At 45.6% G+C, this 72,089-nt stretch overlaps 1 protein-coding gene across 1 annotated transcript; it reads right to left on the bottom strand.

Annotated features, from left to right (window-relative positions):
* Positions 1 to 26,726: 26,726 nt before the first annotated feature.
* LOC130119850 (transmembrane protein 235) lies at positions 26,727 to 68,238 on the bottom strand. Its single transcript, XM_056288442.1, has 4 exons — positions 68,064 to 68,238; positions 37,303 to 37,380; positions 36,625 to 36,762; positions 26,727 to 26,971 (listed from the first exon to the last, which is right to left on the bottom strand). The coding sequence occupies exons 1-4, from the start codon at positions 68,236 to 68,238 to the stop codon at positions 26,727 to 26,729; spliced, it is 636 nt and encodes a 211-aa protein (XP_056144417.1).
* Between the last annotated feature and the right edge of the window lie 3,851 nt (positions 68,239 to 72,089).

Raw genomic sequence — 72,089 nt, 5'->3', positions numbered from 1 at the left:
TCATAAAAGAAATCAACTGAGATAAAATTACTCTCTCCAGAACCTTAGATAGAAACGACAATTTAGAGATCGGTCTGTAGTTACTTAAGGACAGGGGATCAAAATTAGGTTTCTACAGTAATGGGTGAACAATGGCATGCTTAAAACTGTCTGGAAGAGAACCAGAGGCCAGAGAATTATTACGAATTTGCAGAATAATTTTGCTAATAGCTGAAAATACCTCCTTAAGCAGCTTAGTGGGAATGGTGTCTAAAATGCAGGAGGAGTTCATATTGGAGACTATACTCTCTAACCCTGAAACTTTGGGTAAGAGAGTCAGAATTAACATGGGGAATGGAGCGAATGCAAGAGCCAGGCTAGATTTGGGACCTTATTTACAAAATGAGTGAGAAATTATTCGGACAACTCAACATCAGGTTCAAAAAATAAAAAATAAAAAGAAGAAGTGGCGGGACCATTAATAATAGAATCAATTACCCTAAAGAGAATGTTTGGATTGTGATTGTTTTGTTGATATTAGTTCAGAGAAGTAGGCTGTTCTCACAGCCTTAACTGCCTTCTGGTAACTTAACATTGGTTTTTAGGGGTGTTATGTGCTAATTTGGATTTGTTGACCTTCTATTGTGAAGGTCTGATTTTCTAGTCTTCTAAGGACACTAGTGTGATCATTCAGCCACGAGAGGTTATTTGATTTTTGTTTCCTAGTTTTAAACGGTGCAGTTTGGTCGAGGATGGATAGGCACTAATGAATGAATGAATTTAACAGTGCATCTGGATTGAGGGGGGATAAAGAGGGATCAAAGGATGATGAATAATAACCACCACAGAATTGAACGGCAGAGGCAGCGTTGACAATGCGAGAGCGTATTTTAGGATAGTGACTAGTGTGGGACCCACAGTAACGTTGAGCATATTAGGCACTGGACATATTAGGCAACGGACACTCGACCGCCCCCATTCGCATGTGGTATTTTTATTTTTGTTCATAATCTGATAAATATTAATTTGCAACAATATCTGTAATATTTTAATTTAATTATGGTTACAATGAGAAAGCCCACACAGGCACATTGGGCAGCTTTGGGGTCCTTTGGGGAAGTCCGGGCGTGTCCAAAAGAGTAGATCGAGACAGCCGGGAGTGCAGCAACGTTAGCTGATGTGTTTGTGTCTCTGTATTGCCAGAAAGAGAATTAAAAGATGATTTTAAATTTATGCACGCCTGGATGTCCCTTATGTGTGTCCAAGTGTGCAACAAATACTGGAGGCACTGATGGGAATGGGGGTGGGGGTGGGGGGGCGGGACGGGGACTACCTTGGATTGACGATGGGAGGGTGCGGCCTCGGGGGCATGGCTAAATCAAACACAATGGATCTGGAGGAGTTGGCAGAGACCTTGTCTCAGGGACTATGGCTTCTGCAACTGGATCAGCTCAGAGAGGTGTGTGTTAAAGCTAAAGTTCAAAGTGGAAATGTCATAACAAGGCGAGCGTTAATCAGACTAATTACTGAATCCTTGGACAGTGTGATTAATGATGAAGAGGAGGTCGTGGCATTGTATTACTTAAGGACATTGCTGAAATTCGTTGAGGAAATAAAAGAAAATCTTGGAAACACTGACAGCGAAGAAACAACAGAGAGCACAGCACAAACCAGCCAGAAAACTGCTGAAGAAATGATCTTAGCAGAGAAATATTCACTGCTCCAGCTACACAGTCAAGCTCTGCAGGATGACATTAGGAGGCTGAGTGAAAGAGTGAACAGTGCACCTTCAAGTCAAGCTTCAGCTCCACAAAATGTGCTGCCTACAGCTGTGAACAGGCTCCTGGAAGTGACAATTAGAGAATTCAAGATCTGTGGCCAGATTGGGGGAAAGGGGCAGAAGGACAGACTCTCATACACAAACCTGATGTATCACATTGACAGAGGCCTGAGTAAAGGACACGGTGAGACTGAAGTCGTGGAAGCTGTGGTCTAATCAATCAGCCCAGGTTTGAGTATTCATGACATGCTTGAGATAAAAAGTGGTCAGACCCTTCCCCAGTTGAAGACAGTATTAAAGGGACATTTCAAAGAAGACAGTTCGACAGATCTATACCACAGGCTAGTAAACCTAACACAAGACAGTTGTGAGACTCCTCAAGACTTCCTCTTTAGAGCAATTGAGTTAAAGCTGTTATTTGCTTCAAGAGACGTAGGGCCAGATGGACAGTATAGTCCTGAGCTCATCCAGAAGAAGTTTTTGAGGTCAGTTAGTACCGGGCTTTTAAGTGACTGTATCCAGTTCCAGCTTAAGTCTTATCTCGATGATCAGAGCGTGACGGAGGAAATACTCATGGACAGAAGGAATGAAGTGGCTAGTGTTGAATCACAAAGACAATCCAAGCAAACAAAGAACACAAGCAGCAAAGTTCCAAAAATAAAAATACTACATAGGGGGCAGTCCAGTGTCCATTGCCTAATATGTCCAGTGTCCAGTACCTAATATGCTCAGCATTACCCCACACTCTCCCCTCCAAAATGCGTGTCGTCCCGACATTATGAATTTCCCAGAGCACTCATATCTACAACCGGTGAGTTATAAAGGGAGGGTATAAGGGAGTCAGTCTTTCGGGATACTCTCTGTGCAGCAACAGTCTTTGACATGACATAAATCTCCCTCTTTATGTCACGTGTCAGCAACAGGCATCACTGACCAGATATCTGAAGTGCTATTCCACTACTTATGCGGGCTATAAAGCTCAGACTGAAAGGTTTTGACCCCATTTCTACCCTTTAACCCATTACCCAGATCCACACGCACTACTGTATGCCTCACACATCCCAGTATCCTTCAATGAGTCAGTGGTCTGGTTTCTGGTACTCATTAATTAACATGCATCAATGTTAAATATTGTTTGAATTTTCCATTTGTTTTTCTCTAGCATAACTCTTGTTAAACTACAATAAACTCAACATGTGACTATGAACTTGTGCCTTTTACTCTTAACTGTACACATCACTTATGTCTGTTTGTGACTGATGGTTGACCTAATGTGTTGTATGTGAGTGTCTTGGGTGGATTTCTTTGTCTAAAAGGATATTTTCTTGTGGGAGATGACTGCGGCCCTGGGTCCCCCCTCACCTGTGACGTCTGAAGAAGTAGATGAGACAAACTGAGTGGGTGTTGTCATCGGATGAAGCAGGGGAGGGGGATAATAATGTTGAGCATATTAGGCACTGGACTCTGGACCGCCCCCATTCACATGTAGTATTTTTTATTTTTGTTCATAATCTGATAAAAAATTCATTTGCAACAATTTCTGTAATATTTTAGTTTAATTATGGTTACAATGAGTAAAGCTCACACAGGCACTCTCGGCAGCTTAAGGGTCCTTTGGGGAAGGCGCAGGAGGGTGTGTCCAAAAGAGTAGATCGAGACAGCTGGGAGTGCTGCCACGTTAGCTGATGTGCTTGAGTCTCTGTATTGCCAGAAAGCAAAATAAAATATTATTTTCAACTTATGCATGCCTGGAAGTCCCTTATGTGTGTCCAAGTGTGCAACACTAGGAATAGCAAGCTGTAGGGGAAATGTAAAAACAACACCTTTATGATCATTTACAAGCATATCCACCAGATTAAGAAACTCGAGAGAGAAACCAGATGAGAGTACAAGGTCTAAAATGTGACCTTTGGAATGTGTGGCCCCTTTAACAGAATGAATGAGGTTAAAAGAGTCTATAAGAACCACAGAATTTGAAGTTAGGTAATGGGAATGACAACTCACATGAATATTAAAATCACCAAGAATAAGAACCCTGTCCTATTTTGGCATAACAATAGACAGAAGGTCAGAAAACTCAGAGATAAAACTAACTGAATTGGAGACAAAGACAGATAGACCAAGCAGGACTGACCCTTTGTCTTTAAGAGGAGCACCCTCTCAATAATAGAGAGCGATCCCTCTGAAGCCATAGGTTAAAAATATTTTGACCTTTTTGATTCTACCAGTAAAGTTTTGTTGTTGCCTAGCCACTGGGTGTTTGGTAATATGTGTCCCAAAATACTTTACAGATTCCTTGACTGGAAATCCCCCTTTACAGAATCACAGCGTTCATGTAAGGATGAAATTTCACACTCGGATAGATTTAGCTTTAGACCTGAGGCATTGGAGGATTGCTTGATTAAGTTAATGGCATGTGGCAATTGACTTTTATCTTTTAAAAATAAGGTCCTGTCATCTGCCAACTGAGAAATCTTGCTTTCTTTGTCAAATAGAAAGATTCCTTGTAAACTTCTGTCACGGGTGATATGCAATGATAATTCTGTAACCAAAATAAATAAAAAAGGAGAAGTTGGACCTCCTTGGCGTACCCCTCTGTTAGTTTGAAATCTTTTAGAGGTATAAAAATTAAGTAATGCAGTCCTATTAATATTTATATATCAATTATGCACACAAATTCCCCCTCCCCAAGCCAAATAATTGCAGTGTGAAGAAGAAAGCTGTGTTCAATAGTGTCAAATGCCTTGTAAAAAAAAAAAAAGAGAACCAAAAAAAGAAGAAGAGGAAAGAGTGTTCTTCATCTGCAGAGTCCAACAGGTCTAAAACCAATCTAATATTGCTGCTTATGTGTTGGTTTTTCATAAAGCCAGTTTGAGTTTCTGCTATTATATGATCCAATCCCTTTCTTAATGTTTTAGCACAGACCAAGTTCAATATTTTATAATGTATAGATAAAAGGGGTCAATTATAGAGGATCTTTCTGGGATTTAGGAATGAGGGATATAATGCCTTGTTTCATTGAAGGGACCATCTCCCCCTTATTATGATAAATAGTGGTCCACTAATGCTTTCCCAAAATGAGTATAGAATTCAGCAGACAGACCATCAATTCTTGAGGATTTGCCTTTCTTCTTTGAGAATATTCAATTGTAATTTCTTCAGCAGATAGGTCAGCCTCACATATTGATTTAAAGTGATCATCTATTCTAGGAATCTTACTTTAAATTTGTTTAAGGACCTCCTCACCAGCTACAGCGCTGAAGTTGGATTTATGTAGCTTTTCATAAAAAGGCAGAGACGAATGCAGAGATCTCTTTCGGGTCTTTGCACAAGACGAGGGTTGGTGAATTTGGGCAGTTCGTTAATTGGATCCAAACATTGTTAAAGGGGGTCCATTTACATGAGTAGACTGATTATCAATTGATTGCTGTTTGGATAATGAGCTTGTGATGAAGGTGGAGTGAGCTCTTCTTTATTGTGTGTGTGTGTGTGTGTGTGTGTGTGAGAGAGAGAGAGAGAGAGAGAGAGAGAGAGAGAGAGAGAGAGAGAGAGAGAGAGAGAGAGAGAGAGAGAGAGAGAGAGAGAGAGAGAGAGAGAGTGTGTGGGGGGGGGCAGCCAAGGACTTACTACTCTGTACCGTATTAGATTTCTCTCACCTGACTTGTATATTTTATTTGTATTCACTTCTTAGCAAATGTTGCTTGAGGTGTGCAATTTATAGGCTACCTTATTAATGTGTAAAATATTTATCGCCACATATCTTTCCTGTGTGCAGTCTTTTGTTTTTTGTTTTTGTTTTTTGGTGCTGCGGTCCAAAGTGATGATGACTGTATGCTTTCTGGGGAATTCAAAGAAGGAAAAAGTTGTATGCTTTCCTTCACCATTCGACAACAATTTCTTCTCCGAACTTGGTTTAACATCTGGCTTAGATTTAGATTTATTTTATTTTTTTTGTTATTCAGGCAGTCTTTCTGGAGGGATGGACCTTTTTAAGCCCCATATGAGACATAATAACGTGGCTTTGGTGACCGAGCTTTCTCCAGGGCAGCTCCCAGGCTCTGGAACCCACTCCCCCCCAAATCATTAGAGACTCAGAATCCCTCCCACTCTTCCAATCCCGTCTCAAGACACAGCTCTTCTCCATTGTCTTCTCTTGCCCCCCCCCGTGCCCCCCCCGTCCTCTCATCCGCCCTAATCTGAGGCAGACTAAGGACCGAGCACTCGACCTGCTGCCCCCTCCTCCTGGAACTCCCTCCCCAAGCCGCTGCGATCGGCCCACATTCAAGTCCTTAATCAGGACTCATCCTTCAGGCTTGCTTCCATCTGTGATTTATGATGTTTGTTTTTCTCCCCCTTTTGTATGTGTCTAAGTGGGAGAGTACTGCTGGCGTCGTGTGTGGCTGCCGCATCTCCCTCTCGTAGCCCCCCTTCCCATGTCTGTGTATGTCTGTGTTATGTTTATCTGTAATCTTGTTTCACCCCATTTATTAGAAAGCGACTTTGAGTGTTAGAAAAGCACTATATAAGTTTGATTTATTATTATTATTATTGTTATTATTATAGGCTACACATTAAATTTACTGTGTTTTCACACATTTCTTTCTTTGTCATTATATAGTTTTTTATCCTGGTAGTCATTATTATTATTATTATTATTATTATTATTATTAGGGCCCTGTGATGGACTGGCGGTCTGTCCACGGTGTCTCCCCGCCTGCCGCCCAGTGACTGCTGGGATCGGCTCCAGCATCCCTGTGATCCCGACTGGGATAAGCGGCTTGGATAATGGATGGATGGATAGTGTTATTCATGTTGATTGTTCATATCCAGGCTTCAATCTGCTCAGAGGGAATCATGTTGTGGAAAATATTTTTATTACAATAGCCGGACAAGGATGGTCCGGGTAATACTACTGATCCAGCGGATTACATCCAGCCGTTCACTTTGGCTGCAAGGAAGGTGTCAAAAGCTTGTGTCTTGAATCAAATTAGTAATGACGTGTTGCATTAAGAGGTTCAGCTAACCTTGTTTGTGTGGGATATGGACCTCAACAACCCCCGTCCCCATCCTGAGTGACAGTTTTAGCCGAAAAGAGGACATGCAGCCTCTCCCTCATCGATGATTCAATTGATGTCAATACCGCGTAAGTTGTTATCATCGTATTCCATAACCACAAATGGACTACAGATGATGTCAGCTATAAGGAGGAAGCTGCACAACAGGATCAAGATAATAAGGTTTTTAACAAAAGCAACATCCTGTGGCCCCAGTACAGTAAGCCCTGAAAAAGAGCATGGGAGACCGTGAAAGGGAAAAAGAGGCAAAGGCAGAGCCTCGTTGTCTTTCATTCTTTTGTCTATACAGCCATTATTAAAAGGATGTCATTGTGGTATATTCATAGACAGACATAATCCGCCCACCACTTCCGCTACTGTTTCCATCTCACTACACAGAATCATGATTTTTTTTGTTTTGTTTTGTTATTTCATCTGTCGTTCAGTGGAGACACATTGCAACTTCTACTTAACAACTGCCCAGTGAGTCTTTCAAATGTTCCTGCTTTTTCAAAAGCTTTTACAACGCCTGAATCAGAACACGACTCAATAACACGTAAGATGGAACACGTCTGATGGGAGGGGTGTTGCCTTCGTATAGGTAGGGAACGGAGGCAAGATAAGTTAGGGAATGATGAGACTCGCATGCAGTGTGCAAATAGCAGATGAAAGGTCAGTGAAAGTCCATCAGTGTACATCCGACGGCATCGTCTGGTCATCTTACAAAAAGACAGGAAAACAGAAAATAGCAGGTCTCTACTGTAATCACACCAGCTCAGTTGGGATCTTACATCATCCTCAGCAGCTGCTGTCAGTGGCCATTATACGGTGTGTGTGTGCACGTGCATGCAGCTGTGTGTACGTGTGTGAGTGCGTCCATATCTTGGAGGATTAATATTCTGAGGTGCATTGTGTCAACCACTTGCTCCATTTTTTTTGTCCATCTGGCCATCAGTCTGAATGGCATATACTATTTGTAAGCAGTTTTCACATTGGCAACAATGTTTAACTCATTGCCTTATCAAAACATGGAATGATTTCACATTGGCACCAATGTTTACCTCATTGCCTTATGAAATCATGGAATGATTTCACATTAGCAACAATGTTACCTAATTGCCTTATGAAATCATGGAATGATTTCAAATTGGCAACATTGTTACCTCATTGCCTTATCAAATCATGGAATGATTTCAAATTGGCAACAATGTTTACCTCATTGCCTTATCGAAACATGGAATGATTTCACATTGGCAACAATGTTTACCTCATTGCCTTATCAAATCACGGAATGATTTCACATTAGCAACAATGTTTACCTCATTGCCTTATCAAATCATGGAATGATTTCACATTAGCAACAATGTTTACCTCATTGCCTTATCAAATCATGGAATGAGGTGAAAAAAACATTCACACCCCTGCAATTCGATTTTTTTGTGTGAACGCCACACTATGTTGGTTTTTACACGGCTCAGCAGCAAAAGGAAAACAGCTTATTGATGTCCCCCAGAAAATCCCCGAAGCCCCTCCATGGTTTATGAGACCACTCGATCTTGAGACCCAAGCTAACATCTCCCTGAATGGCGATGCTGGAAAGAGCCCACATGATGTGGTATATTGTTCAGACAGGCTAAAGATTTAAGGGAAATGTATAACCCCCTCCCCCACTCCCATTCATGCGGGGGGGGGGGGTCTGCATTGTGGGGGAGATAAGAGGTTGTTTATAACTGGCCTGCATCTTGGGTGATCCATTCAGAAGTGGATAGCTCTCAGTACAGGTGTGAATGCACCCAATAATGCGTCTTGAGATCCGGTGAGGCCCGTGTCCACAGAGCATTTGAAGTGTAAACACACATGTCCCGGGGTGCATTGAAGGACCGCCAAGGCCTCGTCTGGGTTTAGTTTTTTTGCTCCCCCCCCCCCCAACTCGTCTGTAATCTCTGACACACATAATGCTAATTGACGGCGTATTAAAATGAGGCTCGAGGGAGCAAGGACGTCTCATTTTGTGAAATGCCTTTTGCTTCGACTCCTTTCTCCAACATTTCTGTACGTGTTTCGCTGTTTATTTACGTGACTGTGACACGCGCCGCGGGGAGGGTTCACGATGGAGGCAGACACGGTTTTGAGCTTTATTTAATAATGCCTCCCCCCCCCCCCCCACGGGCTGATACCCTGCTCTCCCACAACCCACGCTCCCTCTGCTTGCAGCCGACACCACACCCCGCTACCACAGTGACGTACGAGTTTATTTGCATATAGAGCGGGGAAATGAGATCCGATCACAAGCGGTCACTCCAGTGGCATGTGGTGACGCGTTATAATGCCAGGTGTGAACTGACATACTTAAGAGCTGTGCACTGTGCTCGGATCCCCCAAGGCTGGATTACGGACCGGACATGCCGGGGCGAGTGCCCCGGGGCCCCGGACCACGAGGGGGCCCCAAAAGGTCAAGGGGTGTTGTTTTTGGCGTATAGTAGGGATCCCCAATCATACCCTAAAAGGGACGGTTGTTCCAACCCTGCGTCGCGGTGCAGGGCCCAAGTGTAAGTGGGATGAAGGCTTCGCAGTATGTTTGCAGTGCTGTGAGCTGCTATTCTCCTTCTCTGTTTGTTTTGTGATTCAAAATTGCGTTGTACTTTGTCGTCGCCATCCAAATCCCGTGCAGATTGGCGTAGCGTCGACTACCATGTTGGCTATTTGCATTAGTTTCACATTTAACAATGTTTAGTATCGTTTGCGTAGCATAGCCAATCTGACGGGGCGGGGGGGCTAATGGATGTGCATGCCCCGGGGCCCCCTTGGTGGGTTAATCCGGCCATGGGATCCCCCGAGATGCATGTTAATGCCAGGTGTAAACAGTCGAAGAACCAACCCTGGCTCACCTGGAAGGTGACAGGTGTGAGGCGGGGGGAGGGTGAGTGGGGGGGGGGGAGACTAAGAGTACGTCTATCGCCATTTTACAATGCTGCGTTTGCAACCATTCCCAAATCCTCTGTGAATAGTACACACTGCCATTGCATATGAAACCAATCATTGGTGTGGGTCCTTATGCTACTGTGTCGTTTATAAGGGTGGGGGGTCCCTGCAGTCAGCTGAGACTGAAGAGGTCCCTTAGATGAGTGATGAAGCGGTTCTCTCATGTCCGGATGAACTGATTCAACTTTCTGTGATTTTCCATACTTGTATTACTGAGCATGCAAAAGAAAGAACCTGAATACGGTTTCTGGGAAAAACCCCTGCTCGTTTAGGAATTCACTTTTATTCCAGTCTGGTTTAATTTGTTTACTCTTAGCAACGCCGAACAGCCACGTTGTAGCCTACTTGTCATAGCAGTTTGGAAAATGAACGTATGCCTCCCCTCCGCTACAGCAAGAGACTGACTCCTCATTGTTCTCTCAGATGCTGCCCGGCGAACATGCTCCGGATGGGCTCAGAACCAAGCCTCCGCCAGAACTGCGGCGTGCCCTCAGCAACAGGAAGTGAGTTATTCTCAATGAGAGTTTTAATTTACGAATAAAACAAACAAACAGGCAATTACGCTTGAATTTGTTTGCCGACGCTCTTGAGGCAGGGTACGATTACATCAACTTTTAATAACCTCGAAGCTAGTTGTTCATTCATCATAAGAACTGGGCTAATGTGGTGAAAGCAATGGCCCAACCTTAACAGTTATCTCAATACAGCACTTTAAAATTGTCTCATAAATCATTAGAGGAAAGTGTTTGGTTTGGCCAGTGTTGCACAGTTTAAATTGGTGAAGCTATCACTGAGCCGGTCCCCGTTTGAGTGACAATGGTTCAACTTCAAATTTAGCTTTATTGTCATGTGTATTAGATTACAATGAAACTCTTATGCTCTGGCTCTCTGCCTTAACACAAGGGACACAAGGACAAAGGAAACAGGGACACACTTCTACTACTACTACTACTACTTTTGGCTGCTCCCGTTAGGGGTCACCACAGCGGATCATCCGTTTCCATCTCTTCCCGTCCTCTGCATCTTCCTCTGTCACACCAGCCACCTGCATGTCCTCCCTCACCACATCCATAAACCTCCTCTTTGGCCTTCCTCTTCTCCTCTTCCCTGGCAGCTCCATATTCAGCATCCTTCTCCCAATATACCCAGCATCTCTCCTCCACACATGTCCAAACCATCTCAATCTTGCCTCTCTTGCTTTGTCTCCAAACCGTCCAACCTGAGCTGTCCCTCTAATATACTCGTTCCTAATCCTGTCCTTCTTCGTCACTCCCAATGAAAATCTTAGCACCTTCATCTCTGCCACCTCCAGCTCCACCTCCTGTCTTTTCATCAGTGCCACTGTCTCCAAACCATGCAACATAGCTGGTCTCACAACCATCTTGTAAACCTTCCCTTTAACTCTTGCTGGTACCCTTCTGTCGCACATCACTCCTGACACTCTTCTCCACCCACTCCACCCTGCCTGCACCCTCCTCTTCACCTCTCTTCTGCACTCCCCGTTACTTTCGACGGTTGACCCCAAGTGTTTAAACTCACACGCCTTCATCACCTCCACTCCTTGTATCCTCACCACTCCACAAGGACACACCACCAACACCCCCCCCCAAAAAAATAAAGACATTACAGACCTACACTGACTATGTACACAATGAATTCATGCGTCATATTCACAATATAAAGTACACGATATAACACAACACATCAATGTAGGGTGCACATAGGTGAATCAGCTGTTCAGCAATCTGACTGCCTGTGGAAGGAAACTGCTGCTGAGACGGGACGGGTGGTGTGAGATTTGATGTTCCAGTAACGATTTTTAGATGGAAGGAGCGAGAACAGAGCGTAAGCATGGTAGCTGGTGTCCTTAATGATGTTTTTGGCCTTCCTTCTGCAGCAAGTGGTGTAAATTTTATGAAGCTGTGGTGGTTTCATGTTAATGATTTTTTTTGCTGCTGTCTTCACAGTCCCTTTGAAGCAGCCTGCAGTCCTGAGCTTGTCAGGTTGCCAAACCACACTGTGATACAGCCTGTCAACACACGGTTGATGGTACTTTGATAAAAGTACTCGTGCCAAAAATCTCAAGACACCTCAGAAAATACAACCTGCCGTGCCTTCTTTAGGATGCGGTCGGTGTTGAGAGACTGTGTGAGGGTGCCTGTGCTGTGCAAACCCAGAAATCTCAAACTGTCCGCAATTTCACGAGATGATCCGTTGATGGAAATAGGAGTGTGCTTTTTTCTCTGATCAGGAATCAGGACTCGGGAACAATTTCTTGTCATTTCAATCATGTCAACATGTCTCCCGGCCCACAGCAGTGCAACACAAAAGACACAAACACACGTCCAAAATTCCCCGAAACGACACCACCGAAAACACAGAAAAACAGAGCAGATTTTCATATGCTTGTGTACATGAAATGAAATGACGCATAGCCTTCCTGATTCCTGATTCTGTTATAAATGCTCATAATGATGAGCTCCAAATCCAAGACAACGCCCGACAAAGCACTGCGAAACAGCAGCGCAGGAACGGCGTACCAGCGCCAACAAAAATTTAAGATTTGAGATTTATAGGAATTTATCATTCCTTTATCGTCATTTCTAAGCGCTCGCATACATTGAAGCGACATTTGTCCTCTGCATTTAACCCTTCCTGTTGTGCAGCGTTGACCTCCGTATGGCTCACCTCCATTTCTTTGGTTTTCAGTACGAAGGCACAGAGTTCCCACTCCTGAGTTACGAAGTGACAGGTGACAGCCATGTACGCCTCCATACTCACCGAGGTCCACATGTCCACTGTGAAACTCAAGGCAGCTGAGTTTTGAACGAGAGTTAGATGTGGCGTGTTAAATACTGGGGCGTTTGGGTACAGTGTAGTCGGGCTCCATCTTCGTTAATGGGTCTCATATTATCCATAGCAATGAACTCTTCAATGGCATCTGTTATCTCTCCCCTTCTTTTCTCCGTTTTTGGTTTTTGGAACTGCAGGGCCTGCTGTGTAGTTTTGGGTGTGGTTGAGGATGCTGATGGCTGGGATGCACCTATGGACAGGTTATTATTAGGCTATGTTTATTATGACGATAATTGCCTTAACCCCAGATGTTCCCACATTACTCCTTGTTTTATTTTAACTATTCGAATCATCCATCCATCCATCCATCCATCCATCCATCCATCCATCCATCCATCCATCCATTATCCAAACCATTTATCCTACACAGGGTCACGGGGATGCTGGAGCCTATCCCAGCAGTCATTGGTTGGCAGGTAGGGAGACACCCTGGACAGGCCGCCAGGCCGTCACAGGGCCATCACACACACACACATTCACACCTAGGGACAATTTAGTACAGCCGATTCACCTGACCTACATGTCTTTGGACTGTGGGAGGAAACCCACGCAAACTCCACACAGAGGACGACGACCCAGGATGACCTCGAAGGTTGGACTATCCCGAGGCTCGAACCCAGGACTTTCTTGCTGTGAGGCGACCACGCTAACCACCGCGCCACCGTGCCGCCCCTATTCGAGTCAGTTGCAACTATTTTCCAAGGAAATGAAGAGGACGTTTTTTTATCACGTGTAACATTGCTGTTTAAGTGGTGGCTAAAAGCGTCATGGCGACTGGAAAACAGCCATTAGCTAAGCTAAGTTTGCTAGCTAGTGTGGTCCCGGTTTTTTACTCCTCACAGCATTCAGGTGCTTTATCATGCTTGTTGTGCCGCCGCGGTAGGCCCAGTGTCGCCCCACACAGTGGCGTAACCAGGAATATTTTTGTAGGTGGGCCTGAGTGAAAATGGGTGGGCCTGTGACAGGCCAGGCCCACCCGTGGTTACGCCCCTGGCCCCACAGCTGAGGTCTTTGGCATTTTGTCTTCCCTGTAATGGCCAAGGTGAACTGAAGCATGGCGTCACCGCTGTGAGCGAGAGAGGGATGTCACGCGCCCAAGCCGAGATCGTATATAGCCCCACATTTTAACAGTGCAATGAAAAAGTACAAATATCGTACAAGAATGGGCTTGAAAAATGTACTTTGCAGTTCGCCTTTATTGATAGCCTACATTTAGCAAAAGAAAAAACAAAACAAAAAAAATATCCGATTCCCAAAATTGAAACCAAATACCTACCAATGAATAGATATCTGAATAGTTGGATATTCGGGTCCAGCCCTACGGGTGACATGTTGGTAAAATGTATGTAGCAGAGGTTTCAGGTTGCAGAGGTTTCAGGTCCCCCGCCACTATTGTAATGGCCTCGGGGTGCAAGTTCTCCTGCTTGCTGCTGGCTCCGTACGGTTTGTCCAGCAGTTAACGACAAGCAAGGAACTCCCCTAGGGGAGAGAAAGGTCTGCACCTTATTGTTAGTCGCTGGCGAATAGGACTGAGAAACTATTTCCACGTCAGGGCACTGTGAATTGTTAATAAGGGAGCACACAACGCCTCCCTTTATCTTGCCAGTGGAAGGGTCCATGCGGTGCACAGAAAAGCCCCGCGGTTGTGTAGCTCTATCGGGCGTATTAGGGCCCAGCCAAGTCTGTGTAAAGCACAACACATAACAGTCCTCATGTCCCTTTGAGAGCTTATAGGGCGGTGAAGTCCATCCAGCTTGTCCTCGAGGGACTGGACATTAGACCGCTGTATGCTGGGAATTGGGGGGTGGGGGTGGGTAGGACGCCGTCGTAGCCTCGCCAGGGCTCCACCTTGTTACCTCGCCTCTGGCAGTGCTGTCTGTAGCCGTCACGCCATGGTGGTACCTGTCTGTTGTCGGTAATCTCTCCTGGCGAGTCCCACAACTTGCAGCTGTTGGGGACGTCTCGTCTTACGTCCAGTAGTCTGACAGTCAATCATAGGTCATAGTGGAACACGGAAACACGCAACAAAGCCAGAACAGCTCATAGTGAGTCACCAGAGTAAGGCGCCGTCTTCCACCTGAGTTGGTTGCTGACCTTTACCAGGGGGTTGGCGTGCTGGAAAGGTTGCCACATATGACTATATTAGGATCTCGATCTGAAGAAAGGGGTGGGTAATATTTTGAGCGGGTCGTGAGCTCTCACATTCGGAATAAAAAAGAGCAACAACCGCAGATGTTTGAGCACCCTCACTCGGGTTATGAGCGAATACCTCCGCGGCTGGCCGCCGTCTCATAAGACAACACGATACTCTCGACTGACTTGGAGAAGAAGAAAGAAAGACCAGGTATTAAATCAATATACGCTTGGTGGAAAGTCGGTGGGTGGGTGGGGGAGGACGATTATAAAAAATAAAAAAAGGGCTTTCTGCTTTGTATACAGAACCTCTGACAGATTTCACACAGGCGAACTACGTGGCTCAAAATGGCTCAGAACTTTCCAGGAAAGAAGGATGTTTTGTTTTCCTCTTCAAATGACACGTGTGAGAGTTGAAAATGAACTATTTGAGGCATGTCATGCCACGCACCTGCTGATACGCACTTGTGGTGTAATCCAGTTCTTTATATATAGAAATGGCTTGGGCTCTTGTGGCTGCAGAGCCCGGAGGTTCCCCATTCAGTATTACTGCACCGTGTCACGGGTGCGACCGGGTACAACTCAAAGTGAGCGATGGCTCGGTACCAGCCGTAAGGTTTTTACGCCGCAGCAGGTTGAATTATTATGGTCCATAAAAGTTTAATGGGACTGCGACGGGCCTGACGTATAGAGGAAGGGCTGCCTGAGGCCGCCGTGTGCCCTGGTCATTCCTTCGCAGCTGTCTCGTTGTTGGTAGAGAGCGGAGCCTGGTGACTGGGCAGGGAGGAGGCCGTGCAGGAAAGCTGACTGGACGCAACTGTTGAGGGTTGGGAGTTTGACCCGGCAGCTGTGGCACGGTGACGTACCCCTCGGATCACGCCGATGAACGAAAGCACGTCTAGCTTTCCCCGTTTCTCAGTGTCTTGTCATGATAGAGCACACTTGGTAAAGAGCCATACGTTACTTTCTCATCATCCGCCGCTGAGGGCGTTGAACGATGCATCCTCAGAGTTCAACTGGAGTGGAAATGAGCCTACTGCAGCACACAGTTCACATTTGGCCCACTCTCCAAGCCGTCCCTGTCGCTGCGCCACCCCCTCTGCCGACCCGGGGAGGGCTGCAGACTACCACATGCCTCCTCCCATACACGAGGAGTCGCCAGCCGCTGCTTTTCACCTGACAGTGAGGAGTTTCGCACGGAGCCGCTGAGTGGTCACGTCATTTTTTTTAATTTTTTTTTTGTAGTTCGTTCAACTCACTCACCACTCAGGCATAGGCGGAAACCGCGTGTGGGCGGGGGGGGCACGACCCCCCCCATCCTGGGAAAAATGTGATATATCCCCCCAATACTGAGACCAACTTTGTGACGTTCCTCAATGGAGATTCTTTTAGACGAGATCACACCATGCTTGTCGTATTTACGAAAACTGCACCCATACAGTGTACAGTATCATTGCCACCTACTGGCCTTTCTTGGTATTGCTGGTTGTACATACAAATACCTGCATACACGCTGGACTGATAAGGAACGCTGCTATAACTATTAGTAGTAGTAGTATAATGATTTAAACATTTGAACAAGTTGGGACAACCCTTAATTATACCTATCAATTATCTTGTAGTAGTAATTATGGTTCCTCAATATACATTTAACATATTACAACGTAGGCAGTGTGTTACAGCACTGCTGTAGGGGGGGACGCAGCGCGTGGGAGGCTCACGCCACCCCCCCCCCCACAGTTCCCCGTCCCCCCTGAACGGGCGCCCCGACCAACCAGAGGAGGCGCTAGCGCAACGACCAGGATAACATACCCACATTCGGCTTGCCACCCACAGACGCGACCAATTGACGGGGATTGGAAGATCCTCTCACTTACCTGTGACATCCGGGTATTTCCGTTGTTTTCACGATGCTGTGCGTGACCGAGTTGAAATGTAAGAACATTAGTTCAACTCTCCAGACCAGGAAGTGTTCAGTCACAGCAGCTTTCTGCAGATCTTTGCGACTGAAAGGCTGAACTGTCAAAGTCAGTATTCAAAATGCAAGGGAAAATTAGGCAACAGTGACTGATGGGCATCTTAGAAATTATCCCTAAGAGCAACTGATCTGTAGTCAAAAGCCTGTTTTCATGTGACATCCACGCTGACACGTTTGTGGCGTATGAAACATCAGAGAAGTGAAGTATTCTTCCCATCAGCGCAACCGGTGCATCTAGACAGCTATGTGAAAAAATCAGGAAATGTCAAATTGGCAAGAACATACAATTTGGCAAGGTCAGCTGGAGTTAACAGTAATGTCTCACTAGTTTGAGTATGTTGGTATAGTTACTGTATGACCGGTGGGAGTTGGGAGGCAATGCACATGACCCTTGACATTTTAGTTTGTCAGCCATGTCATTTGGCTAACTAGCCTAAAACAGGGCAATAGTGCACATATATCTACTCATATATTTTCGTAATGTGTGTGTGTGTGTGGTGTTAGTGTGTGTGTGTGTGTGTGTGGTGTTAGTGTAGATAGCGGGACCGAAAACTAAAGCACTTATGATCCTAATTCTTTTTGGAGGTGGTAGGTATTGTCTCAGAGAGTAAGGGAAAAATCCCAGAAAATTAAAATTATGCATAATTATGCATACTTATGCAAAATATGCATTTTTCTAAAAACGGCTAAAAAACACTTTTCTGGGCATTTCAGATGATTCTGAGCATCTTTGATTTTTTCACCTATATAAAAAAAATGGGACAGAAATGTTTTGGCATTGTGCAGAATATATGCATTTTTGCAAAAATGCACTTATGATCCCATTTTCTTTTGGAGGTGGTAGGTATTGTTCCAGAGAGGACCAGAAAAATAGCAGAAAATTAAAATAATTCTAATAATTATGCATAATTATGCATAATGTGCATTTTCTAAAAATGGCTAAAAACCACTTTTCTCTGCATTTCAGATGATTCTGAGCATTTGGGGGGAGGGAGTTGGAGTGGGGGGGGGGTTTAGGGGCAGGGGGAAGGCGGTTAGCTGGCAGGATGAAGAGGAGGGAGATTTAGACGGGTGCATAACCAAACCGCTACATTGTAGCGGGGTTCCTCTAGTACATATATATTTTGTGTGTGTGTGTGTGTGTGTGGTGGGGGGGGGGTCATGCATACGTGTCAGCAATGCTTACTAATAAAGAATATACATTTCAAAAGCCATGCATCAAAAGAGACACAGATCTTGCCAACCCCGCAACATAAACTGCGTTTCCAGATGCAGCCACAGTAAATAGCTTATTAGCCCACAAATCATGGCGGCCGTGCTGACATTACACAGCAGCTAACGGTGGCTCATCCATTTGTAATTGCCAGTAAAGCCCACGCCAGTGGTTCTCAGACGTTAGCGCTGACCTTTCCACCAGCCCTTTTGAACAGGTTGTGACACCTACCGGATCTTGACATGAGGCGACCTCTGCGTTATATTTTATTGCTGTGAAAAAATCTGCAATATCTCAACTGTCCAAGAATATTCTGAGGGAAATAGCGCCACGTTGTTTTATTTAGAGGATGTGGGTAGCATATTTCCTCTTCCCCCGGTGTATTTTTCTGCAAGAGCTTCTCAGTCTGACTTGTGCCACCTCACATGTCCATTCAGAGGCGGGATATCACAGCCTAACCTCAGCTGCTCCAGTGGTAGTTTTGCGGTGCTGCACAGCTGGATATATGCAAAGTCAGATTTTGAATTGGAAAGAAAATAAAAGCGTACAGAACAAAAGTGGAAGCAATTTGGAAGTCCTGGTTTCATTTTCAGGCGGCACGGTGGCGCAGTGGTTAGCGCGGTCGGCTCACAGCAAGAAGGCCCTGGGTTCAACCCTCCGGGGTTGTCCAACCTTGAGGGTCGTCCCAGGTCGTCCTCTGTGTGGAGTTTGCATGTTCTCCCCAAGTGTCTGTGTTGGTTTCCTCCGGGTGCTCCGGTTTCCTCCCGCAGTCCAAAGACATGTAGAATCAGCCATACTAAATTGTCCCTAGGTGTGTGTGTGTGTGTGTGTGTGTGTGGTGGGGGCTGTGATGGCCTGGCGGCCTGTCCAGAGTGTCTCCCCGCCTGCCGCCCAGTGACTGCTGGGATAGGCTCCAGCATCCCGGATAAGCAGCTTGGATAATGGAATAATGGAATGGGTTTAATTTTCTCACTCTTGGTTTTAGGAGCAGGTACCTGCCATGGGGCTGTGCAGCATCGATGGCATGGCACATGTCGAGCTGCAGGGTTTCATGCAAAACAGCTCTATATTGGTTTCCGAAGAACAGGGTCACAATATTAATTTCCTTTTTTAAAAAAACAAGAAAAGCGTGAGACGACCACATCCATGAAAACACGTCTTGTTTTTGGTAACAGACCCACATCAGCTTGTGTAATACCCAGTAAAGATAATTACCATACCATCCCAAAGAGTCACATACAAACAAATGTCCTTTTTGTTATCTTCTATAATTGACGTGTTTAAGACAACAATTCATCCACAAGTACCCAATTTATTAAAGCAGTTGTGGTTGCTGGTTTTACTGGTTACTGTTAAGTAGGGTCTGATGATGATGATGATGATGATGATGTTAAGGTGGACGTTTCAAGAAGAAAATAAACAGTAGGTTTTACAGGTTTTATATCTTCACTAAAGCAGCCAAAAGCAGCAGAATAACAACGAGTTTAAAGAAGTTGTTGCTGGGGCGTCCGGGTGGCGTGGCGGTCTATTCCGTTGCCTACTAACACGGGGATCGCCGGTTCGAATCCCCGTGTTGCCTCTGGCCTGGTCGGGCGTCCCTACAGACACAAATGGCCATGTCTGCAGGTGGGAAGCCGGATGTGGGTATGTGTCCTGGTCGCTGCACTAGCGCCTCCTCTGGTCGATCAGGGCGCCTGTTCGGACGGGAGGGGGAACTGAGGGGGGGGGGTAGGCTAATCCTCCCATGCGCTACGTCCACCCGGTGAAACTCTTCACTGTCAGGTGAAAAGAAGCGGCTGGCGACTCCACACATATCGGAGGAGGCATGTAGTTGTCTGCAGCCCTCCCCGGATCGACAGAGGGGGTGGAGCAGAGACCGGGACGGCTCGGAAGAGTGGGGTAATTGGATGGGTACAATTTAGGAGAAAAAGGGGGGAAAATACCCCCCCTGAAAAAAAAGACGTTGCTACCAATCACAGATTAAGGTTGTTGAGGACCATTAAGGACAATGTTTCCCGGTGTGGGAAGTTGTCGACGCGAACTTACGTGTGCGGCGGCCTCACCCAGTACCGTCCATGCAGTGTCTTTGTCCACGTCTGCTTCTAAGTTTGTTTTCTCTTCGTTTGATGGCTGGGAGAGCTGGCGCTGGATTGGCTGGGAGAACTTGGTCTGCTGCGTCCTGTGGGCCCAGGGACCACGTCCCTGATCAGAGCTGTGCCCATAGAGGTAACATCAAGGGCGGTCTGACAGGATGCAGAAGCGGGGCAGGCTAAGCTAACTGCTAGCCCATGCAGACCGGCAGTTCTGACAAGTCATCCTGGCTGGCGTTCCCTGTCTGGAAAGTGGAATTTTTGGACTGTGTTGCAGTGAGTGGACTGTGTTGTTAACTGTTTTTGTGTTTTTTAGTTTGTTTGGTTTTTTTTTTATTTGTTCTCTGTTTATGTATTTTTTTGTTGGTGTCATTTTTGAGAAATTTGGGACGTGTTTTTGTTTCTTTTGTGTCGCACTGCTGTGGGCCGGGGGAAACGCAATTTCGTTTCTTTTGTGTACGCAAGTACACGAAAGAAATCACAATAACTTGTCCCTGACTCCTGAGCATAACTAAAACTCAGAATCAAACCTGGGGTTTTTCAGCGGTGGTGAAGGGGCTCTCATAACAGCACAGTAACTGGGATTGAGAGCGGTCAAACACTACTGCAGTTACCGCATACTGATCAATAGGTCACTTCAGGACTGTAGCTGCTATGGTGGTACCAGTGACCCCTATGCTGCTTGCTAAGGTGCCACATTTTGCAATTCTCATACCCCATTTTGGAAGGAAATTCTTCATGCAAAACACAGTATAGGCAACAATCATATAAGCGGGTGATCGAACATATCCTGATGATGGTTGGCATTATTTTATCGGTACACAAAGATCTTGTGGAAATGTGTGGAGCCAGATACTACAGTGCAGTCAGTGTGCCTTTACTTTTGAAAGTGTTTGATTAATGGGCCTTTGCAAGGGATATCGATCAGTGTTTCCAAAGTTTTCCTCTCTGCAGATATTCTAACAGCCGTTCCTTGAAAGCCGGGAGAAGGCGTCTGTGCCTGAACAATTACAGTATGGCGTAGCCTCTTCTTGAACCACTATAATTCAAGCTTTAACAATATCTTTCATCATACTGTGGGTGTTGCACATTAGTACCAAATGATAAAGCTTTACGAGTGCAAGGTTAAAATAAATGTTATTCTTCCTGGACGTATTCTGCAGAGGTTCACAGAAACAGTCAGTAAAATATTAAACAACAGCCGGACGCTGCAAACTCTGGGCTTGTCAATAAGGGATGAACTTGCGGTATCTGTGAACCCCACGCCCAACCACAAGAACTGTTTTGGTCAAAATTGTGCTAAGGTCACCAAAAAAGTGAACATTGTTTTTTTTTAAATCATCATTTGTTACCCATTGAGGACAGCTGTATCCTTAGGAGATCCAGATTGTTGAAGTATTTCAGAGTTTTAGACAATATAAAGGTCCAAATCAGTAATTGTAAAAAGGAAAAAATATATAAATAGGCTCCAAAAATTAACTGTAGAACACCTATATTTCAGTGTGTAGCTATAGCTACACTACCATATGGGTATGACATTGGCATGGATGGGTGCCACTGCCAGATAATGGCTGAAATGATGTTATTGACATATAGAAAGTCCCATGTAGACTTTCATTTGGCACCAGCACCTTAGAGCTTAGATAACCTTGAAAAGGCTGAATTCAAAGTTATGAGTTGTAGCTCCTAAGCAACTGCAGAAAGACACTTATCAGCAGGCAGGAATTCCCATTCGCACTTCCATCTGGCACCGTGCAAAGCTCCAACTCAGAAAGAGATAGAGACAGACACCCGGTTTCTGTTACTGACAGATAGAAATCACGAACGAGGTTTCTTTTAAGACCACAATCTTTGACCAAACTCACCATTACAGATTTACTGAGGGACAAACAGTCTTCTATCATTGTATTAAGCTAATTAAAAATTAGGTTCAACAAAAAAAAATACGATAGCAGCCCATCACTGATACAGCATGGATTACTTTAATGGGTTACTTTAGGCGGCAGGGTTTGTCATAGCTGGCACCACTTGTTCCATTTGCGTTGCATTGAAACACAAAATAATCATGTTTACAGCGAGTTACATTCTGATTACATGTACATTCATAGCGTCACAACAGTGTTAATGCTGCAGAGCTGCAGGCGGCGGCTGAAGCGTGGTACTGCACATCTTGCACCGGGTTGATCACAATCAGAATCAACTTCACTGGCCAAGTGTGACTATGCACGCGAGGAATTTGACTCTGGTTTACAGCAGCTACTAGTACTCGCAGACGTCGCTCACAAAATAAATAAATAAATAAACAACCAGAGTACTTCATCTGCTAACAAGAGATTTGTAAGCAGGTAAATCTTACAACAGCTTTATCAACAGGCTACCGACAAATACTTTAATTTCAAACTTTACTCACTTTGAAATCACACACAGACAAGGAACTGACTTTAATTCTGCAGTGTAGCTACTAGCTTGTTCGTCGACAGTACGAGTGAATAGCGGTTGTTGGCTAATCCAGTGTTTACATTCTTACTGGGCATACGCAGCAAAATGAATACACACCTTCACTTTTAAAGTGACACTTAATGACATGGAAACCACATAAATTAACGATTTCTAATATGACATTCAACAGATGTGAGGTCATTTACAATACTATTACTATACTACAATCCCTGGAGCACACAAGCCCCCCCTCACAAAAAAAGAGCATCAGCCACTGGCCGAGCCTACACTTCAACAATATAGTGATGTCAAATGGGCTAAATTACTATTTACAGATATTTTATATGTTATGTACACTACACAATCAGCATAAAGATAATGATTATGTAAGTTGTTTTTTTTTACCATGTTTCCTCCTCGCTATGTTTGTGAAACCAGAGTGGCTTTTTTCAATAGGCAGAGAAGCAAGGGGCTTGCTGTCTTATTACTGAAAGGAAGAAATATGCAACTTTGTACATGTTCTATTAAATTGTGCAATTCTTTTTTTCTTATTAAGATGTGGAGTGCTTACACAACAAAATGACACCTCTGGTGATTCAGTGCAGCGCTTAACTCCACTGCCATTGCCTAAAATGGTCTGGAGAGACAAACACGTGATCCTTTACTCGGGCATAGGAAATGATGCTCGCTATGAGGCATCATAAAAAAATAAACATGGGATGTTCCTTTCTTTCAGCAAAGGCCTGTCGGCTGCAGAGGCTGCACCAAAATATGTGCGGTCCAGTGCTGAGGGAGAAACGAAACATCTAAAACTCCGCATTTGTTTCTATCAGGCCTCATAGCGAGCAACTATCAGCATCGATCACGTCTCGTTCGCTACGTTAATACTTTGAACTACGTCCTCAAAAGCTGCACTAATCTTCTCCCTCATTTGCATAATTCACTGTCAACACATGCGAGATCGGAGACAAGGACGAGTACATTTGTAGGCAAGAGTTACCTAACACCAAGACCTGTGTCAGATTCACTTTCTGTGATCAGCAGTCTTAGTGCTACACTGCAGGTGTACTCAGTCTGCATCTGTCTGACACTGAGGCCCATTCTCCTTTCTCTTAATGCTGCGAAACGCAACTCGCATGGGCAGGTGGCAGCTCAGTCTGTCAGTACATCACAGCTGTTTTGCATCGACAGGTGGCACGGTGATGATGGCTGCATCTGCACAATGTAGTCCTATTATGAGTACTGAAGTGTGGGGGATTCTTTTGTTCCTACCAGTGGCGGCTGGTGCTAAAAAAATTTGGGGGGGGGCGCAATTTACCTTGGCTCAGCACACCTGACAGCTGCTTTAATGTGCACACAGTCACAGAGTAATTAAGAAGGACAACGTAGCCTATAGACTTTATCAGGGTTCGTGGACGGTGGATGATTGACAGTCGAGACGAGGGGTGTGAACATGATTGACAGCCACGAGAATCGTCCAATCACATTAGATCAAAAAAACAGTAAAACAGTACCAATTCGCTGCCAATAAAAGTGGGAGTGTCTGGGGCGGCACAGAGCTGCGCCCCCATGGGAAATCTGAAGAAACCAATCAGACAGCGGCCTCGGGTCACCTGCTCGCCACAAGTTTGAGGCCTTTTAGGTATCGTTTGGCCGGCGCCCCTCACCCAGGAAGTGTACGTATTCAGACAGAAATCAACCAAATACCATGTGGAACCGTTATTTACGGGCTGCTGACAGGCGCTCACAGACTGAAAAACACCTGTATTTCATAATTGTTTGCATTATACAACTAAATTATATTTAACATGTTTTTATCTCTTTATATTTGGAGGGGGCGGCGCCCCAGTGCCCTGTACTGGCCAGCCGCCACTGGTTCCTACTCCGGTACGAAAATGTCTGAAATGGGGGTTGCACAAATTGGGTAAATCCTCATATTGATATACGCTTCGTTCACCGGTACGGTTTACTGACATACGCCTGAATTCAAATACTGTTTAAAGGGATGAGACGCGGTTTCTCTGTGTTTAAGGCGCATGACTCACCGGAGGGGAATCATCCCACACAGTTCATTTCCCTAACTTCATATTGCTGTTTATTTTTGATCATTGCACCAGGGCGGATTTTCTCACCCAGCCAGGATGGGTGAGAAAGGTGCAAGGTCGACAAAGATGCTCTCGCCCTGTAGTTTCCCAGGCTGTTTCCGGAGACATCTCCACCGCACTTCACCGCGCGTGAAAACAGAACTTCCGAATTAGCATACCGCCTTGACACTTTCACGTACAGAGCCGTCTCTGCACGGCCCCCCGGGAGGCACAGCACAACACCTTCGGCTGAATATGATCAAAAACACGTATGCATGGAAAGAAATACAGTACGAGGACATACGGGGCAGGCGTTTCATATCGCCGTGTCAGGAACATCAATTAATGCAAGAAAACAAAAGACAGAGGAAACCCCCTTTGTCCCTGCAGAAATCACCTCGTGATTACTTATCATTTTCTCAGAACCGCTGTTTTTATCTGTCAGCTGAGCCATAAATGTTTACAGCCTCTTTGTAGATAGGCATCGCGGCTCTCGTGCACCAGGAAGGGCCTTTCTTTCATTCAATTCTCTGAATAGAGTGACGTAGATGGGTAGGCAGGATCTGTTGCCTGTTGTTGTTGCACGTCGTTAAATGTGACCGCAACACTCTGCAGCCCATTTGGTATACGGGAGCAAAACAGAAATGTAGTGCACGCAAAGCAGTATAAAGAGATAAACATCATATGTCTGGTGCACAGGTAGGAGTGCAGCGCACTCCTTTCTGTACTTGCTGCGCCCACAGTCGCCCGCTGACACCGTCTCCCTGCTGAGACGCGGACAGGTGTGGTTTATCTGAAGCGGAGGCAGTCAGACGTGCCGAAGAGCAGGTGACGAACAGCTCGAGAAGTCATCAAAACATGCAGGGAGGGATACGTTTCTCACTTAAAGGGGCATTCCAGAATTTTTACAACCTGGTCTCGTTTTTTTTGTAGTTTTTGGCATCGTGCAGGGCCGTTATGATATCTTTTTACTGTGTTATTCTGGAGGGTTTGGATAAGGGACCGCCGCTGGATAAGTTGTTCCCCGAAGTGTCCAATACAATTAACAACCATCTGTCACTTTGTTGAGAAACTCCCAAGATTTAACTTGCAGGAGGACCGTCTTACCTAGCATGGAAGTGACCATTGGTAAACTACCTGACCAGCACAACCAAGAAGTCAGATATCATGGGAAATCATGTACAGTCTAGCTGAGCCACTATCAATTGATTGATTGATTGATTGATTGATTGATTGATTGATTGATTGATTCTTTGATTGGGATTTTCTCCCATTTTTCACCCTGACTGCACTTGGCCAATTACCCCACTCTTCCAAGCCGTCCTGGTCGTTGCGCCACCCCCTCTGCCGATCCGGGGGAGGGCTGCAGACCACCACATGTCTCCTCCGATACATGTGGAGTCGCCAGCCGCTTCTTTTCACCTGACAGTGAGGAGTTTCACCAGGGGGATGTAGCGCGTGGGAGGATCACACTATTCCCCCCAGTTCCCCCTCCCCACAAACAGGCGCCCCAACTGACCAGAAGAGGCGCTAGTGCAGTGACCAGGACACATACCCACATCCGGCTTCCCACCCGCAGACACGGCCAATTGTGTTTGTAGGGACGTCCGACCAAGCCGGAGGTAACACGGGGATTCGAACCGGGATCCCCGTGTTGGTAGGCAACGGAATAGACCGCTACACCACCCGCACGCCCGTATATATATTGTTTCATCATTGTTGTTGGAAGGGCAGGTTTAAGGCTCATTTTCAGTTGGCCTGTAGGATGCCTTTGTAAAGCTGAGTCCAGTGGGGGTCCTGTGTCTGGAGTCTCTACGATGAAACTGATGAGTAAAATATTATAATCGATATGCACGTTGGCAAAAACTATGACGGCAAGACCCAGGTTCTGACAACTTGGCATTATCCCTGTGTGTGTGTGTGTGTGTGTGTGTGTGTGTGTGTGTGTGTGTGTGTGTCTATTGGCCTTAACCCACCTCACTCTACTGCAAACAGAAGTAATTCAACGCTTATTTTTTTTAACTGGCACAAGCTTCACCCAAAACTCCCCTTTCTATTCTAAATTTAGCTTATTTTCAAAGTTGTTTTTTTTTTGTCAGGACCGGTTACAAAAAAAAAAACATGACCCTAAGGATGTCTGTCTAAACAACAGCCATGGTTACCCCGGAGTCCTGTTTTCTCTTCTGCTGGATGATCCAGGCAGCTAGCAACAAGAGCAGGCCGGTGACCACCTCCAGGCTGTAGGAGAGCCAGGCCATGGCCAAGGACCAGCCAAATGAAACATCCACGTAGGCCAGGTCTTCTGGGGACACCACCCGCTGGAACTCCTCCATGGCATGCTGGGAATAATTGATGTAGATGCTCACCCCAGAGAGAGTGAACAGGCCTGTTAATGCACAGATTGAGGAAGGTTACAACCCAATATTTTACACTTCCAAAATATGACCCTGTCACAAGGCAAATTTTTCTCCTTTTTTTTTTAAACGTAACACTGAAAGTTTCTACATTTAACAGATAAACAGATTTGACCTGAGCTGCTATGAGCTATTAATGAACACACTTGGTCAATGAAGATCAGCTACTAGATACTCATGCTTTACACACTAGAGACCACTGTAAGTCTCCTTGTCAGAACGGCTCTTCTCGTGTCATAATAACCAACAATGTTTTGCATAATGAGCCCTTATTATGCCGCCTTAAACATTCATAAATTACCCAGAACTGAACACCACACTTGTGCATTTGGTTCCTCTCCAGCGTGCCTCATTTGCATGCATGCGCATAGAGGCAGACTGTAAAGAAAGAGAAAATCCAGTGAAAGAACAAGCAAGCAAGCAAGAGAGAAAAAAGGAAAGAAAGAAAGAAAAGAAAATTGATTTCTTATTTTCACTCATGTTCCCCCACAGGCAATTTAAATCGCTATCTAAATTCTGGACTTGATCTGATTCCACGCCTGCCTCTCGCAGCTGATGTATTCAGAGATGAGTACAATGGAGGAATGCTCCTCCTCTCCGAAAGCTCAAAGCTCGATCCCAGCATTAATTGGGTGAAACACCAAAGTCATTGAAAACGTCAAAGATGCCAGTGACTAAGATATTACAGAGAAGCAGTTCTGAGCTGACTAAAGCAAGCTTGTCTCTATGTAGTTTACACCAGACAACTTTAAAGGTGGCATGGTCACAACATACCATATAGCTCAATGTGCTAGCTGCTAGCATTTTTCAGTAGCATTTAAGCCTATAATGAAATGAATGAAGGAGGCACGGTGGCGCAGTGGTTAGTGCAGTCGCCTCACAGCAAGAAGGTCCTGGGTTCGAGCCCTGGGGTAGTCCAACCTTGGGGGTCATCCCGGGATGTCCTTTCTGTGTGGAGTTTGCATCTCCTTCCTGTGTCTGCATGGGTTTCCTCCCACAGTCCAAAGACATGTAGGTCAGGTGAATCGGCCATACTAAATTGTCCCTAGATATGAATGTGTGTGTATGTGTGTGTGGGCCCTGTGGGACGGTCTGGCGGCCTGTCCAGGGTGTCTCCCCGCCTGCCGCCCAATGACTGTTGGGATAGGCTCCAGCATCCCCACGACCCTGAGAGTGACCCCATGACCCTGATAAGCGCTTCGGATAATGGATGGATGGATGGATGAAATTACTCAAAGAATGAAAGCCACTTTATTTGACATTGCATTCTTACAATGAGTGTGTTCTCTGCATGTAACCCATCCTATTGTATATAGGAGCAGTGGGCAGCTGCAGCACCCGGGGACCAACTCCAGTTCTTCTTTCCATTGCCTTGCTCAGGGGCACAGACAGGAGTATTAACCCTAACACGATGCACTGGCGGCCTGTCCAGGGTGTCTCTCCGCCTGCCGCCCAATGACTGCCGAGATAGGCTCCGGCATCCCTGCGACCCTGATTGGGATAAGTGGCTTGGATAATGGATGGATGGGTGCATGTCTTTGTGATGGTGGGAGGAAACCGGAGCACCCGGAGGAAACCCACCGGACACGGGGAGAACATGCAGACTCCACACAGAAAGGACCTGAGACGGCCTGGGGTTCGAACCCAGGACCTTCTTGCTGTGAGGCAGCAGTGCTAACCACTGGGCCACCGTGCCGCCCATATAACGAACAACATAGCAGTGGTGTAATTTAGGGTGTATGCGTGTACATTTGTCACAAAAGAGAAACCCCAACGTGCCTTGCCTACACCTAATCTGCTATACTGACTCAAAAGCGAGTACTCGAAACAGGCTGGCATTCAAAACCGTTCTACGTGTGGTAGGGCACATGTCCGATAAATGTCTGTGCAGGCCTACATACTGCAAGAGCGATACACTTACAGGAGTTGCGCAATAATGTTGAAATTAGCTTACAAAAAAAATGGTGGGCAACGAAAGACAAGCTAAAAAGCAGCCCTCCCAGCTGACCGCTCACACGTAAAGAAGCACACGAAGATTGCTCAAAATTTTAGGGTCACAAATCATCCCTGTAAACCTTAAGAGCCCCAGACACCTCCTCGACCTGCAACGTTGTCTCTGACGCATTACGATCAGGGACTAATTTGTCTTTTTATACCGGGAGGTCCCTTTAAACCGAGTAATAACATTTGGCTTGGTGAGGGTAGGTGACATCGTCGAGTTGGACACGAACGAATTTAAAAGCTGCAGGGTGTGCCTGTGAAGCCTGTGTGCTTCACATTTTGCAGCTGTGCCGTCCCACAGCCAAGCAACATTCGTGCAGGCAACAGACCTTAGTTGTTTTTATGCAACATGCGTTATGTAATTACAGTTTCACTGTGCTTTATTTCGACCGGAGTGTTTCCTTACACCGGGGCTAGAGCCGGTATGTTTTCTATTAAACGTACCCATCTCTCCTCACCACAGAAATAATAATAAAAAGGTAGTAAAAGTGTTTATACATGGCAAGTGCAGTCCTTCTGATTTTAATATCGCACTAGCCTTCAGCGTAATTCCTCATGTAATTCATTATCTTACGCAACAGTTCAATCTCCGTCTCTCTGCATATTCACATTAACTTCATCACTCTTTTTTTTGCAGAGCGCCCAAGGCGGTCTTTTGTGTACAACTAAGAGAGGATTAATATCGAAGAGCGGAGGGCACATTTGGTCATATTCTCTGTGACAAGCTCCAATGTGGCACACTGGCAAGATAAGACGAGGACACGACGACTGACCTGTGGAGGGACATGAAGGGGATTTGTAAAGTGCTTGCCAACACAGCTGAATTTAACACTTGCCTTGGCTCTGCTGTCTGTAATGCTGAATATAGCATTTCAAATGCAAAAATTCTCATGTTGGCTGAAACCTATGGAACTATGCGCTAAGATGAAAAAGGGGGACAGGAAGAGAAAACGAGCCAAAAAAAAAAGCCAAGTCTGTGCAACTTGGCTTTTTTTTGCGCAATAGAAGAAATGGCCTTGGCCTAACGGGATTTGATCTCACATCTTTGGAGTGCACATCTAATCCTTTGCACCTTGTGATGGATTCACACATCTGGATGCGTCACAACAAGACAACCGGACCGACTGCTTCCTGCTCATAAAATAACACCCTGCCTCTGCAAAGAAGGGGCATAGCAGTTTGTGTCCACTTAAACTTGCATTACCTACACTTTAAACCGAGGACATTTTGGCTAAAACGGGATACTCCATTATGGGAAATATCACCGATTTTCAGGATGTAACAACATTATGACTTTGCATAGGGCATTTTCATTTGCATCTGCTCACGTTGTTGTTCACGTCACAACTAGCTCCTGCAAACAGGGACAACGGAGCTCCTGTGAAACAAAAGCAGTAAGACCATATCTATGAGAAAGACAAACAATGTGAATGAATAAGTGTCAAAGGAGTCTGTGCCCCCCACCCGCTTCCGGTGCGAGAAGGTGGCGGTTGCACTAACTCACGTTTGCAGCGGCCTCACCCATTGACGGTGTGGGATAATGGCAACACGAACTGAAGTTTGCGGCGGCCTCACCCAGTACCGTCCATGCAGTGTCTTTGTCCACGTCTGCGTCTAAGTTTTCTTCGTTTGGTGGCTGGGAAAGCTTTGTCTGCTGCGTCCTGTGGGCCCAGGGACCACGGCCCTGCCCGGAGCTGCACCCGAAGAGGATGCACCGAGGGCGGTCTGACAGGACGCAGAAGCGGGGCAGGCTAAGCTATCTGCTAGCCCAGTTCTGATAACACAAAGGGCGGTCTGGCAGCGGCCTCGCCTGGCGTTGACCGTGTTTTTGGTGTCGTCGTGTGGAGTGCGGGGGAGGTGTGTCGAAGGTGTCTGGCTGGGGGAGCTGGCGTTGGATCGGCTGAGGGAGCTTGGTCTGCTGGGTCCGGTGGGCCCAAGGACCACGGCCCTGCCCGGAGCTGCGCCTGAAGAGGAAGCACCGAGGGTGGTCTGACAGGACGCAGAAGCGGGGCAGGCTAAGCTAACTGCTAGCCCATGCAGACCAGCAGTTCCAGCAGTCATCCTGGCTGGCGTTCGCTCTCTTGGACAGTGAATTTTTTCTTTTGATATGTTGAATATAGATATATATTTTTTGTAGTTTTGTAGTTTTTGTAGTTTTTGTGTAGTTTGAATATGTGTTTTTGTCTTTGTGTTGCACTGCTGTGGGCTGGGGAAACTATATTTTGTTTCGAACTCCAGCCTGAAGAGCCAGCAGCAGCAGCGGCTGAGTCAGAATCAGGCGTGGAAACTGGTAGCATCAATTTGGTGTTACTTTGTGTGTTTGTGTGTCAGAGAGAGTCAATTTTGAGAAGCAATTTTGATTAGCTAAAATGCTAACGCTACTCATGCCGGTACATTGGAATGAATTTGGTCAATTTCAAACATCAGTCCAGACAGGTCAATGTCATGGTGTACCTTTTAAAGTTACACTGAAATAGCAAAGGTTTTCATTTTAGCTTATTTCATCATGCCATGCACCATTTTGACAATTTGTGTCAAAAAAGTAAAAAAATATATACATTGAAGTTGCAATATTTTGACTTCCTGAAAAACATATAAAAATATAACTCTTTTGTGGGGACTTCATTGTAATGTGTATCACAGGGTACATTCCTACCAGAGTAGGAGTAAACAACGATTTCAATTTTTCAATGATTAAGATGTGTACTCTGAATGTAAATAAGGTGCCAGAGTGCATAAAAAAACATCAAAATAGAGCTTGTTTATAAATTAATTTTTTTTTAATTCCAGTGGAGAATCCCCCTCCCCCCGACCCCCCTAGAAGTCCGGGCTAAGCCCCGAATGTCCTCAAATCCTGGAAACGCCCGTTGAGTCTCTGACCCATTTTAACTGAATTTGTTCAAGACTTGAGCCAAGGATGTGCACCCTGTATGGTAGCAGTTAAAAAGACCAGTCCAAGCTGGCGAGCAAGGCTGTACGCAGCAGAGAACGTCTCACATCTGGTCATGGCTTGCATCTATGAACAACATTCTGTACTTGGAGGCTACGAGGTTGGTCATGTTGTGATGCATCAGCTGCACAGCATCACAGGACAGATGACCAGAATCATATGAGCCGAATGCATCACACGCTTGCTGTAGCAGGATGGCTAAATATGAATATATTTATTATTTAGCCTTTTTTTTAGATCCCTGTAGGCGTTAATTCTCTTTAATAACTGTATCTGCAATGGGCTTTGATACCTCTAATACAATAGGCTACACATTTGATCTTGGCTGAACATCAACAAAACCACAAAAAAAAAATTACAGGTAAATTTAATTAGGGCCGTGACTTCATTTCATAGGAAGGATGGCCCCGTCAGTCCGCCTGCCGAGCAGCGGCGGATGAGTCCGAGGAACAATCTGAGTGGCGTTTTTAATCAGAGGCCGGCTCCTCTGCAGTTCTGTGCAACTTCATCACGATCCGCAACCAGTCAGTGCCTTTCAGCAGCAGGCCCGACAACTATCATGTGCACAACCATAATGAGGATGGTCTGATTGTGCATCCATCTTCAAATATTCCTTTTGTTTAATGTCATTTGCAAATGCTGAAACAAAACATGAGCTCCCATCTAACTCTCTATTACGTGCCATCCAGACCTAGATTTACCAACGGTGCCATTTGAAACAGCTCTTAGGCGAGTTTGCTCCGCATGGGTGGCTTGTCAATGCGGCTTGACAACCGCTCTTGAATTACGCACAAGCAAATGTCAGAGACCATTCACTCGTCTGAAGACCTGAGTCATTGCATGGACCAATCGCAGAGGAATAGTTGAGTAGTTGGGGCAAAGGGAAAACAAATTATAGCAGGGCTCAAGGATAACTTAAGTTCAGCAAGGCTTGAAAAGGAAAAACCAAAATATTGCAGAAAACATTTGGCGGAGGGGAGGGCTGTTAAGGAAAACAAGATTTGTCATGCCGGGGTTTTTTTTTCTCCTTTTCTTTGCTTGTTTTCATCCTTTCGCAGCACTTCAGTAAAATCTTGGTTTCAGCAGCTTTTTTCATGTTATTAAAAAAAAAGGCCTCGTGTAAGAAGCCATTCAGATTTGCCCCTTTGGGCCGATGTTCCACCGTGGAACAATCAGCCCAGATTGTGCATCGGTTTGCCCATGCCGCGAGCCTCCGGTTGCCATTCAGCGTGTTTATATGCAAGTTAAAAATTCAGTTTTAATCAAATTAAGGCAATAACTGGATTGTTGCTACTGCCATGTAAACACCTTAATCAAGCTAACTTAATCAGACCAAGGTCTACATCAACACAAGCATGATGTGGTTAACGGAGCTGGATTTTTCACCAATCATTTGGTTTACTCTGCCTCGTACCTGGGCTCTTCTGGAGAATTGGTCGTGTAGCTACCATAAAGTTAGGGATTTCAGCTACTGGCATCTAAACTGGACATGGCCAGCGATTGTAAACAGTCACATCTCTGGAGCGAGGCTGAAACAATCAATATTCTCATCTCATCTCATCATCAGCCGCCTCTCCGGGGTCGGGTCGCGGTGGCAGCAAGCTAAGCAGGGGACTCCATACATCCCTCTCCCAAACAACGCCCTCCAGCTCCTCCTGGGGGATCCCAAGGTGTTCCCAGTCAAGATGGGACGTGTAGTCCCTCCAGCGAGTTCTGGGTCTACCCCGGGGTCTCCCCCCAGTTGGACGTACCCGGAAAACCTCCAAAGGAAGGCGTCCAGGAGGCATCCTAATCAGATGCCTGAAGCGCCTCAACTGGCTCCTTTCGACGCGAAGGAGCAGCGGCTCTACTCCGAGCTCCCTCCGGATGTCTGGGCTCCTCACCCTATCTCTAAGGCTGAGCCCAGACGCCCCACGGAGGATACTCATTTCAGCCGCTTGTATCCATGATCTCCCCCTTTTGGTCACTACCCAAAGCTCATGGCTATAGGTGAGGGTTGGGACGAAGACTGGCTGGTAAATTGAGAGCTTTGCCTACTACTACTAATATCTTAGTAGAGCTTTGCCTGCTACTACTACTACTACTACTCCTACTACTCCTACTACTCCTACAACCACTACTACTACTACTACTACTACTACTACACCTACTACTACTACTACTCCTACTCCTACTACTCCTACTACTACTACTACTACTCCTACTACTACTCTTACTACTACTCCTACTACTACTACTACTCCTACTACTACTCTTACTACTACTACTACTACTCCTACTACTCCTACAACTACTACTACTACTACTACTCCTACTACTACTACTACTACTACTCCTACTACTACTCTTACTACTACTCCTACTACTACTCCTACTACTACTCTTACTACTACTCCTACTACTACTACTACTCCTACTACTCCTACAACTACTCTTACTACTACTCCTACTACTACTACTACTCCTACTACTCCTACTACTCCTACAACTACTACTCCTACTACTACTACTACTACTACTCCTACTACTCCTACTACTCCTACAACTACTACTACTACTCCTACTACTCCTACTACTCCTACAACTACTACTACTACTACTCCTACTACTACTCCTACTACTACTCTTACTACTACTCCTACTACTACTACTACTCCTACTACTCCTACTACTCCTACAACTACTCCTACTACTACTCCTACTACTACTGCTGCTACTACTACTATTACTACTACTACTACTACTCCTACTACTACTCCTACTCCTCCTCCTACTACTACTACTACTCCTACTACTCCTACTACTACTACTACTACTTTCGGCTGCTCCCGTTAGGGGTCGCCACAGCGGATCATCCGTTTCCATCTCTTCCTGTCCTCTGCATCTTCCTCTGCCACACCAGCCACCTGCATGTCCTCCCTCACCACACCCATAAACCTCCTCTTTGGCCTTCCTCTTCTCCTCTTCCCTGGCAGCTCCATATTCAGCATCCTTCTCCCAGTACACCCAGCATCTCTCCTCCACACGTGTCCAAACCATCTCCATCTTGCCTCTCTTGCTTTGTCTCCAAAACGTTCAACCTGAGCTGTCCCTTTGATATACTCGTCCCTAATCCTGTCCTTCTTCGTCACTCCCAGTGAAAATCCACAGTAGTTATACCAGTTTGTCCAACAACAACAAAAAAAAGGGGGGGGGATGTTCAGCTGCAACATAAAAATTAACAGCTCAGGGTTCAACCCCGGATGACTCATACCACTTTTCCTGCTTGCAAATCTTCAGTGAAATATGCTCTCATTAGCCGCTGAACACATATCGAATAAGAGCTCTTTGAAAGAAAGGTCCCTAGCATGGGGGGGGGGGGGGGGTTAGCATTTCCACAGCGCTGTTAGAGTATCCGGTGCTGAGCTCAGAGGGGAGGTACTCGGTTGGTGCTGCTATGCAAACATGTATGCCTTTCATAAAAGGGAAATAAAGATTTCTCCTGCTCTCTGCTCATGCAAACTGCGATAACGCGCATATGAATTGGCATAAATTAAGAGGGGTTTTGGGCGTCCGGGTACCGTAGTGGTCTACTCCGTTGCCTACCAACACGGGGATCACCGGTTTGAATCCCCGCGTTGCCTCCGGCCTTACCGGGCGTCCCTACAGACGCAGTTGGCCGTGTCTGCGGGTGGGAAGCCGGATGTGGGTATGTGTCCTGGTCGCTGCACTAGCGCCTCCTTTGGTCGGTCGGGGGGACTGAGGGGGAATAGCGTGATCCTCCCACGTGCTACGTCCCCCTGGTGAAACTCCTCACTGTCAGGTGAAAAGAAGCGGCTGGCGACTCCACATGTATCGGAGGAGGCATGTGGTAGTCTGCAGCCCTCCCCGGATCGGCAGAGGGGGCGGAGCAACAACTGGGACAGCTCGGGAAATGGGGTAATTGGCGAAGTACAATTGGGGAGAAAAAAAAAGGGGGGGTCCCCCAAAATAAATAAATAGAGGTTTTCTGTTAAAATTGTCATTGATTTTATTTTGTTTATGTTTTTTTTTTCCTCTCTGCTTTGACAATTCAGATGTAGCTTCCCTTTCCGCTGTGGCCCCGCCCCCTCCCTCATTCTCATTGGTTGCTGAAACCAGAAGTGACGCTGATGAGCCGGGTGCAGCTCATCGGCGTCAGCAAAACGTCAACTTGTTTTAGCCTCGGAAAGAGGAGGCGTGCTTGCAGTGCTAGTCCGCATGCGCTAAGTCAAGAGCGCTTAACGTGAGACTTCCCTTTTTTTACAGGTCTCTGGCAAACTGCCCAAGTCTACACCGAGTCCTTACTTCAGCCTGCTTCGACCCCATAACTGTGGTGCTTCGTATGCATGACACCGTGTCCTTGTTAAACGCGGTTCATCGCCAGACCACTAATGTGGTGAGGAATATAAATGGACGAAAATGCTTATAATGGTTGCCCACATTTTGGTGCGGGGTTGTCATAGTTACGACGGGATTTTTTTTCTTCTTCCCTGCATGTTCTGCGTAGCTTGCTTGTGCACATAACAACACACGTCTGCAGGACGAGTTGAATGAGAAGTACCAAGACATACACCCCCGCATATCCCTTTGGGAGGAACCTTGATAAACTTCGCGTCATGGTTGCATTGCCGGTGGCTCTAAATGACCAAGGCTTCATGTTCCAGGTGGACTTACTGCAGAAAAGAAAGTAAGATGCTGAGCCAGCCAGCAAGTTTGGACTGCGGGCTAAAGAGCTGACGAGACCAAAGATCCAGCCAAACACCAGCAACACCAGGCTGAGGGGCAGCAAGATGATCACCACCCTGTGTAAACCTGCAAACAGATACACGCGCACACACACGCGCGCACACACACACACACACGCACACACACACACACCAGTTATTATGCTAGAACTTTTCCAAGTAGTTCACTGTGGTCCAATTAAGTAGAGATTTAATTGGCGTAGCAGACTAAGCTGGTAGTCTGACTGTTCAGAACTACAGAGGTGGTGCTCGGTGGAAGCTGACAGCTATTGTGTGTCCCAGCTGTATTAGTGACTGCTGCAGGTGCTGGATGTGTGTGTGTGTGTGGGGGGGGGGGGGGGGATAACATGAGCCTCTGCACAAAAGTATCTGAGATATTGCTGCATGCATGATGATGCTCTTCTAAAAGTGTTGAGCAAAATCTAAATTTGAAAAACAACAACAACAACAACAACAACAATCCACGATCAAGTTGTACTTCTTTCTTACTTGCGCCCACCGAACTCAAAGAACAAAGTGTTGTGTTTGCAACTTCCCGGAGTCGTGCTTTATTACGTCATAGGCGATTGGAATCGATAATAATGATTCTGTGGCAGAGCAAGCTCACCGAGAAGGTGCCTTTGTACCTCTGAAAAGTTGGAGGAATCCGCCGCGAATGAGGGGATGAGAGAAGTGCTGTTTTCCCCTGGAAAAGGAAAGAAAAGGGGGAAAATGAGACACACTCAATGGGGACAGCTCTAAAGGGCTACGACTGAATTGCTTCTCCTGACGAAGTTATTTCTCAAAATGAAACCAAAAAAAATAAGCAATGTGTTTATTGATGCACGACAGGAGCAGAAGAGATACGGTCGGAACATTGGTTGTGAGGCAGCAAGAAGTTGCTCATCTAGACAACTTGGAACAATTACGCAAAACTAACATCTCCCCTCTGTGTGTGTGTGTGTGTGTGTGTGTGTGTGTGCGTGTGTGTGTGTGTGTGTTTGTGTTTTCTCTCAAGAAACGACGGCCATGGACTGTGAAAAGTGTGGGAGTGAAACAAACAACTCCAGACAGTTGAGAGGGGCTTGTTCGTGTTCTTTGATTACATCAATTAAAGCCACAGTAGACAAGTTTTTCTTGCTTTAGCTTATCATTATGAAGTAAATGTGGATTGCGCAGTGTAATGGCTACAGAATAATGACTCGGGCTGTTTCCGTATGAGCCTCGCTATCACGAGGCAATTCTTTCCGCCACCGGGTACGATCTCGCGGGAAAATGAAGGCGGGACTTACAGCACAAAGGAAACGCGTCAACCACCGCGCAACCAAAGCAGGAAGCGGATAGCGCTTTTTTTCTTGTCAGCTAGCTTCTTTTTTTTGACACATTCAAAAAACAGACAATATTTCCATAATCAAAACAAATGTAGACAGAATACATAGATAAAGAATAAAACAAAATGGCCCATATATAAGTATATAAATACAAATAATTTCTAAATCACTGGGTAGAGAAGAAGTAAAAGGCTTAAACCATGGGGACATAAATCAAAACAACAATAAACGAGATATATCCCCATTAATTTTTCTTGCTATTTCGTTACAATACATTCTTATAAGAGATGAGAAAAATAATTTGAACTCATTTATAAACCAAACAAAAGGGGGCTTACTGTTTCTCCATTTACTACAATGAATATGATATTTACCCATAATAATAATGATATTAATCATATCAGAAATAGATGAGTTTAAGTTATCCATGTAAAAAATAAATTATTGTTAAAATAAATTATTGAACAATAATTTATTATTGGAAGAAACATATAGGGAGTGACATGGATAAATTAATTTGGAGATGCCTTCTGCTTTAAATAAGATTGACTCTACCAAACATAGTAAGATCTCACTCCCATTTACTCAAGGAGGACATTTCCAGTTCAGCAATTTCTTTAACCAGTTGTTTGGCTTCCGTGCAAAAATCTACGTTTTCCAAAAGGTTATTATTTACATTCCAGATAGAGCTAAGGTTAGACTCATTCCTACACAACAAAAAGGACAACGAGATTACACACTGATCAGAGGTGAAGTAGAGATTTCACACTTAGAGACCTCATTGGCATCAACCATTAAGCTATCCTTGAACACTGCCCATTATTAGATGCATTAAACCAGTATATTTAGTAGTAGTGGGGTTTTTTATTCTCCAATAATCAGTCAAATTTGCTTTTGTGACCAATTCAACTATGATTTCATCATAATTATGGCACTGTCCGCTTGATGGAAGATGGTCAAACCAGAGACCAGGACCCACATTAAAGCCTCCTCCCATTATGATTTTACCAGTTGTGTAAGACACTTTCCATTCCTCTAACAACTCACTCAGGGATGCGGACACATTTTTGCTCCGGGTTTTTCTGTTGTACCCATATACACATAACAAAATATAGTTTACCTCGTCGACTTCCAACACCAGCATTAGCCAGTGACCTTCAATATCACTTCTGTAGTTAATTACGCTTCCAGGGAACCTGTTTAACAAGATTGTTATGCCAGCCGACTGGAAAGTCTCCCCATTGCTGTTTCCATAATTTTGTGGCTGTTTCAACTGAATGACTTTCTTGCAAGAACACACAATTTGTCCTTTGCTCCTTACAAAAGAGAAAAGTTGCCTTACGCTTCACATTATTTTTCAACCCCCTAGTATTTAACAATATAAAAGAAAACATTTAACTAATTTAACCTTTAAGAAATGCACAAAAGATTTAACGATGTGCAGGAATGAGGGATTTAGTCCTTATCAGACATGTTTAGTGCAATTACCTTGAATTCCATTTGAACACAGTGAACAATCTAGCAATATCAGCATACCTGTTTAGCACAAAGGAACCCGAAAAACATTCAGTGCATAACCTTCCTTCAGGAAGGCTCTCTTTCCCTTTTCTCCTAGCATCCTGAACCTGGCCACAGTTTGGTACGAGCCTCCCGGTCTTCTCTGGAGAAATCTTCTGTGACGCGTATGTGCATCTCGCTGTAAACTCCCGCACCTCTCACTCTCTTCCGGACGTCATCCCGCACAGTTCTCCTCCCGAACCGGATTATAACTGGCCTCGGTGTGTTTAGAGGTAGCAGTGCTGCCCTTTGCTCCCAGGCGATGAACAGTATCCACCGTCTCACGGTCGTAAGCCTTCTCCAAGTCCACAAAACACATGTAGACTGGCTGGTCAAACTCCCATGCCCCCCTCAAGGGTAAAGAGTTGGTCCATCGTTCCACGGCCAGGATGGAATCCACACTGTTCCTCCTGGAGGAGCAATGCGGATTGAAGTTAGGTCAAGGTTGAGGTTAAGTTAAGGTTGAAGTTAGGTCAAGGTTGAGGTTGAGGTTAAGGTTGAGGTTAGGTTAAGGTTGAAGTTAGGTCAAGGTTAGGTTGAGGTTAGGTTAAGGTTGAGGTTAGGTTAAGGTTGAGGTTAGGTTAAGGTTGAAGTTAGGTCAAGGTTGAGTTTAGGTTAAGGTTGAGGTTAGGTCAAGGTTGAGGTTAGGTTAAGATTGAGGTTGAGTTTAGGTTAAGGTTGAGGTTAGGTCAAGGTTGAGGTTAGGTTAAGGTTGAGGTTGAAGTTAGGTCAAGGTTGAGGTTAGGTCAAGGTTGAGGTTAGGTTAAGATTGAGGTTGAGTTTAGGTTAAGGTTGAGGTTAGGTCAAGGTTGAGGTTAGGTTAAGGTTGAAGTTAGGTCAAGTTTGAGGTTAGGTTAAGGTTGAGGTTAGGTTAAGGTTGAGGTTAGGTCAAGGTTGAGGTTAAGGTTGAGGTTAGGTTAAGGCCGAGGTTAGGTTAAGGTTAATCAAGCAGTGTTGTATCAAACTCTGGCAAGGGGGGGACAGATCTCAGTGGTGAAACAGAGTTCGATACAACACGAGAGGGTTCCAAACCGACATTCAGTTGGCATTCCTTCTACTTGATCAGTAAGTAACACAACCTGCCTACCTATTAATACTACCGGATGTTTTACTCCGCCTTTATCATAGCACTGAGATCCGGGTTTATAGTCCCAATTGGGATTCATATGGTTGTTTCTTGCCTTGGACAGCCAGGCTGTTAATAAATGGAAAGCGTTCTGGCTGTCTTTGCGACAGCGGTGCAAACAATGAAAACACTTGGAAAAGGTGTGTGTGTGGTGGGGGGGGGGGGTTGAAAAATTGTCTACAGCCACTTCAATTCACCTCTCCTTCATGCGGGTGTTCCTTGTCATTGACTATTAAAATGACTTCCCGGGTGGAAATTCCTTCCAGTTACAGTCGGGTGCAGTTGGTGTGTCAGCTGAAGGTGGAGGGCCTGGGGTGAATGTGCCGCATCAGCAACACATCTGCAGGGAGCTAGTTAGTCAGGGTGGCTTCCCGAGACTTTTCAGCAGCCACAGAGTGATAGTCTGGTGGAGAGTTTTAACAAAACACTTATGTTATTGATCTGTACGTTTGTTCACAAAAATCAATGTTGGGATAAATGGCTCGGTCCTCTACTGTTTGCATAGCGGGGGGGTTCCTCTGGCTTCCACAGGATTTTTTTTCTTCTTTGAGCTGCTTTTTGGCAGTAGACCCCAGGGTGCTTTAGATCTAATTTTTAAAAAACAAACAAACTGTGAGGACAGTCCAAGCCCGGGCAAAAATGAAAGGTCATATGTTTTTGATCTTAGAGCAAAGAATCCCATCAGTCGGGCAACTGGCACAGGAGAATGAAGACTGTACAGCACAATAGAGGAATGTGGTTATGGCAGGCTGTACACAGCAGCATGGTCATCATATTATTTCCTTCATCCATCTCTAAATTACTTATCAAATGTCAAGGCCTCTTATTGGTCAGGTTGAGTTAGAGATGTCGATTTTTTTTTTCTTGAAACTTCCATCCATCCATCCATTTTCTGAACCGCTTATCCTGCTCTCAGGGTCGCGGGGATGCTGGAGCCTATCCCCGCAGTCATTGGGAGGCAGGCGGGGAGACACCCTGGACAGGCCACCAGACTATCACACAGGGACGACAGACACACACACACACACACACACACACACACACACACACACACACACACACACACACACACACACACACACACACACACACATTCACCTAGGGACTATTTAGTACGGCCGATTCACCTGACCTACATGTCTTTGGACTGTGGGAGGAAACCGGAGCCCCCGGAGGAAACCCACGCAGACACGGGGAGAACATGCAAACTCCACACAGAAGACGACCCGGGTCAACCCCCAAGGTTGTACTACCCCGGGGCTCGAACCCCGGACCTTCTTACTGTGAGGCGACCGCGCTAACCACTGCGCCACCGTGCCGCCCTTTCTTGAAACTTTTTATTTAATTTTTTTTCATTATTTTACAGAACAACAAATTCCCTGACAGAAGACCTCATACCTTAAAAATAAGTAAAAGAAAAAGACATTTACAAAAGGGTGGGGGGCATTTTCAGCAGAGCAGGGTCAAATAACAATGATAATTACGGTGGTATTCCATTATGATAGCAATTCCGTTACAACAACCCACCTCACTTCGATAAACACCTTGGTATAATGTAACACAAGTCCACCTTCGTACAAACGTGTCAGTTTTCAGTTGCAGACTTGCAGTCATTTGAGCCATTATGCAAAGCCGTCTCAGTCTCTGCACCCGCTGAGTTATGGTTGGTTCTGCATCCTTCCAGTTCACAGTTATCATCTTCTTGGCAATCAATAAAAGTATCCGCAGTATATACTTCTAATCTGTGCCGTACATCTCTTTAGGCACAGCTTCTAACAAAACCAACAGTGGCTCAGGGGGACTTCCACTTCTAAAATGTTGTCAGTTTCTTCTTTAACCCTTTTCCACAACCCTTGAATTGTTGGGCAATCCCAAAAGATATGTGTGTGGTACTCTATTTTTCCCCATTTTCTGTGACATAACGCCAGAGGAGGTTCTTTCATGTATGAAAAAATGATGAGAGATGCATTAAAATACCTGATTTATGATTTCCTGTCAAATTCTTTCCATAACTGACTATTTAGTCCTTTATGATAGCTTGCACACAGGTCTTCCCATATATTATCTAGATGATAATATTTAATTACAATTCCTACTTTTCCTTTATGTTCCAGGTAATTTGTGAGATGGTAATTATAAGTCTTTATATATAGATAGATAGATAGATAGATAGATAGATAGATAGATAGATAGATAGATAGATAGATAGATAGATAGATAGATAGATAGATAGATAGATGAGACATGCTTTTTAGCTGGAAAGTATTTTTCTGCACTACTGATAGATAAAGTAGTCTTCTATTTCATTTGGGTGTTTCACTGGCCATCCCCTTCTTTGTAACTTGTGGTATAGTGTCGTATTTGGAAGTACCTATATATAAGTCATTTGATGGAAGCGTAAATTGTTCTTGAAGTTGGGGAAATGGTTTGAGTCTGTTCTGTTGAATAACTGATTTATTGTGCTAAGACCTTTGTTGGCCCATCCTCTAAATCCACTGTCTCACGTAGAAAATGGGGAATTCCACGTTGCCGACCACTGGCATGGCCCTTGAAATTGATCCTGGTCCCCGGAGCATGTTTTAACTGCTGTCCAAACCCTCAAGGTGTGTTTTATCCATTAATTTTCTATTTTAATTGTATTAATAACAGTCTTTGGGCTCTAGTTTGGCTTGGACATGTGTGGAGGAGAGATGCTGGGTATATTGGGAGAAGGATGCTGAATACGGAGCTGGCAGGGAAGAGGAGAAGAGGAAGGCCAAAGAGGAGGTTTATGGATGTGGTGAGGGAAGATATGCAGGTGGCTGGTGTGACAGAGGAAGATGCAGAGGACAGGAAGAAATGGAAACGGATGATCCGCTGTGGTGACCCCTAATGGGAGCAGCCAAAAGTAGTAGTAGTGGTAGTAGTAATAGTAGTCTTTGGGCTTTAGTTTCTGGATGGCGCAAGGCCAATGGCAGCGCTAACACACACATAGTGACAATTTCTTTGGAGGCAAGGTGGTTTTTCTCTTGTCTGGGCACGTTTGCCAATTTCCGGGCTCACCATGACATCACTTGCACCTAAGTTGGCGTGGGGGTGCAGTAGAGGGTGTGTCAGCCAAAACCGGTTGGCACAGAGTCGAATAAAACCAAATATTATGTCTGCATCTCCACCTGGCCAGACCACATCTTAGTGCAGATGCAGGTAGTTTCCGGGCTCTAGGTGAAGCTGCACCAAGCATAGACATACCAAAATCACACACGCAACTTTTGTGTACGTTGTGTTGGCCTATTTTGACTACCGTCCTAAACCTTTTTAATCACAAAACAAAATATCTGCACATGTGTCATTGTCTTCCAACATGAAACAGTCAATGTGCATCATTACGCGCGGAAAACAGCATGGTGATGGGGATTTCAGTATTTCAATTAACCTCATTCAACCTGACAGAACGAACTGATCGCCCAGACTAATTGATCAGTGAGGTCTGTATGTGGAGCACGAAACTTGCACAACACTAAATGGACACTGCATGTCCGTACCAACTGCCCAAACATTAACGCAAAGTTGTGCAAATTGAATTGGGAGCCATGATGGAGATGGGACAGACAGAGGAATTAACAAGTGCATGGTGTTTCCTAGTTGTTCTCGTTCTCAAATCTGATGGGTCTTTACAGATCGGTGTGGACTTTCACAGGGTGAATTATTGGTTCAAATTCTGCGCTGACTCATTGACTCAGTAAACTCCTGGATTGGGCACAGCTCGTTTTCATGCCATATTGGATTTGACCAAGGGCTACTGGCATATTTCCTCTTCTCCGGAGTCTTAGGAGAAAGCTGCCTTTTCCACTCTTGTGTGAGGAGTTTGTACCAATTTGCCACCCAGCTTGTTTGTGCCAATTTGCCGCCCTTCCCCTGGGTTGTTAGGAGTCCTCGCTATTTTTGAACATCTCACAGAATTCAAATAATTCATGGACAGAGTTCATCTGATATGGAAAAAGACATGTGCCTTTCTGCTGAGTATACTGCTGCGTACTGGGTGATAGATATCATTATCCATAATCTCAGCAGAGAGCACAACACGCTACCTGTCCCTTTCACAGGCAAGGTCCACGGTCAACCCAAAGAAACGTGCCGTTGGGTGCAGGGAGGTATATGTGGCACCAGTTGGGTGACAGGCAGGTGCCTCCTCAGGTAGATAAAACAGCAGCCAGTGCAGCCTACCCAAGACCCTAGACTAAAAAATGAGGTGAGGTAGTTTTTAGGGCTGGCCAGGGACTAACATACAGGTTTGTGTTCCTGCCTTCAAGAACTCATCCAGAACGGTTGCCCTCGATCGATCCAGTCAGGCAAAGCAATGCCAGCAGGTGTGCAGAAAGGTATGGTGGTGTGAAGAAAGCCCTCTGTGAGCAGCCACTCCCGAAAACTTCAAACTTTCCCTTTTTCTTGGCACATTGAAGAGAGGGCTGAGGGCGGTTTTGTCTCAGGAGGTTGATGGTGTCAGTCTCATACATCAGCAGGAAACCTCAAACGTGAAATCATGTAAAGTATGATGTGCCATGACAACAAAAAAGGCAAATAACTGAATAATGCGAGTATAGGTATATGGATATGTATGGAGAGGTAGTCAGATACACAAATTAAAGGAACATATGGGTTTTTTTTTTACAACCTTTGTCATATTTTCATAGTTTTTGAGTACAAATACACATATAACCATGTAGTCACCGATCCGACAACACATTTCCAGCTTCTGAATACACATTTGCATACCCGAATTTGACTTGTACACATTTCCAGTAATAAGGTCCAGATTTTACTTCCATAACAAGCCTGGTCCCAGCTTTTGATCTGGACCTTGTTTCCCAATAATGAGTGGTCCTAGTGGTAAAGTGTGTTTTCAGGGGCCCTGTTTTCATTAATCAAAGCATGTGATGCAAAACAGGCAGCTTCATCAGCATGCAGGCGGTAAAGAAATGTGACCATGAAGAAACCATTATATATAATTAGCACTGTCACACTGCATTAGTTCAACTGTGCCTGTAGAGTTCACAGTCACTGATAAAAATTAAGGGCAAGCTCCTCAGTCCGCTTATTGAGGTACTTTCCCTTGATTAAAAATGTATAATTTGCCTCAGATTTAGCAGCAAAGATTCAAAAATTTCATAGCATATAGCACAACGATACAGCATTTATTTACAAGCTGTGGCTCGAAAGACTATTCCGGAAGAAGAGGAGTCTCACAGACGAGATAAAGTGAAATTGCTATAGGTTATGTGTGTGCCGTGAAGAAATCCCCATATTTCCCGGGAGGCTTCGTGCCCGGTGGTTGACAAAATGCACAGCCAAAACGAGGCTTTGAGAGAACTCATCTGAAAAGTGATTTGTCCTTCTCCCACACAGCCATCACACTATGCGACCAAATTGAACTCAGTGATGATATGTTAAAAACAAACAAGTTACCTGTTGTCACTTTAAAGGCACATAAAACAACAAAGGAACCAAAAAGAAGACAAAGAAAGACAAACTTAAAGTTTGAGATGAAATTTCCGCAAAAAACAAAAAAAAAACAACAAAAAAACAACAAAGCGTGTGTGAAGAGCGATGGAAAGGAAAGAAAAGACAAGATTTTTCTAGCACAACGATGTAAAGCTGCAACCTATTCGGGCAAACAAGTAGATGCATGAAAAATAAATGAATCCGTTATCCATTTTTGGGTCCACAGCCTTGAATGGCATCAAATACTGCATCGCCTTACATGAAAGATCACTGCCTGAGTGAGATTTCGAGGCCAGGCCCTTCATCGGTGGGTTTATCCTAATCACACCAATCCTGCCCACACCATTCCTTGTGGGCTTTGACCCACTTGAGGCCATTCTGCCTTCACCCACAACAGCCCTCCTCTCCAGCTACCATGACCAAGGGTAGAGGAGAGGAGGAGGTGGGAAAACATCTGTGGGTGCAGCCAAGAGCTCGTTGAGCTTGAGAGGGAAAAGCTGGAGTGTTAAAGGATATCAGGAACCCTGACTGCCTTTGAACCAGAAATACAAACAAGAAGCTCTGGAAATAAAAAGGACCAAGCCTAAAAGGAGATCTCACTGATGGTTTTGTGTCTGGGCAGTCAGTACTGATGAGTAATAAACTAAGAATCAGGAACACTTTATTCGTCATTTCATTTCATGTACTTGTGTACACGAGATGAAACGAAGTGCCGTTTCCCCCAGCCCACAGCAGTACAACACAAAGACAAAAACACATCCAAAAACTACAAGAACACACAAATCCAAACTTACACATATATCCAAACTAAACAAAAAAACAAAAAACAAATCACTGTTCAAGAGAACGAACGCCAGCCAGGATGACTGTCAGAACTGCTGGTCTGCATTGGGTAGCAGTTAGCTTAGCCCGCCCCACTTCCACGTCCTGTCAGACCGCCCTCGGTGTTTCCTCCTTGGACGCAGCTCCAGGCAGGGGCCATGGTCCCTGGGCCCACCGGACCAAGCAGACCAAGCCCTCCCAGCCAATCCAGCGCCAGCTCTCACAGCCAGACACCCTCGACACACCTCTCCACACGCCACACGATGACATCAGAAACACCAGTCAACGCTAGGTGAAGCCGCTGCCAGACCGCGCCAGACGGTTAGCTTAGCCCGTCCCACTTCCGCGCCCTGTCAGACCTGAGGATGTCCTTATGTTCTAACAACATCTTTAAAGTAGATTAGAGCAGAGGTCTTCAACGTTTCTCAGGCCAAGGGCCCCTTGGCTGATAGAGACACGGCAGAGGGACGGACCCCTGTTACATATCGTATAAAATTGTGTTGCTTATCAAACCGTGCCAACAATAATGTGTAGGGTGGCCTGTAGTGCCATGTATAATAGAACTTTGTAATGGTGTATACAATGCTAAGCCATTAAAATAATAATTATTGACAGATTCATATATTTATAGAGCATGTTTTTTGTAATTCTTTTTGACACGTCCGTGGAGTCATCCAATTGTAATGCAAAAGCCTCTGCACACCTCAGTTTCTCTACTAGTTGCCCCCCCCATATTAGATGCCATGTCTTCAATACGGCGAGCAATGGTTTTGTTTGACAACGGAACGCTTTTCAGTTTATTCACGTACTCATCGTTCCCAAACAGTGTTTTGCACATATCACTGACTGCAGGCAATATTAAATCCTCTGCAATTGTGTATGGCTTTTTGTTCTGAGCAACCCAAAGAGCAACTTGATAAGAGGCCTTCAAAGCTTGCTCACCAACCTTAGCTGATTGTTTCATCAATGCCTGCTGGCCTTTGAGAGATTTGAGACGGCCCTGAACTTATTCCACTGGGTTTTCTTTCAAGTGAGTATTGGTTGTCTCCAAGTGGCGCTGCAGCTTTGATGGCTTCATACTTTCGTTTGACAGCACGGCAGAGCAGATGACACACAACGGTAATTCTGTGCCCTCAGCCTCTTTAAAGGTAAATTCAAACTTGAGATAATTCTCTGAATATCGTTTGTGCTTAGCAGCAGTTGTAGCATGGCTGTTAGCAGGTGCGTTCGCCTCATCCTCTGAACGTTCGCCAGCGGTTTGTGATGAAGTGCAAGGTCTGTCAGAGTTTCTTGGTCGAGAAGTTACAAAGCGATCCATTGTAGATCACATTAACGTAAGAATGGCCGTATACTTAGGCTAATAATACGTACCTATTTGGCTAATAAGGCATGCAATTATGTCCAGTGTTTTATTGGCGCCGCACATAGAGTGGTTTAGCATAGGATAGCTAGCTGGTGCTCGGCTCTCAGAGTGATCACATTATTGCATGAGGATTCATGGGGGTCGTCAATGTTGTAACTTTTTTTTTTAACGAACAAGAAGTTGTATCTTTGCTTGTTATATGTTGTATTTATGTTCATGTGTATTTTCGGACATATTGTCGGAAGGAAAAAAAGTTTGGGATCGAATAATTTGGCGGACCCCCTGTAGTAACTATGAGGACCCCCTGGGGGTCGCGGACCCCCTGTTGAAGATCTCTGGATTACGAGTTTTCGAAGCCCTGCTAGGCTGCAGTTCTTCCAGCCGCCAATGGACGTCACGATGCCTATCCCCCCCCTCCCCATTTCTCCCCAGCTGTACTTCGCCAATTGCCCTATTTTCCGAGTCATCTCGGTCGCTGCTCCGGCCCCTCTGCCGATCCGGGGAGGGCTGCAGACTCCCACGTCTCCTCTGATACATGTGGAGTCGCCAGCCGCTTCTTTTCACCTGACAGTGAGGAGTTTCGCCAGGGGGACGTAGCGCATGGCGAGGATCACACTATTTCCCCCAGCCCCCGAACCGGCGCCCCGACCGACCAGAGGAGGCGCTAGTGCAGCGACCAGGACACACACCCACATCCGGCTCCCCACCCGCAGACACGGCCAATTGTGTCTGTAGGGACGCCCGACCAAGCCGGAAGTAACACGGGGATTCGAACCGGCGATCCCCGTGTTGGTAGGCAACGGAATAGACCGCCACGCCACCCGGACGTCCCAGAGCGTCTATTTCTGTGTCCGTTCTGTTGCCAGAGCCAAAAGGTAAACCAGTGAATGTTTACCGGCAGCTGTGGGAATTAGCAGGTAATTGTAGTGCCAGTTCGCTTCCTATTGCGAGGTTTAAGATATCAGGATATTGAAAATACTGCAGTTTAAAGACTCAGTCACCTCTTGTCCACAGTACATTGTGAAGGCTGTTATTTATCCAAAATAAATGTATGACAGAAAATATTTGTTTAAAGCTCCATTCATTACAGAAGCTTAAAACATGAGCCGGCTTCCCTGAGTAAATATTCAAACAATTCATTCTTTCTATTCCACAACCACAAGCGTCATAGATAGCTGCTACTACTACTACTTTCGGCTGCTCCCGTTAGGGGGCGCCACAGCGGATCATCCGTTTCCATCTCTTCCTCTCTTCTGCATCTTCCTCTGTCACACCAGCCACCTGCATGTCCTCCCTCACCACATCCATAAACCTCCTCTTTGGCCTTCCTCTTCTCCTCTTCCCTGGCAGCTCCATATTCAGCATCCTTCTCCCAATATATTCAGCATCTCTCCTCCACATATGTCCAAGCCATCTCCATCTTGCCTCTCTTGCTTTGTCTCCAAACCGTCCAACTTGAGCTGTCCCTCTAATATACTCCTTCCTAATCCTGTCCTTCCTCGTCACTCCCAGTGAAAATCTTAGCATCTTCAACTCTGCCACCTCCAGCTCCGCCTCCTGTCTTTTCGTCAGTGCCACTGTCTCCAAACCATATAACATAGCTGGTCTCACAACCATCTTGTAAACCTTCCCTTTAACTCTTGCTGGTACCCTTCTGTCACAAATCACTCCTGACACTCTTCTCCACCCACTCCACCCTGCCTGCACTCTCTTCTTCACCTCTCTACTGCCCTCCCGGTTACTTTGGACAGCTGACCCCAAGTATTTAAACTCAAATGCCTTCGTCACCTCTACTCCTTGCATCCTCGCCATTCCACTGTCCTCTCTCTCATTCACACATAGGTATTCCGTCTTGCTCCTACTGACTTTCATTCCTCTTCTTCTCTTTTAAAAATCTCCTAAAATCTCAAGCTTGCTTACTTCCTTTATTTGTATGACATTTATACCCCAACAATATAATACACACACCCCCCCCCAAAAAAAGGGTATATTTCAGGTGTCTGCAGGCCAATGGAAATGGCAGAAGCACTACTATCAGTTTACGGGTGGTGATTGTGTTTGCTGCCTTAACCCCGCCAGGTAGGCCTGTGCACATACACACAACCTTTACACTCACGCCTACCCAGAGGTCACAGCACGGGACGCCAGCGGGGCTGTTTTCCAATCACCAGCACATTGATTTCTTATCCCCAGCCAGACGCGGGAGAGGGAGGGGAGGGGCAGACCTTTTGCAGTTTTCGCAGCCAGCGAGCATCGTTCAATCAAAATGCCATTATTGATCAAAACAAATGTTTGTTTCCTCTGTCTGCACTGAGATCCACTGGGCCTCAAGCAGGGAGCGGCGATAGGCCGCCGAGGAGGAAGGCTGATGAAAACGAGTCTTAACAGCATATAACCTATAAGGTAGACCGTATCAGGTTAAAGGGAAACACGCCACTTGTGGAAACGCTGGATAAAAGAACCCAAAGCCAAGGCTTGATTTAAATAGCAGACTGTCTGCCATGCACCGGGCTCTGCAACTGTGCCAGAACCAGAGACGGCACCGTGGCGGCAGCTTTCCATTCATTGTGATGGCAGCTATGCTGTGAAAGAGCCGCATTTTGGACGTTTTGGAGGAAAATTGTAGTCTTTTCATGAATAAGAGCTTTCATTTTCTTTCCCTGTCGAGTATTGGACTCATTCTCTTATTTAATTTTACGGGATGTTTTATTCATTTTAAGCCCCTTTATTTGTGTTAGGTCTTTCTACCTGAAAAGTCTTCGAAAAAATACACAATAACAACACTTTTATCTGCATATTTTGGGTTATCGAAGGTTAAGATCGATCATCCGCCTCAAAATGTGATCCAGAATTTGTTTCCTTGTATATTCATTCCAACATCATATCTTCTCGCCTGGGCAGGGGGAAATATGTGATGTGAATTTTCCGCTCGTATCACCCACCCCCAATTCCATATGCGCCGTATATGTCGGGCGGCCCGGTGGCGCGGTGATTATCAGAATCAGAATCAGAACACCTTATCCATCCCCGAGGGGGAAATTGGGTTCTGTTACAGACACTCAAGCTCTAGTAAGAAAAAAAAAACCTAAAAACTAACAAGATACAAGATAACAAGAAAATGGAAACTAACAGAAACAAGAAAAACAGAAACAAAAGATTTAAAAAAAATTAGAAATAAAAACAAAATATATCAACAAGTATGGTGCACATACATAACACCCTATCTATACTGCACCACCGCAGCACACAACAAGCAGCAGAAACCAAACCCGACAGGGTAGAACCAGTCCAAGGGCCAGTCCAACGACCATTAAGCCCAAGTGTCTGACAGTCTGAGGGAAGTGTGATGGCCACAGGCAGGAATGGCCTCCTGTGGCGCTCCGTGGTGCTTTTCGGCAGAACGAGTCCATTAGTAAAAACACCCCTGTGCCCGACCAGCACAGCATGGAGTGGGTGGGAGACATTGTCCATGATGGGACATACAATTCCAACAGCGTCCTCCTCTCAGAAACCGCCGCCAGAGAATCCAGTTCCACCCCCACAACATCACCGGCCTTGCGGGTCAGTTTACTGAGCCTGTAATGAGCGCTGTCGCCTCACAACGAGAAGGTCCTGGGTTCGAACCAACCCTTGTGGGTCATCCCAGCTCGTCCTTCTGTGTGGAGTTTGCATGCCCCCCCCTCCCGTGTCTGCGGTGGGTTTTCTCCGGGTGCTCCGGTTTCCCCCACCATCAAAAGAGACATGCACGTTAGGGTTTATACTCCTGCCTGTGCCCCTGAGCAAGGCAGTGGGAAAAGAACTGGAGTTGGGCAGCATGAAGGCAGCAGCCCACTGCTCCGAGCTACACATGTAAAATGTAATGACGTTATCCCCCGGTCTCGTCAGATCCGACTATGGCCGGACCCGATGAAGCAGCAATCATTGGCAACGCTGTCTTCGGGAGGGGGGCGGAGTCGGCTTGTGTTCGTCATGTGAATGCGTCTCTGTGTGTGTCGGAAAAACAGTGGTTCGGCTTGGATTCGCCTTGTCACGAAAGTGGGGAGGCGCTTTCCTTCGAGACTGCCGGCCGGAGAGATGCGGTTGGCGAACGCATGCAATACGAGGGTGGGTGTTTGAATTAAAATAGGGATCAATTGGCCACTAAATTGGGAGAAAAAAGGGAAAAATCAGAAATAAATTTATAAAAAAAAAAATGTAATGACGTTATGGAGTCAAGGCGGCCTTTCTTGTCAAATACAGAGTCCCACAGGTCAGTGGTCGACTCACTGCTGATGTCAGCCAGCTACGCAAACAGGCCTCAGTTCAGGTCATTACTAGGGGCATCTACAGGTCCGCGTTTCACACGGGCCGAAATACAAGGAGTCACAAAAGTTCAGACAATTGTAGAGAAATATTTTCAGTTTAGCAGACTTACATTCCCCCCCCCCCCTATTTTTCTCCCCAATTGTACCCGGCCAATTACCCCACTCTTCCGAGCCGTCCTGGTTGCCGCTCCGCCCCCTCTGCCGATCCGCGGAGGGCTGCAGACTACCACATGCCCCCTCCCATACATGTTGAGTCACCAGCCACTTCTTTTCACCTGACAGTGAGGAGTTTCACCAGGGGGACGTAGCGTGTAGGAGGATCACGCTATTCCCCCCTGAACAAATGCCCTGACCGACCACAGGAGGCGGTAGTGCCTCCTGTGGACACATACCCACATCCGGCTTCCCACCCGCAGATACGGCCAGTTGTGTCTGTAGGGACGCCTAACCAAGCCGGAGGTAACACAGGGATTCGTACCGGAGATCCCCGTGTCGGTAGGCAACGGACTAGACCGCCACGCCCACCCCGACGCCCAATGTACATTTTTCTGATAACGCACAAAAATGCTGTGAATTGCCCTGTCGCAGGGAGGTCCAAACATGGGCTATATTCAGCAAATAAAAGGGATTTTTCAAATTTGACCCGAGTCCATCCCAACGTTGTGGTAGCAGCTAGCATCCCGGTGGTGCCGTTCTGTGTGTATGTTTCCAGTAGTGCTAACAAAACATACACACACACACGTACGCGTGTGAACACGTGAACATACAATCGCACACACGTATTTGAATGCACATACTTTTTTACACAAACTCAGACGTGTTGCATGTATAAAGGGAAAACACCCACAACAAGACTCTGTGGCGGATAGATTCTACATTGTAGTAAGCCCCGTTCTGCTTTTCAGCCAGCCAAGGTTTTATTGGGTGTAATTGAGAAGAGACAAAGAGAGCGAGAGAGCGAGAGAGAGCGAGAGAGAGAGAGAGGAAGGATCGGACTATTAGGTAGGAGGAGATTAGCGGCGAGTGATCCGCTGGGACCCTACACGTTGGACTCTAATGCCGGTACTAACTAACACCAGCTGTGGATGCACTTTTAGAAAGTGGCGGGCCGCTTTAAACTGCCAGATGGACAGTGAACACACAACACCGAGGCCTAATCACAGACAAACTGGCAAAGTGGCCTGGCGGCACACAAAACCCCTTTGCTTTAAACTGCTTCTGAATTGGGGTAAACCGAAACGCTGGTCATTGGCCCTGCTAGACACAGACAGCGGTTTGATCACGTGGCAATGCTGCTCAATGACTCTGATGATGTCATCATCAAGAGTTTAAGATGCAGCGCCACACGCTACCAACCCCGGCAGTGGGACCATTGGTATAGCCGCCTTCTTATAAGGCACTGATTTGTTCCTTTTATGTTATTTTACTCTATGTGTTGTCTATGTATTGTCTATGTATTGTCTATGTGTTGTCTATGTATTGTCTATGTATTGTCTATGTGTTGTCTATGTATTGTCTATGTATTGTCTAGGGCCACAAAAAATAAAACCCTCACTAAATGGCTTGAATCCAAACTTGGTGGGGCTTTCACCAGAATGCAGCATGCTGCACTAAAAGTACCCTGGAAGAAGCCCCCTACAACGAACTGTCTCTACGGCAATACACCCGCCGTCTCAAGCACTATCCGAGAACGAAGGGTTCGATTTGCTGGGGGAGCGAGGAAGAACCTGCAAAGAGACACTCCGCTTTGGCCACCCAACCGTGGAAAGGCACGCGTGGGAAGGCCTGCAGGATATTACATCAATCAGCTTGCCGACGACACAGGATGTCCCTCTGAGGGTCTTCCTGCTGCTATGCAGGACAGAGACGGGTGGCGCGAGAGGGTCAGAGCCATCCGAGGACACTCGACCTGATGAGGATGGTTCTTATCTTTTACGGCTTCATTCTTTGGTCTCCTGTTGTTGTTTTTTTACCTTGTGTTTGTTTGTTATGGACGCTGAGTCTGCAATAAAGTTTTGAATTGAATTGAATAATCAACAACTCTCTGATTTCACAAAGTGTGGCGGCCAAAAATCTTGGCGTTACGTTCGATCCCGGCCTTCTTTGATAAGCACACTAAAGAAATCACCGAGACTGCCTTTTTTCACTTACCTAACATGGCTAAAATTCAGTCTTTCCTGTCCATGGCTGATGCAGAGACTCTAATACATGCATTTGTGTCATCCAGACTGGATGATGGTAATGTTGTGTTTTCAGGTCTGCCACATGCTAGTACCAAGTCTTCAGATGGTTCAGAATGCTGCAGCTATAGAATCCCAACTACATATAGGACATTTGACCATCTTACACCACCAATTCTTGCCTCCCCTCATTGGCCTCCTATCCATGTTAGATCAGAATACAGGGGGCTTCTGCTGGCTTATAAAATCCTAAATGGGCTTGCCCCATCCTACCTCCTCCTCCAGATCTCCTTAAACCGTACAGTCCATCTTGAGCTCTCAAAATACAGGGCTCCTGTGTGTACCCAAAGCTAAAAAGAAGTCAGCTGGTCCCATCGGGCTCCGTTCTTGTGGAATAACCTGCCTGCTGCCGTCAGACAATCAGAGCCTGTTGAGTCCTTAAATTCCAACTTAAAACTCATCTTTTTGTCTTAACCTACAATTAGTTGGCTTTAAGCTGAGGACTAAACAACCTGTACTGCATGGCGGGTCGGTTTCTGTCTCAGTGAATTTACCAACCACTGTTCTGCCGACGAGATTATAGCGTATAGAATATTGATTTTGCAAACTGTTCTCTTTACTTTTATCGCTCTCTGAATTATGTCTTCTTTCTCTTTTTCTGTGTGAATGGTGTGACGTGAGTCTCCCTTGTGTGCATGTGCCGTCTGTTCTCCTCCCAGGTCTCCATGGTGATGGTGGTCGCCACCTGGACACTGCTCGTCATCCCCCGCATCACCTTTTCTTTTTATACATCTTATAAATCCGTATAATTTTGTTATCCTGTTTTAACATTTTATTTTAGCCACGTTCTGTTTAACGTTTATTAACATTCTGTTTTATCCACGCCATTTCCGGTGTGGGAAGATGGCGGTGCAAATTCACATTTGCAGTGGCCTCACCCAGTACCGTCCATGCGGTGTCTTTGTCCACGTCTGCATCTAAGTTGTGTCTTCGTTTGATGGCTGGGAGAGCTGGCGCTGGATCGGCTGGTCTGCTGCATCCTGTGGGCCCAGGGACCACGGACCTTGCCTGGAGCTGTGCCCGAGGAGGTAACACTGAGGGTGGTCTGAAAGGACGCAGAAGCTAACTGCTAGCCCATGCAGTTCTTATAACACCGAGGGTGGTCTGAAAGGACGCAGAAGCGGGGCAGGCTAAGCTAACTGCTAGCCCATGCAGTTCTTATAACACTGAGGGCGGCCTCATCTGGCGTTAACTGTGACGTTTTTGATGTCGTCGTGTGGAGTGCGGGGAGGTGTGTCGTGGGTGTCTGGCTGGGAGAGCTGGCGCTGGATTGGCTGGGAGAGCTTGGTCTGCTTCATCCAGTGGGCCCAGGTACCACGGCCCTGCCTGGAGCTGCACCTGAAGACGAAACACCGAGGGCGGTCTGACAGTCTTCCTGGCTGACGTTCGTTCCCCTGGACAGTGATTTTTTGTTTAGTTTGGACATGTGTGTTAGTTTGGATATGTGTATTAGTTTGGATATGTGTGTTAGTTCTGATATGTGTGTTAGTTTGGATATGTGTGTTAGTTTGGTTATATGTGTTAGTGTGGATATATGTGTTAGTTTGGATATAAGTGTTAGTTTGGATATATGTGTTAGTGTGGATATATGTGTTAGTTTGGATATAAGTGTTAGTTTGGTTATATGTGTTAGTGTGGATATATGTGTTAGTTTGGATATATGTGTTAGTTTGGATATAAGTGTTAGTTTGGATATGTGTTAGTTTGGATATAAGTGTTAGTTTGGATATGTGTGCTAGTTTGGATATGTGTGTTAGTTTGGATATGTGTGTTAGTTTGGATATATGTGTTAGTTTGGATATGTGTGTTAGCTTGGATATAAGTGTTAGTTTGGATATGTGTGTTAGTTTGGATATATGTGTTAGTTTGGATATAAGTGTTAGTTTGGATATATGTGTTAGTTTGGATATATGTGTTAGTTTGGTTATATGTGTTAGTTTGGATATAAGTGTTAGTTTGGATATGTGTGCTAGTTTGGATATGTGTGTTAGTTTGGATTTATGTGTTAGTTTGGATATATGTGTTAGTTTGGATATGTGTGTTAGCTTGGATATATGTGTTAGTTTGGATATAAGTGTTAGTTTGGATATATGTGTTAGTTTGGATATATGTGTTAGTGTGGATATATGTGTTAGTTTGGTTATATGTGTTAGTGTGGATATGTGTGTTAGCTTGGATATGTGTGTTAGTTTGGATATAAGTGTTAGTTTGGATATATGTGTTAGTTTAGATTTATGTGTTAGTTTGGATTTATGTGTTAGTGTGGATATATGTGTTAGTGTTGATATATGTGTTAGTTTGGATATGTGTGTTAGTTTGGATATGTGTGCTAGTTTGGATATGTGTGTTAGTGTGGACATGTGTGTTAGTTTGGATTTATGTGTTAGTTTGGATTTATGTGTTAGTTTGGATATGTGTGTTAGTTTGGATATAAGTGTTAGTTTGGATATGTGTGCTAGTTTGGATATGTGTGTTAGTTTGGATATGTGTGTTAGTGTGGATATGTGTGTTAGTTTGGATATAAGTGTTAGTTTGGATATGTGTGTTAGTGTGGATATGTGTGTTAGTTTGGATATGTGTGTTAGTGTGGATATGTGTGTTAGTTTGGATATATGTGTTAGTTTGGATATAAGTGTTAGTTTGGATATGTGTGCTAGTTTGGATATGTGTGTTAGTGTGGATATGTGTGTTAGTTTAGATTTATGTGTTAGTTTGGATTTATGTGTTAGTTTGGATATGTGTGTTAGCTTGGATATATGTGTTAGTTTGGATTTATGTGTTAGTTTGGATATGTGTGTTAGTTTGGATGTAAGTGTTAGTTTGGATATGTGTGTTAGTTTGGATATGTGTGTTCTTGTAGTTTTTGGATGTGGTTTTGTCTTTGTGTTGCACCGCTGTGTCGAAATGAAACGACAAGTAAAGAGTTCCTGATTCCTGATTAATGTTATATCCTTATCTCACTAAGACACGTGGCTAAATTATTTATTTTTTAACATGGCGATGGTGGTGGCGGGGTTCGGGTCCTGGGCTGTTCCGGCGGCATCTGGACACTGCTTGGCGTCCTCCTCATCATATTCCTCATATGTTTTATCATCCCATTGTAATTCTGTTATCCTCTTTCAGTGCTGAATTCTGTAAATTGTGTAAACACAACATCCATTGCACGTTGTCCATCTTGGTAGCGAGAGTCCTCCTCTGTTGCTCTCCCAAAGGTTTCTTCCTATTTTTTCTCCCTGTTAAAAGGTTTTTTCTTTTCTTTTCCTTTCTTTTTTTTTTAGGGAGTTGTTCCTTATCCGTTTTGAGGGTCTAAGGACAGGATGTTGTGTTGCCGTGAAGCCCCCTGAGGCAAATTTGTAATTTGTGATACTGGGCTACACAAATAAACTTGACTTGATGGCATGCTATCCATTCGTCCCCACCGGTGTTGCTTTATAGTTGTGAAATTTAAGTGCAAAGGCGCGACCACAACGCAAATGAACTCAAGCAAGCCAACAACAGTGTATTAATATGCTGGGTCGCTGAAGTGTTGGGCATTCCTCTCCGTTGTTTTGGCTCTGTAGTTGTCATCTATAGTCATCATCTAAATGAAGAGGAAAAAGGACATTATGTCCTATTTCGTTGCCCCCCCCAAAAATAAAAACGACAACGACGAGGCAGACATTGAGACCGAGCCAGATGATCCAGGTGTTGAGAGAGCTGAAGAGAAACAGCAGGAAGTGGAGCGTGCCACGGAGAGAAAGCCAGAGGACTCGTTAGTTGGACAGACTGGGTTTTCGAAGTGAGGGCACAGAGCAGGAAGGAGATCCCGAGAGTGGGGCTGAGGGGGACATACAAGCAGGGTGTGAGACACAGACAGAGGATACATGTGCATCCACGAGCACTGGACCATCAGGTTTGTGATGCTGAGAAAATACTTGCCTGCTTGTAAAGCAACGTAATTACAGTTCATGTGGTGTGTCCATAGAGACGTGTGTAGTCTGATGATGCTGTGGTGTTTCTTGATTGCTATATTGTGTGGGCCATATACATATATAGCATCTATCTTAATATTCTGCCACTCATTTGTTGAGCATTTTTATCAACAACACCATTGATGTGTTCCAGAAAGAAAATAAAACTATATATATATATATATATATATATATATATATATATATATATATATGTATACACTACCGTTCAAAAGTTTGGGATCACCCAAACAATTTTGTGTTTTCCATGAAAAGTCACACTTATTCACCACCATATGTTGTGAAATGAATAGAAAATAGAGTCAAGACATTGACAAGGTTAGAAATAATGATTTGTATTTGAAATAAGATTTTTTTTACATCAAACTTTGCTTTCGTCAAAGAATCCTCCATTTGCAGCAATTACAGCATTGCAGACCTTTGGCATTCTAGCTGTTAATTTGTTGAGGTAATCTGGAGAAATTGCACCCCACGCTTCCAGAAGCAGCTCCCACAAGTTGGATTGGTTGGATGGGCACTTCTTGCGTACCATACGGTCAAGCTGCTCCCACAACAGCTCAATGGGGTTCAGATCTGGTGACTGCGCTGGCCACTCCATTACCGATAGAATACCAGCTGCCTGCTTCTGCTCTAAATAGTTCTTGCACAATTTGGAGGTGTGTTTAGGGTCATTGTCCTGTTGTAGGATGAAATTGGCTCCAATCAAGCGCTGTCCACTGGGTATGGCATGGCGTTGCAAAATGGAGTGATAGCCTTCCTTATTCAGAATCCCTTTTACCCTGTACAAATCTCCCACCTTACCAGCACCAAAGCAACCCCAGACCATCACATTACCTCCACCATGCTTAACAGATGGCGTCAGGCATTCTTCCAGCATCTTTTCATTTGTTCTGCGTCTCACAAACGTTCTTCTTTGTGATCCAAACACCTCAAACTTGGATTCATCCGTCCACAACACTTTTTTCCAGTCTTCCTCTGTCCAATGTCTGTGTTCTTTTGCCCATCTTAATCTTTTTCTTTTATTGGTCAGTCTCAGATATGGCTTTTTCTTTGCCACTCTGCCCTGAAGCCCAGAATCCCGCAGCCGCCTCTTCACTGTAGATGTTGACACTGGTGTTTTGCGGGTACTATTTAATGAAGATGCCAGTTGGGGACCTGTGAGGCGTCTGTTTCTCAAACTAGAGACTCTAATGTACTTATCTTCTTGCTCAGTTGTGCAACGCGGCCTCCCACTTCTTTTTCTACTCTGGTTAGAGCCTGTTTGTGCTGTCCTCTGAAGGGAGTAGTACACACCGGTGTAGGAAATCTTCAATTTCTTAGCAATTTCTCGCATGGAATAGCCTTCATTTCTAAGAACAAGAATAGACTGTCGAGTTTCAGATGAAAGTTCTCTTTTTCTGGCCATTTTGAGCGTTTAATTGACCCCACAAATGTGATGCTCCAGAAACTCAATCTGCTCAAAGGAAGGTCAGTTTTGTAGCTTCTGTAACGAGCTAAACTGTTTTCAGATGTGTGAACATGATTGCACAAGGGTTTTCTAATCATCAATTAGCCTTCTGAGCCAATGAGCAAACACATTGTACCATTAGAACACTGGAGTGATAGTTGCTTGAAATGGGCCTCTATACACCTATGTAGATATTGCACCAAAAACCAGACATTTGCAGCTAGAATAGTCATTTACCACATTAGCAATGTATAGAGTGTATTTCTTTAAAGTTAAGACTAGTTTAAAGTTATCTTCATTGAACAGTACAGTGCTTTTCCTTCAAAAATATGGACATTTCAATGTGATCCCAAACTTTTGAACGGTAGTGTATATATATATATATATATATATATATATATATATATATATATATATATATACTTAGTCAAGTAAATTCTCTATGAGACAGTACAAGCCTGTTTCAAGCTATAAGCAGTCATCAGCTAGATTAATTTGCTCCTTTTTTGTTGAGCACTTTCCCTACCACTGAGTGCTTCTTTTAACAAAGTTATATTTATATACATATATATACATACACACACACACACACACACACACATATATATATGTATATATGTATGTGTGTGTGTGTGTGTGTATATATATACATATATCAGCAAATGCCACCCAATGCCTGCTGGAATAGGCTCCAGCATCCCCGCGACCCTGAGAGCAGGATAAGCGGTTCAGCTAATGGATGGATGGATGGATGGATGTAAAGAAGACCCACTGATGCAGCCGAACTTGAAACTGTTTCCAATGACCTTGGTGGGGGACAGGAGGAGGAGCTTCAAGGCAGCCTGGTACAACATCCACCCCTGGCTTGAGTATGCTAAACTATCGGACTCTGTGCATCGTTACGCCTGCAGACATTTTAGCCCTCCTAATAGCACAGACACAGTGTTTGACTCACCATCCGGATTAAAAAACTGGAAGAAAGCAACCTACAGAGAGGGGGGTTCTGCAATCCATGCCAAGTCTGAGCGGCACAGATAACCACTGGTTGCATGGTTGCAGAGAGGGACTATCAGAGAGCTGTAACAACCAATGATACACTGGCAAATGTCCCAAACAAGGAACATAACAAACAGGCTAGAGAATATATAAAAACAATAGGGGAAGTGTTTACTACTCACTCCCCCACGAAACATTGCTCAGAGAAGACACAGCGAGTCTGCCGTCTCGCATAATAAAAGGAACTTCATGGCAATGCTAGAGACAATTGGTAACCATGACAAAGCTGTTAAAAACAGGTTGACTTCCATTCATAATGCAAAGCACACAAGCAAAATCATTCAGAACGAGGTGCCGGGTTGTTTGGCGGACGCGGTTCGAACTGAAACTGCAGAAGAAGTGAAAAACAGCGAAGTCCTCAGCATCATGGCAAAAGATGCAAACAGAAAAAAAAAGAAAAAGAACAGATTTCCCAAGTACTCGGGTACCGCTTCAATGGAGCTAGCCAGGAGAGTTTTCTCTGCTTTTAATCTGCTGGGAGGCTAGATGCAGCAGGGCCTGCTGAAAAAATAATCCACATATTGGAAAGTCGTGGTCTGGAATACAAAACACCCTGGTATCGGCAGAGTATATGATGGTGCTGCCGTCTTGAGGGGTAAGCATTCGGGGGTCCAGGCTGGAATCAAAGAGCAAGCGAAATACGCCTTTTACATCCATTGCAATGCCCGCTGTCTAAATGTGGTGTTAGTAGATACAGCCGAAGCTGTCCTTACTTGAAAAACTGTGTGGTCACATCCGAGTCCATCCTAAATGGCTCACTATACAAAGAGAGGTGTGCGAAGGTGCACCAAGAGAACTCCAGCGATTAAGTGACGCTCGACGGGCATGTCGAGTTATAGCGCCCTTAAGTGAGTACTGCATGAGAGACCCCGAGAATGCAGTGGTGAAACATCTACCGAGGCTCGAGGCCTGCTGGCACAGATAGCTCATGAATTCATTGTGCATCTTGTTACACCCCAGAAAGTGTTTGGAAAGACAAAACTTCTCTCTGATATGCCACAGCCTTCATCGCTTGACTTTTCAAAAGCTGTTGATATAGTCGAGGCTTTAGTTCAGACATTGAATGATTTCAGGCAGGGGTCGTTTTTTTTCTTATAACTTGTGGGATGAAGTGTTGAGCATTTCTGAGCCATGTGATACTGCGATACAGCCGGCTGCAAAGCAACAAAAAAAAAAAAGGGCTGAGCACTTAACTCAGTGAATACTGTGTACTGACTACTGTTGGTCCGAGAGAGGCAGAACCAGATAAAGACGGGTTTCGTGCAGTCTTTTTCTGCCCCGTCATTGATCAGACGCTCAGTGAGCCTAACGGGCGGTTTTCAAAGGCAGACTGTGACTTGATGAATAGCATCCAAGCTCTGAACCCCAGAAGTGATGCATTTCTGAAAGAGACAGCTCTGTTTTCACTTGCTCGGTTGTATGATTCAAATATCGATGACTTGGGGTATGAACTACACCAGTTCAGCCGAATTTTAGAGGAGAAAATACAGAGTGGGATGCAGAGACCTTCTGGTACAGTCGAGCTGGTACTGTCCATTGAGCCGTATGAGGAAGTGTTTTCTGAGCTCTTCAGACTCTGCAAAATAGCAGTCAAGATCCCAGGGAGTACTGGTTCTTGTGAGCGGGGTTTTTCTACGCCAAAGCTGGTGAACACTTACCTCAGGTCCACCATCACCGATGAGAGAGTCTGGGTGTACTAAGTATTGAGACTAGGATCTTGAATCTTGACTCATTTGTTGATCGGTTTGCCAAAAGTCACTAAAAAAACGCAGAATGCAGCTGCTGTACTGTGAAATTCTAGATAGGAAAATACAGACTGGGATGCAGAGACCCTCTAGTACAGTAGAGCTTGCACTGTTCCCTGAGCCTCACAAAGAAGTGCTGCAGCACAGAATGTGCTGTAACTTGAGCTGAAGCTAACAGGAACGTGCTTTTTGTTTTCAATATTGTAATTTAATAAAATTGTAACTGTAAGTTACTGAAACAAATACCAATCATGGAATATTATGTTATTTTTTGTGCGCTATTACTTTATTACTGAACTAAAAAAAATTAAGCGCTTGAACACTCTTTGTCTCTTTTGTCCGGGCTCAAATGTGCCCCTCTTGACAACACAACTGGCCCCAGTCTGCCCCCCCCCCAGTAAAGTTGGTCTCGAGCCGCCACTGACCTGCAGCCATGCACTCAGAAAAGCAAATTTAAGTATTTGAAAGGCCCAAGAATTAATATAAATCGTATTTTACTAGTGGTCATTTGTTCCAGGCTCGGCTCAGCCCAGCGCTGGGGACGTACAAGCCCCCCTCAGACTTGTCCACTATAGATGAACCTGCGACCCAGTCCAAACGCAGTTCATCCCCAGTGACCACTACAGCAGGCAACGCTAGGAGTTTTTCTGCCCGATGGCATGAAAGGTTCTCCTGGCTACAGTACAGCGCTTCAAGGGATGTAATGCATGTCGCCATTTCCCCAAAGCGACCACCGAGGGATGATTTATAAAAACTGGCTTCAAAGACTGGAAACCCATTTTGGTGTTAAACACGAGGGAAGCAGGGCACATGCTACAGGGCTGGGCAGAACCCAAGGGTAAAGCCATCAGCCAGGACGGGGGAATATTATCAACCAGCTGAACAACGACGCTATCAGCAAGGTGTTTGTGGGAAGGAATAGAGAGCACATTAAACTCGCAATGGACCTCGTTTTATTCCGTGCCAAACAAGACATCCCGTTGTGTGGGCATCTTGAAAACGAAGAAGCACTGAGCAGAGGCAACTTCTCAGAATCCTTTCAACTGATCTCCAACTATGACCCAGAAATAAAACAGCAGCTGGAGAAATTACCCAGAAACGGGGAGCTTATGAGCCCTGACATCCAGGATGAGATGCTGGAAATGTTATCTGCAAAATAAAGACGGTTTTGCATGATGAGACAGACACGTGCTACGCAATGTTGGAAGGCGAGTGTAAAGACTTATCAAAACGAGAGCTTGTGGCAGTCTGTATACATACACAAAGGTGTGTTGAAGGAAAGGGCTCGGGGTTTTATGGAGACCGGGGACATGAACGCAAATGTTATATCAGCAAAGCTCCTGCAAGTACTGGAGCAGTTGTAGCTGGACGCCACGTTGTGTGTTGGATTTGGTTTCAGTGGGGCATCGGTTATGTCCAGCCACAAAGAAGAGTAAGAGAAGACGTGTCCCCATATGTGCATTGCAATTCCCATCGCCTGAACCTCATCGTGTGCACAGCATCATGGGTGTCCCCTGGCGTTTCAACATTTTTTTTAAGTCATTAAGAACCTGCATAGTTTCAGGACGGGGGTCACATAGACATGCTAGATGTATGGAAATCTAACAACAGCTGTGACCAGGGAAACAAACTGTGGATCCAGAGATGCTGCGATGTCTGATGAAGCTGGTGGTCAAGTGCAGTGAGTACTGGCTTGACACTTTCTCCCCCTTTTTTAACAAAACAACACAGTTGTAGTGAGATGATGATGATCAGCAGTTCATTCATAACTAATACAAACATGTACAGGGCTGTTTTTAGTGACAATACACTTTTAGGGTCTCGAAAGAGGAAGTTGCCAGCTAAATTGGGCGATACGTGGGTTGAATCTACCGTGAGTGGGTGCCAGGGGTGCCGGAATGGGGGGAGGGGGAGCAGGGGGCCCACATACACACACACACACTTTTACCCTCTTTCCACATTTTTTTTTAAAGTCAGGATCTCCGTATCCCCGCTAATGCCCCTATATTGCAACACTTACGGTAAAAATCTTCTTACCGTTGTTTCGGCTGCTTACTTGAATGAAAACAGCAGCATTGTATTCAAAACTGAGTACAATGTATCACTTGAGCCACGGGTGTCAAACTCCAGGCCTCCAGGGCCACAGTGTCTGCAGGTATTTGTTGCAACCTTGCACTACACCACCTGATTTAACTAATTAGCTCACCTCCTGGATCAAGGAGGGAAAGGTTGCAACAAATACCTGCAGACACTGCGGCCCTCGAGGCCTGGAGTTTGACACCCCTGGCTTAAGCGCTCAAGCGCAACACAGAAGGCTACTTTGAGTTGCCTAACGGCAACAAAGTACAAAGATGGGGCGGACACGTGTCTTCAGTAACGTGCTTTATTGTATTAAAACCGTAAATACAGGCACACGGACTTACAGCACCATACAGTACACCCCTGCACACGCATATATATCATTGTTGCCCCCCCCCCAACACTTCTGAAATTATTCCGGCGTGCCTGGTGGGCGCCCAGGTAGCGTAGCGGTCTATTCAGTTGCCTACCAATACGGGGGTCGGCAGTTCGAATCCTCGTGTTACCCCCGGGTGGGAAGCTGGGTGCGAAGGGTAGGGTAATCGGTCAAGTACAATCGGGGAGATAAAGGGGAGGGGGTGGTCTACCGTGGGCAAAACATCACGTGTAAAGGACAACTCATCCATCCATCTGAACCGCGTAGCATGCTCTCAGGGTCGTGGGGATGCTGGACCCTAGTCCAGCAGTCATTGGCGGGGAGACACCCTGTACAGGCCACCAGGCCATCACAGGGCCTGCCCCCCCCCCACACACACACACACCTAGGGACAATCTAGTACGGCCGATTCGCCTGACCTACATGCCTTTGGACTGTGGGAGGAAACCGGAGCCCCCGGAGGAAACCCACGCAGACACGGGGAGAACATGCAAACTCCACACAGAGGATGACCCGGGATGACCCACCACCAAGGTTACCCGGGGCTCGAACCCAGGACCTTCTTGCTGTGAGGCGACCGCGCCGCGAGGACAAGGCAGACATAAAGCGATAAATGAAATGATATAGCAGACACGCCTGCAGACCACGGAACCGAACACTGCTTTTAGGGGTTTATGAGAGCAGCTGCTGCTTACTTGCCTCGACCAAACAGCCTTTGGTGACGAGGCATTGATACAGGCCGGCAGCACACGCAGATAAAACCTGGCATCAGGGCACCGGTGACGACACACAGACTGAACTCTTTGTCCCTGCTCTCTTTTGGTAAGATAACTGACTGACTCGTGATGAAATAAATTCAGTATTCGACACCAAGCCCCGTCTGCCGCTGCTGCTGTCATCATCAAAGCTGAGCTCATTTATAATGTCGGACCGTATCAGCCTATTGCCATATCATAGTTTTTATTGGGTTTACAATTGGATTTTATTCTGACGTGTGTGCGTGTGCGTGCGCGCGCATGTGTGTGTGGCCGCCGTGCCAGGCTATGCGATGCTGTTAATGTTCGTCGTGGTGCGTGTGACATTACCTCTGATGGTGTATAAGCCTCGCCTCATTAAACCGTGTTGCGTTCAAGTAAGTTCAGCTGTAATTGCCTGTTTTTGCTTAACACGTGCGTTTCAGAACCTATTAAGTGTGATTGGTCTTGGAGAGAATAGGCCCCCCTAATGTCCTCTGTGCCCACCCACACTGGGATCGCCGCCTGAGCTACAGCATGTCTATCACTGTGACTTAGATGACGAGCCAACCACATCTTGTGAGTAATTAATGCAGAAATCCAGGTAACTCCACAAGGCTCACACACTTTCTCTTGCAACTGTCCACAGTAAAGACCAACGCACATCAAGCTACCTCACTATCTGAGGTCGTCACTGTACTGTACTTGATTATATATGTATATCTACTGTGGTGGACACGTATTGGGGACAGAATTCAACCCAGGAACTAAGGGTTAAGTCATGGTTGCCCTGGCAGGTTAACGCAGGGTTAAGTTATGGTTGTCCAGCCAGTTTTCTGGTTATTCTTGCCACCTCCGCTCAGTCGAGCTGTGGTTTGGTTGTCTCTCTGATTTACCGTGGATTAAAGGAAGTTGCCTACACGGCTAAAGTGTGAACCTACGGTCTTCTCCGTTCCTTCGGCTCTACACTACAGTATATCTACATGCATATACAGTGATCTTCACTGTACTATACTTGATTATATATGTATCTACAGTATATCTACATGCATATACAGTGATCTTTACTGTACTATACTTGTACTAAAGTACAGACTGTACAGTATTTGTACTAAACTTTATCGTATGATGTCTGGTCCGTGTATCTGTTTTCCCGTCTCAGTAGATGTAAAAGATAACCTGGTCTATGCTGAAAGTTAACAAAGCAGGGGCTGTTAAGGGTCCCGGCAGCATCTCGTTAGTCTGGAAGTGCCATGTGCCCAAATCTCCATTCCACTCGGGTGAGCCAGGGCGCGGCAGCAACGACGAGCAGCCGCTGGTGTAACTTAAAGGCAGATTGTTTCGCTTATTGAACACTGGCCAGTTTCGAAATATGATTTTCTACAAACCGCGGAGGTTCAACACGGGCAGCATGCACCAGTGCGCAGTCATAAGTCATGACGTCTCGCAGCGGCCGCTCAGCCCGGAGCGCGTCTTCGCGCAATAACGCAATGACGCCGACATGCGGGAAGCGTTGCGCTGGTAAAAGATGGCACAACTACACATGACAGCTGCAGACGGTCAGACGAGGCTGCCACCCGGGAACATCCGGGAACCAAACAACGCGCAGCGCAGTGTTTTATCCCACGTTAGTTTCCCTCCGAAATCCGCGTCCGTCGGCGTGCTGGTGACACCCCCCCCACCCCCACCCTATTTATCATACCCGAGACCGCAGCCTCCGCATAGGAGTTCAAAACTTGTTGCTGCCAGCAGAGCCATACCTTCATATATGCGCCACAGTCCGGAGTGGGAGCTCAGGTCATCCGCGCCCGTGTCGTTGGGTTTAGCCACATCGATGATGTACCAGTAGTCGGTTTCGAAAGCCACGGCGAGGAAGCCGAAACTGAGCAAACCAGTGAACCCAGCAGACAAAATGACCAACCTGTACCTCGTCATCTCCGGCACCGGCACTATGGATGCTATCCACCAATTCGTGTTATTTTTTTATTTTTTTTTATTTAGTGACGATCAAGTTCAATGTTCCAGGGTGCCAGATGCGTAAAAGCTCTCCAGCTGAATCCTCCGTTGGAAAAAAAGTGTTAGGCATCCATCCGCTTCCATCCGCCTCCACCGCTGCACAAACAATACGGAGAAGAGAAGAAGAGAGGCGCCCCTCGTAGCGCGGCACGCACGTGCGTTAATAACGGTGGCAGGCGGAGAACTGGTGAACTGGTGAACTGGTGAAGGGTGAACTGGTGAACTGGTGAACTGGTGAACTGGTGAAGGGAGAACTGGTGAACGGGGAACTGGTGAACTGGTGAAGGGAGAACTGGTGAACTGGTGAACGGAGAACTGGTGAACTGGTGAACGGAGAACTGGTGAACTGGTGAACTGGTGAAGGGAGAACTGGTGAAGGAGAACTGGTGAACCGCCGCTCTTTGGTCTTTGCCTGTCATGAGTGTGGCCGCACCCTCCGACGTAAGTCGCTGGTTGAGTTTATCTGTGAGGATGCTCTTAATGCTGGCACAGTTTTATGCATAGGCGCACCTTATTCCACCACTAATCTTCAAATGATTTATGGTGACGTGTCTCTCTTGCCACCTAGTAGGAATGCAGAGTGAAACTTCACCTGAACAGCATGCTAAGTAAGGATTTATTCAATTATTTATTTTGGTATACTCTATTGGTCCCCGTGGGGAAATGATGCTCTGCATTTAACCCATCCTAGCTAGGAGCAGTGGGCAGCCGCCGTGCAGCACCCGGGGACCAACTCCAGTTCGTCTTGCCATGCCTCGGTCAGGGCCACAGGCAGGAGTACTAACCCTAACATGCATGTCTTTTTGATAGCGCCCCCTTCTTTTTTTTTTAAACCTAACTTGCATTTTTGCAAGTTAGGTTTAAAAAAAATGCTGTTTGTGCACTACAAGGCATGAGTCTGGATTCTGTAGATTATGGTATGTGGTCTTCACTGGCTTCTGTGGTGATATACACCGATCAGGCAAAACATTAAATCTAGTGACAGGTAAGTGAATAACACTGATTATCTCATTACAGTTGCACCTGTCAAGGGGTGGGATATATTGGGTGAACAGTCAGTTCTTGAAAAATGGGCAAGTGTAAGGATCTAAGCAACTGCTACAAGGGCCAACTTGTAATGGCTTGATGACTGGATCACAGCATCTCCAAAATGGCAGATCTTGTGGGGTGTTCCTGGTATGCAGTGGTCAGTACCTACCAAAGGTGGTCCAAGGAAGGCCAACCAGTGAACCGGCGACAGGGTCATGCGGGCTCAAGGCTCGTTGATGTGCGAGGGGAGCAAAGGCTAGCCCGTCTGGTCTGATCCTACAGAAGAGCTACTGTAGCTCAGATTGCTGAAAAAGTTAATGCTGGCTATGATAGACAGGTGCCAGAACACACAGTGCATCGCAGCTTGCCCCCAGAGTGCCCATGGTGACCCGTTCATTGCCGAAAGCGCCTACAACGGGCACGTGAGCGTCAGAGCTGGACCATGGAGCGGTGGAAGAAGCAGGCCTGGTCTGATGAATCACGCTTTCTTTCACATCATGCATCGTTTACCTGGGGAAGAGATGGCACCAAGATGCACTATGGGAAGAAGGCAAGCCGGCGGAGGCAGTGTGGTGGTCTGGGCAATGTTCTGCTGGGAAACCTTGGGTCCTGGCATTCATGTGGATCTTACTTTGACACCTACCACCGACCTAAACATCATTACAGACCAAGTACACCTCTTCATGGCAGCGGTATTCCCTGATGGCAGTGGCCTCTTTCAGCAGGATAGTGTGCCCTGCCACCCAGCAAAACTTGTTCAGGAATAGTTTGAGGAACATGACAAAGGGTTCACGGTGTTGCCTTGGACTCCAAATTCCCCAGATCTCAATCCGATCGAGCATCTGTGGGATGTGCTGGAAAAACAAGTCTGATCCACGGAGGCCCCACCTCGCAACTTACAGGACTTAAAGGATCTGCTGCTAACGTCTTGGTGCCAGATACCAGAGGGCACCTTCAGAGGTCTTGTGGAGTCCATGTCTCGACGGGTCAGAACTGTTTTGGAGGCATGAGGGGGGCCCTACACAATATTAGTCAGGTGGTTTTAATGTTTTGGCTGATCGGTACACCGTAGTTGTGATTTATTGATTTATTGTCACGTCACGTGAGGGGGTCAGAAATGCAACTGGAGCTGGAGGCCACGAGTTATGAGACAATAAAACAAAATGTTTCCTGCAGAGTCTTACCGTTATTGATTATGTCAGTGCCTTTTGAATCGACCGCCTGCGGTGGAATGACTTATTTTTGGCAATACTGCATGACGATTAAGCAGCCCAAATTCCTGCTGGGATAGGCTACAGCCCCGCCTCCCCGTCCCAAGTGACCCTGCATTGGATTAAGTGGGCATAGATAATGGATGGCTGGATGGATGGCTGGATGGATGGATGGATGGGTGGATAGATGGATTGATGAATAATAGATGGAGGAATGATTATTTGATGTGGCAATGTTCACAGTTGTCGGGGAAGTGTTTTGTCGCTCATTTGCTGTGTTCACCTGCTGCCATCGTGTGCAAAACACAACGTTTTAGTTCAACCTATTAACCCCCAGGTCTACTCTTATAATTGTGTACAAGTTCCTATTGATATTGACAATAAAACGATAAAATGTTCTTTATTTTAGAGCACAGAGGTTAACAAATAGAGGTGGTACACATCTGCATACCTCCTGCAAGACCTCAACAGTGTATTCGGCTGCCTGCTGTTATGAAGATGCTCCATCTGTCATCACCATCACCCCCCGTGATCACCGGGGTGTCAATCCACGAGCCCACAGAGTTTTGTCAGACACTATTGATGGAGCTTCCTCAGAAATTGACATGACATGACATGACACGACACGACATGACACGACACGACACGACATGACATGACATGACATGACATGACATGACACGACACGACATGACACGACACGACACGACATGACATGACATGACATGACATGACATGACGTGACATGACATGACATGACACTTTCTTTCTTTAACACTTTAAAAACTTCGTGCTCTCTTCATTCCAGTGGCGGAAAAGTCAGTCATGGACACAAATATTGACTCCATGGTCAAGATATTGATTCTGCAACATGACGGGAGCCACATCTGTCTGCGTCAAAGCTGAATAAGGGGGGCTAAACCTGAGCCAATAAAGGATAAGCCCCTGAGCGAAATACAATCGCTTCGGTGGGACATTATTTGGGGAAAACGTGCCCTATAGGCTCGATTTATAAGCCGTGTTTCAGTGGATGTCAGATAGATCTATGGCTGTGCTTCACGCTGGTGAAACAACAGCCTGCCGTGGCCAGCGGGGCGGGTGCGACTTCCATTACAGCCCCCAGAGTAATTCTGTAAAGTTGTGCAGCCTCGCCGTTGACTCTCTGCAGACAACATAATTGGGGGGGGGGGATGACCTCTCAGCTGCCACAAAGAGGAAAGCGGTTTTTAGAGCAGGGTTTTTGCAGACCACTGGACCAAAGTGAAATCATGGGGCTTGAAATGCGTCGGTGCCGCGGTGAGAGGAAACCTGCACAATGCTGCGAATCGCTCAGCTCACAAATTACCCCTGGCTGCACAGAACGGCGTCCGGCCAAGGTCAAAGGCCCGAACACTGTGTTAATTCACTTTCCGCTTCCTTGGCAAACAACTGTTCTATTGTTATTATTGTTATTGTTATTATTATTATTTCTTTTTGTGTGTCAGGCATGATGAAAATAATCCCTCATCATATTTGTTTTTATTAATATTT

This window comes from Lampris incognitus, chromosome 10 (assembly GCF_029633865.1).
Source record: "Lampris incognitus isolate fLamInc1 chromosome 10, fLamInc1.hap2, whole genome shotgun sequence".
Lineage (NCBI taxonomy): Eukaryota > Metazoa > Chordata > Actinopteri > Lampriformes > Lampridae > Lampris > Lampris incognitus.
The sequence above is the reverse complement of the archived record's forward strand: the minus strand, read 5'-3'. Positions and strand labels throughout refer to the sequence as shown.

Coding starts and splice junctions, on each gene's coding strand:
- LOC130119850 (XM_056288442.1), bottom strand. CDS start 68,238: ATGACGAGGTACAGGTTGGTCATTTTGTCTGCTGGGTTCACTGGTTTG. Junction 37,381..68,063: donor ACTGTGGCGCATATATGAAG/GTATGGCTCTGC, acceptor TTCCTTTTCCAG/GGGAAAACAGCACTTCTCTC. Junction 26,972..36,624: donor ATCTTACTTTCTTTTCTGCA/GTAAGTCCACCT, acceptor GTGCATTAACAG/GCCTGTTCACTCTCTCTGGG.